The following is a 72,089-nucleotide window of genomic DNA, read 5'->3' as shown; positions in this document are numbered from 1 at the left end:
CAGTCAGAGTTGGGTGCGGTCGGGGAGGAGGTCAATGTTGATGAGGTCGGGGATATAGATTGGGAAGAAGATAATAATGACAGTGAAGAGGAATTCGAAGCTAACTATGAAGTCGATGACGAAAACGATGATGGAGACTTGGCAGGCAATCCGGCGGTGCAAAATGAAGCAAATGCGATTGTAAGCCAGCACCCGTTTGGTGTTCCGTCTTTTATGCGGACTCTAGATCTCGAAGCCATGCATGCCCCGGAATTTCCTGAGTATGCGAATACGAGTATGTTATGATTATTAACTCAAGTTTTCTATAGTGCTTATTTTATTTTCCTTGTCTGACTGATGGTGGTGCGCATGTCGTAGGTGAAGGCAACGCTGCGAAGGAAGATGGCGAGTTTAGGGTCGGAATGGAATTTGGTTCGAGAGAGTCGGTGATATCTGCAATCAAAAGCTATACCATCTTTAGAGGAGTTGATTACACTGTGTATGAGTCTGAGCCGCAGACATTCTATGCGAAATGCAAAGGGTATGGTGCAGGGTGCGACTGGCTTATCCAAGCTAGCTTGATTCGAAAAAAAGCTTGTTGGGAGATCAGGAGATACAATGGCAAGCACACGTGCACCATGGGCACGATTTCACAAGATCATGCCAAGTTGGACTCGAACACAATTGCATATGCCATTAGGCCGTTGGTCGAAGCAGACCCCGCGATAAAGGTGAAATCTGTTATTGCAGAAGTCCAAGGTAGGTTCAACTACACTGTGAGTTACCGCAAGGCTTGGTTGGCAAAGCAAAAAGCTGTCGCAAAAGTTTTTGGTGATTGGGAAGTTTCTTACCAGACTTTGCCAGTATGGTTGAAAGCAATGACAGTGAAGATGCCAAGGTCTCGTGTTCAAATTAAAACACTCCCCGTTTATCGTAAGAGTGAGGAGATTCAGGGTGTAAGAGTTCTGCACCGCGTTTTTTGGAGCTTCTATCCGTGTATTGTAGCATTCAGACACTGCAAGCCACTGGTACAGGTTGATGGCACGCACCTGTACAAAAAATATAAAGGTGCACTTCTGGTAGCGGTTGCACAAGATGGGAATCAAAACATTGTGCCTATTGCATTTGTGATTGTCGAGGGCGAGACAGCAGACGCATGGGAGTTTTTCCTAACTAACTTGCGGCGATATGTTGTTACCATTGATGGTGTGGGTATTATTTCTGACCGCCATACCTCCATCGACGCTGCAATAGCTCGCAGTAATGGTGCATGGTCACCACCAAGGGCGTGGCACATGTACTGCATCAGGCACATCGGGTTCAACTTCTTAAGGAGGTTCAAGGCTCCATATTTGTATAAACTCGTGGTGAACACATGTATTTCAACTCGCTGTTATGGCTCTATTTATAGTAAATTTGTGGCATCTGCTTATGATTAAATGGTTTGTTCTACAGGTTATTCTAGAATGGAGTAGGAGTACAACAAAAACTACCAAAGGCTTAAAGAGCGGGGTAAGGCATATACTCAATGGTGCGATGAGATCGGTGTTGAGAGATGGGTGTTGGCATTCGATGGTGGTCATCATTGGGGACATATGACGACAAACTTGGTAGAGTGCATAAATTCTGTCCTGAAGGGTGCACGCAACCTTCTTGTGACTGCCCTTGTCCGGTCAACTTTCTATCGGCTGAATGAGTTGTTTACTCGGAAGAGTACCAAGGCTCATGAACGTCTCCGCAACGAATTCACGTATTCAGAATTTGCAATGAAGAGAGTTAAAGAAAACTTCCGACGTTAATAATAATAATAATAATATCAAAACGGCAACTAAATAATATTTATTTACCATTTATTATCACAACATAATAAAAAATATTATACAGTTCTATAATAGCTACAATAATAATAATAATAATAATAATAATAATAATAATAATAATAATAATAATAATAATAAACGGTAACTAAACGACATTATTACCATTATTATCTTAAAAAATAATAATAAATTATTAAAATATAATAAATAAATAATTATTTATTATTCATTTTTTGAAAATAATAATAAACATTATACAATATTCTATAATAACTAACAATAACGGTAACTAAATAATTATCTTAAAAATTAATTATAAAATATTAAAAAAATATTTATTTATTTATTTATAATTAAAAATTAATTATAAATACTACACAGTATTTTATAATAATAATAATAATAATAATAATAATAATAATAATAATAAAATATTATTTATTTTTCATTACAAAAACATAACGTTAACATTATTCTTATTAAACAGTATTATATGATCCAAGTACTCATAAAATTTAAACAGTATTATATGATCAAGTACTCATAAACATTATTCTTATTAAACATTATTCTCATAAAATTAAAAAAAAAATTACTTACCCATTAAGAATGATCTAAGTACTCAATAATGTGATCTTCAGGTTTAGTAAAATTTTGAACCATTTTTTATTTAATAACCAAATGGAGCTAAGCTTTTCACTCTTCTTCTTCCTCCCACAATCTTCTTCACACAACAACACTCTTCACTCTTCACTCTTCACTCCAGTAACTCCCTCACATAACACTTACTCTTCAGTAACTCTCCCCCTGTGTTTTGCATTTTAAACACCGCGCCAACAGCTTTCTCCAACATGTGGCGCGCATGCAGCTAGGAACGCTGCAAAACGCAACCCACGTTTGGCTGTGCAGGGCTGACAAACGCAACCTGCGTTTCGCTTAGCTCTATGCTGGTCAACACTGTCCCTCTCAGTATGCAGGCCATGTTTTGGACCCTGGTTTTGTTGCTTAGTCCAATCGCAGCCTACGTTTTGCAGGTCTGTAGATTTTTATTTTTTTGGCCACTGCAAAACGTTACCTGCGTTTTGCAGGTATCTGAATTCCCAGGTCCACATTGATGAAAAACTCACCATGCATCCATAATCAAAGTTATCACCATTATTCTCTCCATAATCAAATTAATTTCTGCTGTTAAGGAGATAATAAAAAATTTTGACAATGTGTATAATAAATTAGTTATTTAGTCTAATAGAAATAAATAATAAAAATTACTCCACAAATTATTTAAATTTAAAAATTTTTATTCAATTATTTTATATCAAATTTTAAATTTTTTAAAAATTAAGTTAGTTATTTCAAAAAAATAACCATCCGAAATCCTAATTTACTAAACCATTTCACTCTAATACTCTCTTCTTTTTCAATTGGTGGCCACCCCGCCTTCATCAATAATCATTCCACTTCACTGCTTGGCTTGCCACACGCCACTCACCCTTAGTAAAAATAACTATCCATTCAAGAATAAAAATAATCATCCGCATACCTAATAAATTGAGCATCCAACATATTTTAATTATATATAAATAAATCTAATCCAATTAAAATAATCATCTACATAAAAATTAAAATAACCATCTGCATACCTATTAAAATGCCATCCTAAATTGACAATTAAAATAAAAGAAGAAGGAGATGAATAAACAAAAGAAGCAACTATGATCATCCAATAATTTAATTTTTATTAAAAAAAATGTATAATTTGATATATGAGTCTTATGATTTGATGTAACCATACAACTGGAGAAACAAAAAATGAAAAAAAAAAGCTTGAACAGAGGAAGAGACACGAGTGAGAATCAAAAGTAAGCAATTAAGTGTTTGATTTGATATTGCCTTCAAACACGCGTGCGTCACATCTACCATACTCACACGATTAATTCAAACAACGGCGTCATTGAGCTTTTGGCCGCATATGCAGGAACCCATCGCGGCGTCGGTGGCACAGTCGGCCTGGGGTTGCAAGGGCGCATGTAAGAGAGACAAGCCTGGCACAACAGACACGCGACGGGGAGGTAGGACTTGCCATCTGCGATTATGGCTGCTAGAAGAGTGGCGCGAAAACAGCGGCAGAGGACGAGGCGCGTTGGGTTGACCGACAGAGGTGGAGGCAATGTCGGTGGGAGGCTGCGGCGGCATCGGTATGGCCGACGGGGAGTGCAGCAGCGTGATGTGAGGACCAGAGAAGATGGCGGCGAGTTTTAGACGTGTATTGGAGGTTACGATGAGATTAGGAATAGCCGTATGTAGTTTGAATGAATTTAAATGCTAATCCTAATTTTTTAAAATTTAAAATTTAAAATTAAATAATTAATGATCTTATTTTTAATTTTAATTTTATCTTTTTTTAATCCTATTATATACCTTGTATACTAAAATCATTGTTTTCCATACTTTCTCTTTAATTAATTATTGAATTCATAGGAATAGTAAATCGAGCAGATCCGTCCCACGAATTTTTTCATCCATTAATCAAGTATAGAGTGATGATCCAAAAAAGAGAGGTATAGAATGAATTTGAGTCAACATGTTTATTTTATGTTTAGATATGGAATGGGTAAGAAAATGGCTGTCTCATCCCATTGTTATAATAATAATAATAATAATAATAATAATAATAATAATAATAATAATAATAATATTTATATATATTTATATACGACGTGCTGATGGGGTTTGTAGTAATAGTACACATTATGAACGGAATGGTGGGACAGTGATGTTGGTTGATGGGCTGCAAGGGAATGAGGTTGCAAACGTAGGGGCTAATGATGAATATGTTGATGGAGCTGTCTCTGAAAACAGTGGTGAGGCTAACGAAGAACTAGTCAATAAAAGCCTAGAAACCAGTTTTATTGGCGACAGAAATCTAATGGTTCAGGACGATGGAGAGGATTATCATGACAGAGAAGATTGTATGCGGGAAGAAGGGAATGTTATTTATGATGAGATTAGTGATAATGAATGTTCAAAGTTGGAGGAGCAATTGATGGAAAACAAAAGGATTTGGGAGTTAGCGAAGGAATCAGGAGCAATGCTATATAATGAAGAAGACGACATTATGGCTATTCTCCAATAACAAAATGAAGAAATTGCTTATAAAAAAAGGATGGCAAAACAGAAGGCTAAAGCGAGACGAAGTAGGCCCAAAACTCACAAAAAGGTGTGTAATAATGTTTTAAAAAATTTTTTGTTCCTGGAATGTTAGGGGTTAAGGGGTGATGGAAAGTGTAGGATGGTAAAGGACCTTAGGAGAAAACACAGGTTGAATATGTTAGGTTTAGTTGAGACTAAAAGGCAGATAGTAATAAGGTTTGATGTGTTGGATATTTGGGGAAATGATGCGGGCTGGAAGTATGTAGAGTCTATTGGTGCATCTGGAGGACTGTTGTTAATATAGGATGATGTATGGTTTAAAAGGAGAAATTGCTATAAAGGTGAGAGATGGCTATGTGTTGAAGGGGTTTTGTCAGAGAATAATATTAATTGTGCTTTTTTCTTGGTTTATGGTGCACATACTCGATATGAGAAACTTGTTGTGTGGGAGGAGTTGAGTTACGTAGCTGGTTTGTTTCAGGGTCCCTGTTGTTTTTTGGGGGACTTTAATGAGATTGTACAGGTGGAGGAGAGGCGAGGTACTGGTAGCCTACCTTTGGCAGCAGAAGATTTCAAGAATTAGATAAACGACATGGGTTTGTGGACTTGCCAATTACTGACCGAAAGTTTACATGGTTTAGAGGACGCTCCTGTAGTCGTATTGATAGAGCTCGGGTTAACTTCGAATGGCTTGAGGAGTTTTTGGAGACTCGCTTGAGAGGTGGTGGTAGCGCGAAATTACACTTCGCACAACTAAACCAGCAAGTGCACTGGGTCGTCCAAGTAATACTTGAGTGAGTCAGGGTCGATCCCACGAGGATTGTGATTTGAAGCAAGCTATGGTTATCTTGTAGATCTTAGTCAGGTGGATAGAAGAGTTGTTTGTTTGTTTAATTCACATAAAAGGAAAATAAATAAAACGTTACTCAGTTGATGGTGAATGCAATGATATAAAGATGGTTAAGGCTTGGAGATGCTTTGTTCCTCTGGATCAATCCGGTCTTACGATCTTCTTCAATTGTGAATGATTTTTTCTATGGCAGGCTGTACGTGATCAACGCCTTTCTTAAGAGATTGCCAATGCTCCTCCAGATCTGAACCCTAGGGTTAGTGCGGATCCAGTCTGATTGAGGGTGAAGCTCCTGCAGTTCATTCTCCTTAGTGATCCTACTCAAAATGCCACAGACAAGGTCGAATCTTCCGGATCAAAGAATGCTGCGCCTTTGGTTCTAGCCTCTACCACAAAGACTCTAATCTCCCCAAATCTCGGCTAAACTGGTGTCTCGAGAAGTCCCCAACGAAGTTGTGGATTAGTCGTCTAGGAGATGTATGATCAAGCTAGTGGTTCATCATTGTCCGATGAAAGACTCACTCTGAACCCATGTAGAATGAGATAATCTTGTGCCAGTTTAATGCATTCATAATGATGAAGAACGAATATACATCTTAGAATAGAGAATCAAATACGTATTGAGATAGAACAGTAGTACTTTATTAATCCATAAAACTCAGCAGAGTTCCTCCCCTCAACCTAGGAGGTTTAGAAACTCATACTGATAGAAAATACAATCATAAACATGTAAAGTGTCAAAAAGTCTGTAAAACTCTTGAAAAGTGTAAAAGTTCTCAAATAAATACTAGACTAATGATTAAGGATTACATAAGAAGGGTAAAACAGTCTTTTAGTGCTAAAATCCACTTCTGGGGCCCACTTGGTGAGTGTTTGGGATGAGCTTAATTGAGATCCACGTGCTAGGAGGCCTCTAGGGTGTTGAACGCTGGCTAAGGGGTCCTTTATGGGTGTTGGATGCTGTTCTCTTCTCCTTTGGGCGTTGGACACCAGAATAGGGCTGCAGGCTGGCGTTGAACGCCAGTTTTGGACCTTCAATTCTGAAGCAAAGTATTGAGAACACTCCTTTTGGACTTCTGTAGCTCCAGAAAAGCTCTTTCGATTACAAGGAGGTCAGATTCGGATAGCATCTGCAGCACTTTCTCTGTCTCTAAATCAGACTTTTGCTCTAGCTCCTTAGTTTCAGCCAGAAAATACCTGAAATTGCATAAAAATACAAAAACTCAAAGTAGAATAAAAAATGTAAATTTTGCAATAAAACCTATAAAAGCTTAATAAAACTTGAACAAAACATACTAAAAACTCTATGAAAATGATGCCAAAAAGCGTATAAAATTATCTGCTCATCAGAACACCAAACTTAAATAGTTGCTTGTCTACAAGCAACTAAAAATAAAGTAGGATAAAAAGAAAAGTAAGATACAATAAATCTCAAAGTCTTCAATGAAGCTCAGTTTCAATTAGATGAGTGGGACTTAGTAGTTTTTTGCTTCTGAATAGTTTTGGCATCTCACTATCCATTAAAACCCAGAAGTGTTGGCATCGTTAGGAACTTAGAATCCAGATGAAATTATTGACTCTCCTAATTTAGTTCTTTTTTATTATTGAACAAAGCTTTTAGAGTCTTGGTCATGATCCTAAGCACTTTGTTTTCCAGTATTACCACCGGATATATAAATGTCACAGACACATAACTGGGTGAACCCTTTCGGATTGTGATTCAGCTTTGCTAGAATCCCCAGATAGAGGTGTCCAGAGTTCTTAAGCACACTCTTTTTGCTTTGGATCACGACTTTAACTGCTCAGTCTTAAGCTTTTCACTTGACACCTTCACACCACAAGCATATAGTTAGGGACACTTTTCAATTGAAGTGCTTAGGCCAAGATTTTGTTTCTTTTAGGCCTCATAACCATTGATGTTTAAAGCCTTGGATCCTTTTACCCTTGCCTTTTGGTTTAAAGGGTTATTGGCTTTTTGCTCTTGCCTTTTGGTTTAAAGAGCTAAACTGCTTTTTATTTCTTTTGGTTTTTTTCGCATGCATATATTTTTTTTTCTTTTTTTTGACATGCTTTTTCTTTTTCTTACTTCAAGAATCAATTTATTTCAGATTTTTCAGATTATCAATAATATTTCACTTTTTTCATCATTCTTTCAAGAGCCAACATTCTAAAATTCCAACTTCAAATATGCACTGTTTATTCATACATTAAGAAAACAAAAGCAATGCCACCACATCAAAATAATTGACTATTCTTATTATAAAACTTGAAATTCATGTATCTCTCAATTATTTTCAAATAAAATTTTCTTTTAAGTAGAGTGAGAGATATATGGAACATATTATAACTTTAAGACATAAATGATCATGCAATAAGAACAAAAGAACAGACAATAAAACATAACAGAAAAAAGAAAAATAACATAAGAAAATAGGATTAGAGAATGAATCCACCTTAATGGTGGCGGCTAGTACTCCTCCTTGAGGATCCAATATAGTGCTTGATCTCTTCAATGTCACGCCTTTGTCTTTGTTGTTCTTCCCTCATAGCCCTGTGATCTTCTCTTATTTCATTGAGGATGTGGGAATACTCTTGATGCTCCATTCTCAATTGCTCTATATTAGTGTTCAATTCTCCAAGAGAATTATGCAATTGGTCCCAATAGCCTTGAGGAGGAAATTGCATCCCTTGAGGTATCTCAGGAATTTCTTGCTGAGGCGATTGCACAAGCTCACGTGCATGCTCTCTAGTTTGCTCTATCCTCTTCTTAGTGATGGACTTGTCCTCCTCAATGAAGATGTCTCCCTCTATGACAATTCCAGCTGAATTGCATAGGTGACAAATAAGGTGAAGGAATGCCAACCTTGCTTGGGTGGAATGCTTCTCCTCTATCACCTTATGTACTTCCACCTCACTCCCAATCATGATACAATGAATCATGATGGCTCGGTCTATGGTTACTTCTGACCGATTGCTGGTAGGGATGATGGAGCGTTGGATGAACTCCAACCATCCTCTAGCCACGGGCTTGAGGTCAAGCCTTTTCAGTTGAATGGACTTGCCTTTTCAGTTGAATGGGCTTGCCTTTGAGAAAGAGATTAAGAAGATAGATAATATGGTCGGTGATGGGGATTATGATGGAACGGTGGAAGCAAGAAAGCGGGCACTAGTGGCATGTTGTGGGAATGGTATGTGAGGAAAGAACTACATTGGAAGTAGATGTCGAGGTCTAGGCACGCGAGGGATATGGATAAAAATACGAGATATTTCCAAAACTTAGCTTCTGCGAGAAGGAGGAATAATAGGACCGATGCTCTGGTTATTAATGGAAGATTGATAAGGAATCAAGCTAGGATTAAGCTTACCATAAGGGGGTTTTATAAGGAGTTGTATCACCAAGAGAAGTCTCCTATGGTGGGCTTCAGATATGGTCTGGTAAAAATGATCTGTGAGGAGGATGCATTGGCTTTAGAGAGGCTACCGACACTTGAGGAGGTTAGAGAGGCAGTTTGGGATTGTGAATCATCCAAGGCTCCAAGTAGTAATGGCTACAACATGAACTTTATTAAAAAGTGTTGGGATAAAATTGGTGTTGAATTCACCGCAGTGGTACTAGGCTTTTTCCAATCCTACAGGTTACTGGCAGATGCTAATGTCACTTGGGTGGCGTTGGCCCCCAAGTTTACTAGGGCTAAGGAAATCAAAGACCTTCGTCCGATTAGGATGGTGGGGTGTGTGTATAAGGTAATCTCGAAGATGTTGGTTAGGAGAATGCGAGCATTTATGGCAGGATTAGTAGGTGAGACACAGAGTGCCTTTGTCAAGGGTCAGAAGATACATGATGGGGCCCTTATTGCGTGTGAAACGGTCCAGTGGATCAAACTAAAGAAGAAGCAAGTGGCAATAATAAAGTTAGACTTCTTGAAAGCATATGATAGAATCAAGTGGAGTTTTGTCAACATTGTTCTGCAAAAGATAGGGTTTGGACAAAGATGGAAGGGATGGATTATGGAATGTGTTACTACGTACTCTATGTCAGTGTTGATAAATGGCTCGCCTTCTAAGCCGTTCAAAATGGAAAGGGGCTTGCGACAAAGTGATCCTCTATCTCCATTTTTATTTGTTCTTGTTGTGGATGTCCTACATAGGATGATTGGAAAGGCTGTTAGAAATGGTCGCATATCTCCATTGTTGGTTGGAAGAGATCATATTGAGTTGTTGCATCTTTAGTTTACAGATGATACTATATTGTTCTACCCACCTGAGGAAGAGACCATCAAGAATTACAGGAGGCTACTTTGTTGCTTTGAGCTGATATTGGGTTTAAGCATTAATTTTGACAAATCTAGCTTGATTTCTATTAACTGTGATGAGCAGTGGGTACAACTAATGTGTAGTGTGTTGGGCTGTAAGGCAGCCACTCTTCCAGTCAAATATCTGGGTATCTCGCTAGGAGCAAACTCGAGGTTGGTTAAGACTTGGAAGCCAATAATAGACAAAGTGGAGGATAAGCTTAGTCTCTGGAAAGCCAAGGCTCTCAATAAGGCCGGTAAGTTGGTTCTCATTAAATCCATGTTGAATAGCCTTCCGGTTTACTATTTGAGCTTATATAAGATGCCAAAGGGTGTTGCAGAGAAACTGATCTCTTTACAGAGAAGATTTCTATGGAGTAAGGAGGATGAGAGGAATGGTATGGCTTTGGTTAAATGGAAAGTAGTGCAGGCTCCTAAAAAATTAGGCGGGTTAGGAGTTGGGGATGCTATGATACGCAACACAGCTCTTCTATTTAAGTGGTGGTGGCGCTTTTCTAAGGAGGAATGTCCATTCTGGAAAAAGGTGGTATGCTCATGTAATAACCTAAATCCAAATGAGCTTCTGTCCAACCAAGAACTGCCTACTAGGGGGTCTGTGAAAGGATGTTTGTCAACTACAGTTCATGAATCAACAAGTTAGACAGAAGTTGATCACTGGATTGTCTATGGAGGTCAACGATGGGAGGGAAACTAGATTCTGAGAGGATGTCTGGCTTATTGGAGGCTCTTTGAAAGATCATTTTCTAAGACTTTTCTTAGTTTTAAACCAAAGGAGATCAGTGATAGGGAATTGTGGGTTTTGAGATGGGTTTGAATGGATTTGGAACTTCCAATGGAGGCGAGATCTGTTCCATTGGGAGTTGGATATACTGAACAAACTACATGATACATTAAGGCTGGTCAAACTTGCATATGGTAGAGAGGATAGAGTGGTGTGAAAATATGATAAACAAGGTATTTTTTCAACTAACTCATTTGTGCAGGTGTTGCAAGCGGAATTGGCCCCAGAAGATGTAACAAGCTACAGTTTCAGTAGGACTATTTGGAAAGGGCTAGTGCCTCCAAGAGTGGAGTTGTTTGTCTGGTTTGTTTTGACAGGCAGGATCAATACGAAAGAGAGACTGGGATGGCTTGGAAGTATTAATCAACAAGATAAATTTTGTGTTTTATGTAATGAAGGTGTTGAAAATGGTCACCACTTGTTTCTTGGCTGTAGTTTTTCTTGACAGGTTTGGTGTGCATAGATATCATATGTTGGGAGACAATGGTCTTCTGGGTATGTTGATGAAGGAGAATTTCCTAAGTTGGACTGAGTTATCAAATAGGAAGGAGGAATACAAGAGGTGGTTGGTGTGCTTTTGTGCAATTATTTGGAACATATGGTTGGAAAGAAACAGAAGAATTTTTCAGAATAAAGGCAGGAAGGCTGAGGAGATAATTTACATGTGCTTTTTGAACTACATGGAGTGGCTTGATGCAGACCTCTTTTGTTGTTGATGGCTATGCCGAAAATGACAAGGGGTTATCCTTTTTCTTTGTTTGTTTGTTTGTTTTTCCTTTATTAGGTTTGTTGGTTTTTCTGGGCAATTGCCTATACACTCCACTTTTAGTGTTGAGCTTTTTTTAAAAATATATATATATATATATAGTTTTTTATATATATTAAAAAATAAAATAAAACTAGTACGTGATACCAAAATTTAAAGAAGACATCTTTAGTCTCTCTCGCCCATGCCAAAAAATTCTAATACATCTCTCTCATCTTTCTTTCATTGAGTTATCTTCTAAACACGTTTCACATTTTAAACCCTAATTTATTTTTTATTTGTCACATTTTTAATATTATTTTAATATTTTAAGACTATTTTAATGTATTATATATAAAATTATCTATAACCTGTGTCTCTTTTTGTTTAATTATATTTTTAAAGTATTTATTTATATTTAAAATTTTATTAATTAGTTCAGTTTAAGTTATTTATCTTCATACATATATATATATATATACACTAAGACGGAGCGGAATAAGACGGATACAAAATAGGTATATATGCGCAAATTTAGGTATAACCATATGAGGTAAAAATTAAAATATCCGTGAATAATATAATGGATAATAGGACAATGAGTAAGTGTTCAGAACGATTATGTATAAATACCCGTTCCACTCCTATTAGTCTTAGTTTCTACAACTAATACAAAAAATATTTCTAACAATATTAGAAGATCTTGAATTTTATGATTATCAAATCATAAGAGTATAATTTGTAACACTCTACCACACAGAGCTTTACATTTAGGATGTAAAACAGAGGTGGTGAGACGCTATGACTTCTAAAAGTAAAATTTATATATATAATATAGTGAAAAAGATTTATAACTACGAGGCTTTGAAGAAAAGTTAAAATCGAAAACAGTAAGACGAAAAGCGCAACACTCACGACATGTAAACGATAAACGGAAAAGATAAGAGAAGCTAATATAGATATAACTGAAAGAGAGTTCCAAGGTACAAATATCAAAGCTCAAGACTCAGCTCGCAAAGATAAACCGGCTTGAGCACATAAGTATATAACATATATATAAGAGAACCCAAAATAAGCCCAAAATATAAAGTTACAGAATCTATTTCTCCAAAATAACCTCTAAGAGGAAGTTAATACATCAAATACATAAGTAGTGGAGATAAAAGTATCTATTTATATACATATATCCAAAATAAAGCCCCAAAGACAAGGATCTCCGCTATCAAAAGCTTCCAGTATGCCTCAGCGAGGTGCCTTACGTCCTGCATCTGAAAAACCACAAAATATGTATGGGATGAGAATCGGAGGTTATCAGCATGGTAACGGTGTCCACATAACTAACATATAAGGTCCCGGGAAAGCCAAATACAATCCTAGAACTCCCGACAATAGATTCAAACTTAAAACAAACACTTTAAACCATAAATAGGGTGAGGTATCTAAGGATTCCTGGTTCTATCTTAATTCCTAACTTAACCCCTCAGCTCATCACCTTTTCTCCAATCCTTCAAAACACCAATGCACAGACAGACAAAGCAGGCAAGGCAAGCACAAGTAGATATTCAAATATAGAAAATATAGAAAATAAGCATAGATATTCAAGTAAGCAAACCCAAGTCGTGCAAAATCAAACAAGTCACATAAATGCCTATGATGCATGCCTTTCCTACTGGTCGTGAGCTCACGTGACGGTTACTTTGCCAGAACCCGACACATTCGGTAGCTAACCCGGATATCGTCCTCTTGAAAATTGGTGGACGATACACCACTACGAACCCCACCATTGCGAGCGGTACACCACCACAAACCTCGCAAGATCTTCAATTGGGAAAACAACACACACGTGTAGGCGGTAAAACACCACGAACCCCACAAAACACTCACTTTTAAAAATATGTGGGCGATACACCACCACGAACCCCACAAAATATTCACTTTTAAAAATATGTGGGCGGTACACCACCACGAACCCCACATACTTCTCAACACTGGGCAAGCGGTAAACCACCACGAACCTTGCCAGGTCAAGCTCAAACAATTTCGATTTCAAAATCATTATACATTATTCATTCATATCCATTCATAATCATTCAAAGTCATTCACTAAGGCCAGATTCTTCATATACATATCACACTCACACACTTCTCATTCATACTTCACCACTTCTCTAACTTTCTTCATCTCCAAGTTACTACTCCTCCCTACCTTCTACTCACCATTTAACATAAAACTGACATTTAGGGACTAAAAGAGTGAAAATAGAGGTTTAGAGGTTCAAAATTATATTTTCAAAACGCAATTTATGTTTGCTAAAGTAGAGGCCACACGTACGCGTGGGCCACGTGTACGCGTGGGCGTGCATTACCGAGAAATCACGCGTAGGCATGGGCCACGCGTACGTGTGAGAATGCATTTGGCCCATCATGCGTACGCATACACATGCCTACATACGCATACATGCTAGGCAGAAATGACCCTTCATGTATGGAGGGGTTCACGTACACATACAGTGCAGATCAGTAAAAAAAATGGCTAAGTCTGCAGAATTTCAACCTTACATACCGAACTTCCGGCGCGCATAACTTCCTCGTTTTAAAACATTTTTCACAAAATAAACTTTTCACAAAATTTTTACAAGATTTTTAAACCTCAATTTTCACAACACTTCAATTCCATCCCTTTTAAAACTTACCAAACCACATCAATCCAAGCCCCAATATTACTCCATACACCAATTGCACCAATTTTACAAGCATGGTCACTTCCACACAATAATTCATTCTCAACAACAATATAATCCTTACCAACAACTCACACATAATGATAACCAAATGATAACCACTTAGCCAATCCACATTCAATTCAACATAATATACTATAACATACATCACTATTATCATATCCAAGTCCAATATACATCACAATTATCATTGTTTAACACACACTTAAATTCACTTCTCAATATTCACATTTTTCAATCCCAACAAATCAAAATCATGTAACACAAATCATCAATACCATCACTCCTCACCCAAGTTCAAGACAACTCAACATTTACTTTAAGGTCACTAACTATTGATTATATATACATGCTTCAACCTATCTTATGATTATCTAGCCTATGTTTTTACAAGACATTACATTTTAGTTACGAAAAATAAAATCATACCTTGGCCGATTCCCCGATAAAACCCGGAACACTTTCAATTCACTTTTTCCTCAAGCTTTGATGGCTCAATGATGCGTGAGCATCTTTCCTATCTTTTTCTAGTAATTTGCATCTAAATTGTTGATTTTAATAAATAATTAATTATCTTTTAGCCAATATGGATGCTACTTTGAATCTTGTGCAATTCTGTTTATTTTAGGTAGCATTCAGCTGGATTTGATGGAGTTTCTGTAGAAGAAGAGATGAAGGCGAATGATGCTGTCAACCCTGACCTCTCTGCACTCAAACCTGAATAACTCGAGCTACAGAGGTCCAATGGACATGATTCTAGTGGCATTGGAAAGCTAACTTCCAGAGCTTTCCAACGATATATAATAGTCCATATTTCTTCTCCGAACTCGCTGCCAAGGCTGTGCCTAACTTGAGATTTCTCAAGTTAGGCACAAGACACAACAACAATACGCGAGATTGGTCCTGCCCACTTCAAGTTAGGCGCATTAAAGCCCAAGTTAGGCGCACTAAAGCCCAAGTTAGGCGCAGCTTCACTCAACTAAACTCCAATTCATGCTACCAAGCCCAAGTTAGGCGTGGATCCTAGTGAAGCCAAGTGGTCCCCATCCATCAATTGAAGATTTGCTGATTGCTATAATTAATTCTAATTTAAATTCAAATTTTAAAAATAGGAAAAGATATTATTTTAGTTTTAAAGATAGATTTTAAATTAATTAGGATTAGTTATAAAATGGAGAAACTTTTCTTCCCTAGTGGATTCAGATCCATCAGATTGGAACTCAGTACATTTTACCTAAATCCTTATTTTCTCTTTTCCATGAGCAACTAAACCTCCATTGTTAAGGTTAGGAGCTCTATCTATTGTATGGATTGATTTTATTGTTTCCCTATTTTAATTCATGTCTTGATTTATATTTAAGAATTGTTTTCGTTCTTTATTTTATGAATATGGGTGGAACGGAAGTATGACCCTCTTTCTATTTGAGTTCTTGTATAACTTGGAAAAGCTCTTTACTTGAACAACAGCTTGAAAACAAATTCTCCTAAATTTTAATTATTTGGATTTAACAGGATACGTGACATATAATTCTTTTATCTTTGGGTAATTAGAGTTTTTGTGGCATATAAACTGGAATTTGATCATCACCCTCTAATTGGAATTAATTGACTAAAGAATTGACTGTTGATGAATTTTAGAGGAGACTAGGAAGGTCTAAGGAATTAGGGTCTAGTCACATGTAGTTTGCCATGAATTAAATCTTGCATGATTAAAATAGTTAATAAGAAAAGTCAATCTGGAAAATAGATAACTCTGAAGCCTTAACTATCTTCTCCATGTTTTTCCCAAAGTATTTACTTGCCTTTCTTCAATATTTTTTATATTGTTTAATGTCTTTTATATTGCATCTCAATACCATTTTCTGTTTGTCTAACTAAGCCTATCAAACACTATTGTTACTTAATCCATCAATCCTTGTGGGATCAACCCTTACTCACGTAAGGTATTACTTGGTACGACTCGGTGCACTTACCGGTTAGTCTGTGGTTAGAAATTTCGCACCAAATTTTTGGCGCCATTGTCGGAGATTGATTGTGATTGACAACTACTCGTTGTTTGATTGCTTAGATTAGATAATTTTTTCTTAAATTATTTTTTTAGTATTATTAATTTTTATTTTTTTTCTTTTTATTTATTTCCTTTTCGTTCATAACCCCTCCCCCCTTTTTTTGTCGTTGTTAGTTTTTATTTTATTTTTCATTTTTTTTTCTTTTCTTTCTTTAGGTCGTTTTTTTTTCCTTTACTTTCTTTCTTTTCATTAGGTTTCCCCATTCCCTGTTTCTTTCTTTTTCTTTTATTTTATTGTTTAGTTTTACTATAAAAATAATAATAATAATAATAATAATAATAAAATATATTTAAATAAATAAATAACACTAATATTTTTTTTAATTTCTGAAATTAAGTTGGTATTTTTTAATTAGTTTTATTTTAATTTTTTTTATTTTTATTTTTAGAATTCTGTTCTTTCTTCTTTACTTTTCTGTTTACTACATGGTGCGTTTAATTCTTTTTGGTGTTTTGTGCTAAGAAAACACATGGAGAGAGATCACATGGGTTACTACTCCCACCCAAGTAGTAATTCATATGATTGTGGATGGAGGAACTACCCAAATTTTGGTTGGCAAAGTCAAAACCAAAGAAACTTCAATGCTTCATGTTCCAACTATCAAGAACCACCATCTTCATATCCATACCAAGCACCATCCTCTTTTTACACTTATCAAGAACCATCACCTCCTCCTTATTCATCTCAAATACCATCAGATCTTGAGCTCCTCATGAAAGAATTCTTACATGATATAAATACGAGTATCAAAAATGTAGAAAAACATGTGCAGTCGATTATCAAACCACAGGAAGAGGAGCAAGTAAATTCCTTTCCAAGAGATATAATACAAGATCCTATAGAAGAAAGTGAGAAAATCAATCAAAGGAGTTCATACTCCAGTGAACTAGAGAACTTTCCATCCTCACACATGGAAGAAGAGGAAGATGCAAAAACAAAGGAGGAAGATGCACCCACAAAGGAGGAAGATGCACAACCTCCCATGCCCTTGGTAAGCAATCACAACTAGAAAATAGATTAATACAGACAGATTTACAGACGGATTTAGTCTTTATTACAGACGAATTTTTGGTTACCGACGAAATTACTGACGGATTTTGTCCCTCTGTAAAAGCCCTGTCGGAAATTATTTACCGACGGATTTTTTTTCCGTAAGAAAATTACAGACGGATTTTTACCAGGTACCGACGGATTTTCCCTCTGTAAATTGTGCATCCATTTTTTCGAAGGCAACGAACTTTTTGACGGATTTTTCGTCTGTAATTACAGACGGATTTTCAGACGGATTTTGATGACAAGTCATCTTAGCCTAGTTTCACTAGCCTTTTTCTTTTGTTTTCAATTGAATTATGCACTTTCTTGAGCCACAAGCAAGCCAATTGGGTAGATTTTTATGTTTTCTTTGATTTAATCAACCATAGATGAATTAATGCAATTTCATGAGGATTTATGCTATAATTGCCACATATTAGGAAAGAATGACAATCTCATGATTTTGAGCATAGCTTTGATGTGTTTGGTTGATTGATGATAGGTGAGGAAAGCTTGGAGAAAGGATGAAGCAAGAAGGAATGGCTAGGAGCAAGAGAGAACAAAAAGTTTGAGCAAAAGTTTGCCTCAAACTTTAGCTCAAACTTTCGGATAAGTGAAAACACACCAGGGAACAAAAAGCTTGAGCAAAAGTTTGCCTCTAACTTTAGCTCAAACTTTTGGGAGAAAAGCTTGAGCCAACGTTTGCCTCAAACTTTTTGGCAAACGTTGGCATCACAAATCAATACCCTGGAGGACAAAAGTTTGCGCCAACGTTTGCCTCAAACTTTTTGGCAAACGTTGGCGCCATCAGCAACACACCCTGGAGACAAAAAGTTTGCGCCAACGTTTGCCTCAAACTTTTTGGCAAACATTGGCGCCATGAGTGTGCATAAGGGGGCCAACGTTTGAGCAAAAGTTTGACCCCAAACTTTAGCTCAAATGTTGGTAGCAGCAAGAATGGGGCAGCTGGTGTAAAAAGTTTGAGTAAAAGTTTGCCTCAAACTTTTACTCAAACTTTTACTCAAGCTTTTATAATTCCCAACCTGGTTCACTTCGGTTCTCTCTCCAACTCCAAGAGCAATCAACCAAGGCCTCTATCAACCCAATTCCATCAAGAGCAAAGGCCCAATTCAAGGCTTGAAGACCATTTGAAGAAAGTGTATAAATAGCTTAAAATTTAAGTCTTTAGGGAGCTTTTCTTTTCGGTTTTGATTGGGTAGTTGTGTAGGAAGCTTTTCTTTAGTTTTCATAGAGAGTTTTCGGAGAGCTTTTGGTGTGGAGTGATTTTGAATTTCTAAGTCTCGGGGAAGGAGAATTGAATTCCCTTCCTCTTAGTTTTCTTGCTTTCAATTTCAATTACATTTGCTTGGATCTTGGGTTGGAGAATTGAAGGAATTCTGTTTCAATCTCATCCTGAGATCTCTCTATTTACTTACTGCACAATTGAATTTCAGTTTCTGTTAATTGCTTCTTCTTCTACTTTCTCTGCAATTTACATTTTCTTTGCAATTGCTCTTGTTGGATCTAGGAAGGCATTGAGATCTAGACTTGGTTATCTAGTCTCTTGAGTCCTGAGATCTGGATTCCCATTTTCAATTTCTCTGTTTACTGCTTTTCAAGCTCTTTTATATTTCTGTTTTAGATCCGATTCAACCCAAGGCATCTTCTACTCTTCTGTTTGTTGAATTTTACTTTTCCTTGTTTAATTTCTGCAAATCCAATTCCCAATTCCCTTTACAATTCAAGCCATTTACATTTCTTGCACTTTAAGATTCTGCAATTTACATTTCTTGCGTTCTAAGTTTCTGCCATTTAATTTCTTGCCCGTTAAGATTTAGCACTTTAAATTTCAGTTCTCTTTAGTTTCATGCAAATTACCCATTCCCTTTATTTTCCATGCAATTTAAATTCTGCACATCACAAATCTCTCAACCAAATCTTGATTCGCTTGACTAAATCAACCACTAAACTAAAATTGCTCAATCCTTCAATCCCTGTGGGATCGACCTCACTCCCGTGAGTTATTATTACTTGATGCGACCCGGTGCACTTGCCGGTGAGTTTTGTGTCGGATCATTTTCCGCACATCAAGTTTTTGGCGCCGTTGCCGGGGATTGATTAGATTGACAATGATTAAGTGAGGTGGTGATCTAGATCTAGCATTTTTCTTTTCTGTTTCTTTAACTTTTGACTAACACGCTAATTGTTTGAATTTTTGCCTAAGCTAACTAATATTTCACTTCAGCCATGGATTGAAGTGTTATTGCTTTTCTGGTATTGTGTGATTCTTGTGTTTTGCTTGTATGTCAGATACAAGAAGAGAGATCCCTACCTTTCATGAAACTGACGAAAGAATCCTCCGAAGGCTAAGAAGAGCTGAAAGAGGGAAAAATATTGTTGGAGAGGAAGAATCTGAGGAAGAATATCATGAGATGGAAGGAGATCCATCTAATCCAGGAGGAGGGGTTAACAATAACCCACAGCAGAGGAGAGTATTGGCCTCCTATACCTTTGCAAATGCTAGACATTGTGGAAGCAGCATTCTCACCCCTAATGTCAATGCAAATAACTTTGAATTGAAGCCACAACTCATTACATTGGTCCAAAACAACTGCTCGTTTGGGGGAGGACCGTTGGAGGATCCAAATCAACATCTATCCACCTTCTTAAGGATTTGTGACACTGTCAAGTCCAATGGCGTGAATCCTGAAACTTACAAGCTTCTGCTGTTCCCGTTCTCATTAAGGGACAAGGCCGCACAATGGCTTGAAACCTTTCCTCAAGGAAGCATCACTAGCTGGGATGACTTGGTGACTAAATTTCTAGCCAAATTCTATCCACCTCAAAGAGTCATCAGGCTGAAGACTGAGGTGCAAACATTCACGCAATTGGATGCTGAAAATTTGTATGAAGCATGGGAGAGATACAAGGCTCTGCTGAGGAAATGTCCACCAGAAATATTCACTGAGTGGGACAAGCTACAGAACTTCTATGAAGGACTCACTCTAAAGGCTCAAGAATCACTTGACCATTCAGCTGGAGGATCATTGCAACTGATGAAAACAGCAGAAGAAGCTCAAAATCTTATTGACATGGTGGCCAACAATCAATATTTCTTTGCTCATCAAAGAAATCGCCAACCATCACAAAGGAGATGAGTAATGGAGCTAGAAGGGGTGGACTCAATCTTGGCTTAAAACAAGATGATGCAGCAGCAAATTCAATAACAATTTGAGCAAATGACCAAGAGGATTGATAGCCTCCAAGTTGCAGCAGTTAACACAAGCCAACCATCATCTACATGGGGGCAAAATGAAGAAACTCAAGAAGAACAACAATAAGAGCAAGTACAGTATATGCACAACCAAGGACCAAATGAAGTGTATGGTGATACATACAATCCATCCTGGAAGAACCACCCAAACCTCAGATGGGGAGATAATCACACCCAAAACCAACAACCATGGCAGAGGAACTCAAACCAAAACACTTCAAGAAACAACCAAAACCACAACCAGCAGCAAACTAACCAGAACCCCTACAGAAAACCTCAAAACAACTACCCCAACCCCATCCAGTACCAATCTAATAACCAACCCACCAACCAAAATGCCTACCATCCACCATCCACATCTCACAACCCACCACAAGCATCACCTGAATCTCAAAGACTCACTAACTTGGAGACCTTAATAGACAAAATGTTGAAACACCAGAAAATGATAACCAAGAACCATGAAGCCTCCATGAAGAGCCTAGAGAGGCAGATTGGGCAGATCTCCAAACAGATTTCTATTGAGAGACCTTCAAGCTCACTGCCCAGTGATACAATCCCAAATCCTAAGGAGGAATGCAAGGCAATACAATTAAGGAGTGGGAGAACATTGATGAGCAACAATGACACTACAAAGAAGCAAGCAGAGAGCAGCAAAAGGCCAATAGAAGATGAGGAGCAAACAAAGGAAGATGAAGCCAAGGATCAAGTTGTGATGCCAAACAAGAGCACTGAGAAACTCAAAGAGAAGGATAACCAGTCACACAGTTCAAAAGAAGTGATTCAGGGACAGCAGCAAGTAGGAAAGAGCATCACACCTCCACTGCCATATCCCCAGAAGTTCAGCAAAGAGGCTAAGGACCAACATTTTCATAAGTTCCTTGAGACTTTTAAGAAGCTGGAGATCAATATTCCCTTGGCCGAAGCACTTGAGCAAATGCCTCTGTATGCCAAGTTTTTGAAGGAGCTTATCAATAAGAAAAGAAGTTGGGATGAGAAAGAAACCATACTACTTACTGAGGAATGCAGGGCCTTGATTCAAAAAGGGCTTCCTCCGAAGCTTGAGGACCCAGGGAGCTTCTTGCTGCCTTGCACCATTGGGGAATTAACCATCACTAAAGCAATGTGCGATCTAGGAGCAAGTATTAACTTAATACCATCCTCCTTGGTGAAAAAGCTGCGTATAGAGGAAGTTAAACCGGTACAGATATCTCTAGAGCTAGTAGATAAGTCAACGGTATACCCCAGGGGTATGATTGAAAACCTTCTGGTCAAGGTGGACAATTTTATATACCCTGCAGATTTTGTGGTTCTAGATTCAGATGGGGATGATGGTGACTCTATTATACTGGGAAGGCCATTCTTGGCCACTGCTAGAGCTATCATAGACATAGAGCAAGGAGAACTAACTCTCAGAATGCATGATAAGAGTGTCACTCTGAAGGTATTACCAGAAGCCCAGTTTAGTAATGAGAGGAGGGACTATATGGAAATTGACAAGGTGATTCACAACAACATCCCAAGGCAGAAGATTGTGCAGAAGGATGAAAAAGTCCAAGAGGATATTAGAGTATTAGCCACTGAAGAGGGAGATCCTCAAGGTAAGCCTACGGCCAGAAAAGAAAGATCAACAAAAAAGGGGATGAAACGCAGAAACAAAACAAAAAGGGGTTGGAAGAACAGGAAGATTCCAATAGAGGGGCTTTCCAAAGGTGACAAAGTGCAATTGATATATCAACAACTGGGAGCAAGCCAACAGACTGATGACTATTACACTGTCAGCAACATACTCTCGTTGGAACATGCTGAAATTGAACACCAGAGAACAAAGAGGAGGATCACAGTCAGGGGAGACAAGTTGAGGCACTACAATCCTCAACCACCATAAAAGAAAGCTCCGATGTCAAGCTAATGACAATAAAAGAGCGCTTGTTGGGAGGCAACCCAACCTGAGGTAGTTTTCTTTTCATAGCTATTTTAATAAAAAGGTTAATTAGTTTTATCTATATTGCAAGAAGCTAAGTTTGGTGTTGCATACCAAAACAATATAAAGAAGAATGAAGGATTCTAAGTTTGGTGTTCCACCAAAATTCCATCATAAAACACATTCTCACTTTCTGCATAATGCTAGCTTCAAGCATTTAGATAAACTGGTTAACTATGCTGGCGTTTCCTAAGTTTCCAGTTTTGTCACTTTTGAAAAAGAAAAAGAGTTTCACATCCGGTTAGTTTGATGAACAAGAACCATTGGCAAGGTACTAAGTTTGGTGTTCCCACACCAAAGTAAGTACAAAAGCCCACAAATAAATCATGCATGCTAACCATTTTTCTAGTGCTTGGGGAACAAGCAACTTTCAATATCATTGCAGAGTGTCATACAAGCTTTTGGAAGGATTAAGCATCATCACCCAAAGAAATGAAAGAGGAATGCTAAAACCAGCAATGAGGATGATGAGGAGGAGGACAGCAAGTAGATTTCAAAAGGTTGTATTGTTCAGTGATTGTTTTATATCAGATACTGCTATGATTGAAAGTGATATAATACCCCTGCTTGTCTGCATAGTATAGTTTTTCTGTAATTCAATAACTAAGACGCTTGATTATTCACAACACTACACTTTTCACACTTGTTTGCACTCAATATTTCAAAAATGCATCACATGAAAGTTCTTTGAAAAGAAGGATTGAGGAATTAAACAATTTTGAGGCAAGCAAAAGATTAGGAGAAGTGGTGGTTCTAGTTGTATAATCATGTATTGAGGTTGCATGCTTATGAAAACTTGCATGGGAGCTCATAGGCGGGACATAGAGTTCAAAGAAGTGTTGTGGAGATTCTCAAACATTTATTGATCCAAGAAGCAGCAAATAAAACAAAAGAAAATAAAGAAAATACAAAAACAAAAAGAACATGGCCCAAGGCTCTGAGCATCAATTACTAGGCAGAAAAGAAAAGAGAAACAAAAACTCAAAGAGTTGTTATCCTAGTAAATGCTTGTGGTTGAATTGTGTCAAAGAAAGAGGCTTGAGCAAGTAAATCCTTAGGGGTGCTTTAACACCTAATACCTTAAAACCAACTGGTTTAGGAGTATTGATTGAAAGCTTATCTAAAGAGCCGCTTTGAGACATGACACTTAGAGTCAAGGCCAAAGCACAGAAACTATAAGCTGCTTCAAGGTGATTACATATAAAGAGATCTTCATGATATTATTTGGATAAAAGTTCTAAGACCTAAGACTCCCAAGATGTAGGGACTAGTAAGCACTGAAGCCCTTGCATGAGTATATAATTTAGAGTTCACCCCACTGTCACTTAATCACCTCACTCACAGGACCTTACAAGTTGTTCTTCAATCCGTCTTATTTAAAAGAACCTTTGAACATAATTCATTTCTTGCTTGGGGACAAGCAAGCTTTAAGTTTGGTGTTGTGATGACAAGTCATCTTAGCCTAGTTTCACTAGCCTTTTTCTTTTGTTTTCAATTGAATTATGCACTTTCTTGAGCCACAAGCAAGCCAATTGGGTAGATTTTCATGTTTCCTTTGATTTAATCAACCATAGATGAATTAATGCAATTTCATGAGGATTTATGCTATAATTGCCACATATTAGGAAAGAATGACAATCTCATGATTTTGAGCATAGCTTTGATGTGTTTGGTTGATTGATGATAGGTGAGGAAAGCTTGGAGAAAGGATGAAGCAAGAAGGAATGGCTAGGAGCAAGAGAGAACAAAAAGTTTGAGCAAAAGTTTGCCTCAAACTTTAGCTCAAACTTTCGGATAAGTGAAAACACACCAGGGAACAAAAAGCTTGAGCCAACGTTTGCCTCAAACTTTTTGACAAACGTTGGCATCACAAATCAATACCCTGGAGGACAAAAGTTTGTGCCAACGTTTGCCTCAAACTTTTTGGTAAACGTTGGCGCCATCAGCAACACACCCTGGAGACAAAAAGTTTGCGCCAACGTTTGCCTCAAACTTTTTGGCAAACGTTGGTGCCATGAGTGTGCATAAGGGGGCCAACGTTTGAGCAAAAGTTTGACCCCAAACTTTAGCTCAAACGTTGGTAGCGGCAAGAATGGGGCAGCTGGTGTAAAAAGTTTGAGTAAAAGTTTGCCTCAAACTTTTACTCAAACTTTTACTCAAGCTTTTATAATTCCCAACCCGGTTCACTTCGGTTCTCTCTCCAACTCCAAGAGCAATCAACCAAGGCCTCTATCAACCCAATTCCATCAAGAGCAAAGGCCCAATTCAAGGCTTGAAGACCATTTGAAGAAAGTGTATAAATAGCTTAAGATTTAAGTTTTTAGGGAGCTTTTCTTTTCGGTTTTGATTGGGTAGTTGTGTAGGAAGCTTTTCTTTAGTTTTCATAGAGAGTTTTCGGAGAGCTTTTGGTGTGGAGTGATTTTGAATTTCTAAGTCTCGGGGAAGGAGAATTGAATTCCCTTCCTCTTAGTTTTCTTGCTTTCAATTTCAATTACATTTGCTTGGATCTTGGGTTGGAGAATTGAAGGAATTCTGTTTCAATCTCATCCTGAGATCTCTCTATTTACTTACTGCACAATTGAATTTCAGTTTCTGTTAATTGCTTCTTCTTCTACTTTCTCTGCAATTTACATTTTCTTTGCAATTGCTCTTGTTGGATCTAGGAAGGCATTGAGATCTAGACTTGGTTATCTAGTCTCTTGAGTCCTGAGATCTGGATTCCCATTTTCAATTTCTCTGTTTATTGCTTTTCAAGCTCTTTTATATTTCTGTTTTAGATCCGATTCAACCCAAGGCATCTTCTACTCTTCTGTTTGTTGAATTTTACTTTTCCTTGTTTAATTTCTGCAAATCCAATTCCCAATTCCCTTTACAATTCAAGCCATTTATATTTCTTGCACTTTAAGATTCTGCAATTTACATTTCTTGCGTTCTAAGTTTCTGCCATTTAATTTCTTGCCCGTTAAGATTTAGCACTTTAAATTTCAGTTCTCTTTAGTTTCATGCAAATTACCCATTCCCTTTATTTTCCATGCAATTTAAATTCTGCACATCACAAATCTCTCAACCAAATCTTGATTCGCTTGACTAAATCAACCACTAAACTAAAATTGCTCAATCCTTCAATCCCTGTGGGATCGACCTCACTCCCGTGAGTTATTATTACTTGATGCGACTCGGTGCACTTGCCGGTGAGTTTTGTGTCGGATCGTTTTTCGCACATCAGATTTTCCGTCTGTAATTACAGATGAATTTTCCGACAGATTTTCCGTCTGTAATTTGAACTTTGGAAAATCTACACTCTGATTACAGACAGAAAATCCGTCTGTAAATCCGTCGGTAAGGTAAAATAATTTTTTTTAATTTTTCTATTACAAAAATAAACCTATTTTCATACAAAATAAATATAAATTTAATAAATACAATTTTTTTTATCTATTTTGTATTCGAATATTTATAATATTTCAAAAAATAAATAAATTCATCGTATTATCAAACTAAAAAAAAGTACTATAAACAAACAAATTAATATAATTCAAAACATAAACAAAGTGTATTAATACATCAACTATAATATTAAGTAACAACCATACATCAAAGTGTGTTGATACATCAACTATAATTCATCACAAATAAATATTTAATTAAAAGAGTATGTAGTCAAATCTTATGGAATAAAAAATCTCTTGGCGTGTATATTTGCCAAGCCAAGCCAAGCTAAACAGATCATGCTGGAACTGCATAGGTTCTTCCTCTAAACGAGACAGTAGCATCGGTGGTAGTGTTGGCATTGGTCAAAAAGTAACTTGATGATTTGTTTGAGGCATACACAGTGGCCTGAAATAATTATTTTTGAAAAATAATTATTCATTATTGCTCTAATTCAATTAAAGGAAAAAAATAATGCAGAGTTGTAATTTTGTTTTCATGTATTTTGGTACCGTGACAGAGTTGCCAAAATCAATTTGGGAAACGTTCCGGTTTGTAAGACTCTCTTCCATTGACTTCAAAATCCTGTGGAGTTCTTTGAGGTGACCCCATTTTGGTTGAGCTTTGTTGCCTACATACAATAATTAATTAATTACTCAAGGATCATTTATGGAAAAATATTAGAAATAGAGATTCTTCTTGATCAATATAATTTTACCATATTCATCAAGAGGAGCATTATAATCATATGAAGTGGCAATGTATGGTCCACCAGCGGTTCTATCAAAGTTAGTCCCACCATGATACTGACCAAAAATAAATATATTACATCAAACAAACAAATTTAGAGCATAAATGAGAGCAGAGAGAATGATAAGACATCGGACAAAATAATTCCTTTTGTGTGCATAAATAAAACAGGATAAATAATGAATGAAGTAGCAAATAAAACTAAAAGAAACCAAATTGCAAGGATGATGAACACGCTACAGTACAACAGATCCACACTTAACCATACCAACCATTTTTCTACTGTGTAATAAAAAAGAAAATCAAAAGATAAATAGGTATTCCCAAACAGACATAATTGTTCCCCGGAAATAAGAGAAATGAATAAAATGCATACTACAACAACCACCAAATAGCAAGTGAAAAGGATGATGTCCAGAATCATAACTACCTGTGAATGCCCAACTATGAATAGCTTTGAATTTGTTACTGAATATATGTAATTGATCATTTCTGCCATATCATACAGGGCTAGCTCCAATCCCAGAATTTCTATCAAGGGACCAAAGTTGAATCAATCACATGATGCACTGTACAAACTCTGGCTCTAACAATTCCAATAAAAATAATATACACTGAAAATGACAGTGAAATGAAAATATAAGTATCATGACAATTTAGAATATTTTCTCAAGATCAGTGATCATCAACAGTGCTGTGGAACTCAATTTGGTGCTTAATATAAGTAGCTTCAGCACTGAGAACAATTTAATAATTCTTATTTCAAATATATCAAAGTAAATAGAAAAGGCTTGATAGTATTCGGCACAAATCCTTTTACTATTAAATAATTGAATGATAAAACCTACTAAAGTGTGACCTTATTCATATCAATTGCAAATGTTTTTCCCCAATTCAAATTCAGAATAAATGAACATTTGGTTCTTAGTTTTGACTCATAATTATTTAGCACTGAACTTTATGCACTGATATTATTTTCAGTTTAATCACATACGCCGTCAGCATCTCTATAGGTCAAAGAAGAGCCACACACCTTATTCTTCACTGAATAAGACCTATGACCATGGCTCCAGCATGTTCCACGCACATTTCCTACCCATACATCAAAACCTTGATTTGCAAGGATGAAGCTCAATGATTGTTCAGGAGTATTTAGAAACCATGCATCACCTTCCTGATCACGTCAAATAGCATCAACATATCAAAATGGAGATTCAATTAGATTGTTTAAAACTTCAAAAGGGAACTTCACTAAAGCCTGAACAAGTAAACATGTAACATTAATCTATATATATAGTACCAGTTGGTGGGAGAATATTGGAAGAAGATGATAAAAGGACAAAGCATGCCTGAAGCAATCAAAGAGATTCTTGTTGTTGAGGATCCACAAATATCATCATCAGATTCATCAAAAACCAAGGATAATTTCATTAGGGACTTTGATATAAAGCCTAATGTCATATTATATCACTCCCACAAGCAGAAGCAAAAGCACAATTTGGTTATTGCACTACATGAATTAGAAAGGAAGTAAAGAGCAAGCATAAAGGTTCATGAATCCTTCTATTTTCAATCAAGCAAATTCTAAAATCAAAGAAAGAAACAGTATCCTTCTTACAGAAGTAAAATAGTATCATGTTTTAATTTGACATTCAGAGCTTAATCAGAACAAAAAAGAGAAAGGAAAAGGAAAGCAAAGAGCAAGGAAAGGGGATGCAATGAGAAAAGTGAATGGAATTGACTATCGACTAGCGAATTACCTGCATGCACGAACAATAAGTGAGGAGAACATCCCAACTGATCCATCGCCAATGCCTAGCCTTTTCTGTTCTAGCGCAGCCACTTCGACTTTGTTCCTGAATATTTGATAGAATAATAATAAACACTCTGTATTGATCCTAGTAACCGCACAAAATTATTTTTTTAGTTAAAACTTAATTCATCCATCCTAAATTCCTAATTATACTTTCTTCGTAAGAGTGAGTTTGTTTTTTTAAGACCTAACAAGAAAGAAAGCAAGTATTAAGTATACTATGCACATTCTCTTCATGTCTCAGCTTTCTCTTCAATTTATCAACCTGTCAAGTTTGAAAACATTAATTTACTCTATGTACTGAAAATTTATTTCACTAATAAATTATCACATGCATCTTGTATCAAAGCCATTTTCCTTTCTTGATTCGATCAACGCCTATTTTTCTGTGCAGCCATTGCTTTGCTCCCTCTACTTTCTATCTTGTCCTGCTTTACACATTCAGAGATAGAATCTTTGAAAAGCAGCAAAAAGAAAGAACTAGCTTGAGTCTCTGATATGTTTCTTATGACAAGTAAAAGAACCAAGCTTCCACTTTCCAGATTCGGATAATATTCAAAAGAGGAAGAGAAATTCTATCTGCCTACTACAGTTAAAGTAGTTTAAGCATTGAAATCAAAACTCTTTTAGTGTATAGTGTATAACTGATTCTATCTTGCAAATTGCCTAAACAATAGAACAATGGGAGCATCAGGACCAACAAGCATGGCAATAGTTGGAACCATTAAACAATTGAGCCACAAAAGCAGAGTATGATAAACCTAGCTAAAACTTGCGTAGAAAAATTGAGCCCTAAGGTTTATCGGCGTAATTTAAACAATGCATACCTGAATCAGCGTAATTTAAACAACTGCTGGTAGATGCTCTGGTTCTCGTTGGAGCAGGAACCGATTGGGATCGAGTCGAATTCCATCGATTCGCTTGCGACAGAGCGCGATAGAGCAGCGACGGTGACAGAGCAGCGACGGAAACAGAGCGCGATGACCTTGAGTCTGAAACACCCGCGAGAGAAGCGATATACCGGAGAGATAGAGAAAGGTCGACGGCGAGACCAGCCGTGAGAGAGGTGAGACTCAGTGAGCTTGAGGGTGAGAGTGGCGAGAGAAGAGCGAAGAAACGTTAGGGGTTAGGGGTTCTTCGACGGAGGCAGTGCGAGCGCCGGCGACCGGCAACAATCTTCGTAGAGTGCTGTTATGGGCTCTTCGTCGCGGTTAGGGGTTCTTCGTGGTGGTTAGGGGTTTTTCGTGAGGCACAATGAAGAGACGGTTAGGGTACAGTGAGGCACAATGAAGACAGGTTAGGGTTAGTGGTGCGCAGAAATTGTGATTACACTTTAATTATGTAAAATTCATCGCTCTTTCTTTCCCTGGTAATGGCGCCAAAAACATGATGCCAATACCATGGTTCACAACTTCGCACAACTAACCAGCAAGTGCACTGGGTCGTCCAAGTAATACCTTACGTGAGTAAGGGTCGAATCCCACGGAGATTGTTGGTATGAAGCAAGCTATGGTCACCTTGTAAATCTCAGTCAGGCAGATATAAATTGATAATGGTGTTTTCGAAAACAATTAATAAAACAGGGATAGAAATACTTATGTAAATCATTGGTGAGAATTTCAGATAAGCGAATAGAGATGCTTTCGTTCCTCTGAACCTCTGCTTTCCTGCTATCTTCATCCAATCAGTCTTACTCCTTTCCATGGCTGGCTTTATGTGATACATCACCATTGTCAATGGCTACTTTCGGTCTTCTCTCGGGAAAATGATCCAAATGCCCTGTCACGGCACGGCTAATCGTCTGGAGGCATCACCCTTGTCAATGGCTTCATCTTATCCTCTCAGTGAAAATGGTCAATGCACCCGGTCACGGCACGGCTATTCATCTGTCGGTTCTCGATCATGCTGGAATAGGATTTACTATCCTTTTGCGTCTGTCACTACGCCCAGCAATCGCGAGTTTGGAGCTCGTCACAGTCATTCATTCATTGAATCCTACTCGGAATACCACAGACAAGGTTTAGACCTTCCGGATTCTCTTGAATGCCGCCATCATTCTAGCTTACACCACGAAGATTCCGATTAAGAGATCTAAGAGATACTCATTTAATCTAAGGTAGAACGGAAGTGGTTGTCAGGCACGTGTTCATAGGGAATGATGATGATTGTCACGTTCATCACATTCAGGTTGAAGTGCGAATGAATATCTTAGAAGCGAAACAAGATGAATTGAATAGAAAACAGTAGTACTTTGCATTAATCTTTGAGGAACAGCAGAGCTCCACACCTTAATCTATGGAGTGTAGAAACTCTACCGTTAAAAATACATAAGTGAAAGGTCCAGGCATGGCCGAATGGCCAGCCCCTCTGATCTAAGAACCAGGCGTCCAAAGATGTCAAATACAATAGTGAAATGTCCTATTTATAATAAACTAGCTACTAGGGTTTACAGAAGTAAGTAATTGATGCATAAATCCACTTCCGGGGCCCACTTGGTGTGTGCTTGGGCTGAGCTTGAGTGTTGCACATGCAGAGGTCCTTCTTGGAGTTGAACTCCAGTTTTTGTGCCAGTTTGGGCGTTCAACTCTGGTTTTGGATCCTTTTCTGGCGCTGGACGCCAGATTTGGGCAGAGAGCTGGCGTTGAACACCAGTTTGTGTCATCTAAACTTGGCCAAAGTATGGACTATTATACATTGCTGGAAAGCCCTGGATGTTTACCTTCCAACGCAATTGGAAGCGCGCCATTTCGAGTTTTGTAGCTCCAGAAAATCCACTTTGAGTGCAGAGAGGTCAGAATCCAACAGCATCAGCAGTCCTTCTTCAACCTCTGAATCTGATTTTTGCTCAAGTCCCTCAATTTCAGCCAGAAAATACCTGAATTCACAGAAAAACACACAAACTCATAGTAAAGTCCAGAAATGTGAATTTAACATAAAAACTAATGAAAACATCCCTAAAAGTAACTAGATTCTACTAAAAACATACTAAAAACAATGCCAAAAAGCGTATAAATTATCCGCTCATCACAACACCAAACTTAAATTGTTGCTTGTCCCCAAGCAACTGAAAATCAAATAGGATAAAAAGAAGAGAATATACTATAAATTCCAAACTATCAATGAAACATAGCTCCAATCAAATGAGCGGGACTTATAGCTTTTTGCCTCTTGAATAGTTTTGGCATCTCACTTTATCCATTGAGGTTCAGAATGATTGGCATCTATAGGAACTCAGAGTTCAGATAGTGTTATTGATTCTCCTAGTTCAGTATGATGATTCTTGAACACAGCTATTTTATGAGTCTTGGCCGTGGCCCTAAGCACTTTGTTTTCCAGTATTACCACCGGATACATAAATGCCACAGACACATAATTGGGTGAACCTTTTCAGATTGTGACTCAGCTTTGCTAAAGTTCCCAATTAGAGGTGTCCAGGGTTCTTAAGCACACTCTTTTTTTGCTTTGGACCTTGACTTTAACCGCTCAGTCTCAAGTTTTCACTTGACACCTACACGCCACAAGCACATGGTTAGGGACAGCTTGGTTTAGCCGCTTAGACCAGGATCCTTTTTATTTGCCCTTGCCTTTTGGTTTTAAGGGTTATTGGCTTTTTGCTCTTGCCTCTTGGTTTTAAGAGCTTTTGACTTTTTCTGCTTGCTTTTTCTTTCTATTTTTTTTTTGCCCATTTTTTTTTCTGCAAGCTTTGTTCTTTGCTGCTTTTTCTTGCTTCAAGAATCATTTTTATGATTTTTCAGATTATCAAATAACATGTTTCCTAGTCATCATTCTTTCAAGAGCCAACATATTTAACATTCTTAAACAGCAACTTCAAAAGACATATGCACTGTTCAAGCATACATTCAGAAAACAAGAAGCATTGTCACCACATCAATATAATTAAACTAAGTTCAAGGATAAATTCAAAAACTCATGTACTTCTTGTTCTTTTGAATTAAAACATTTTTCATTTAAGAGAGGTGATGGATTCATAGGACATTCATAACTTTAAGACATAGTTACTAACTACTAATGATCATGTAATGAAGACACAAACATAGATAAGCACATAACATAGAGAATGAAAAACAGAAAAAGTAAGAACAAGGAATGAGTCCACCTTAGTGATGATGGCGTTTCCTTCTTGAGGAACCAATGATGTCCTTGAGCTCTTCTATGTCTCTTCCTTGTCTTTGTTGCTCCTCCCTCATTGCTTTTTGATCTTCTCTTATTTCATGAAGGATGATGGAGTGCTCTTGATGTTCCACCCTTAGTTGTCCCATGTTGGAACTTAATTCTCCTAGGGAGGTGTTGATTTGCTCCTAATATTTATGTGGAGGGAAGTGCATCCCCTGAGGTATCTCAGGGATCTCTTGATTTACAGCCACATGTTCTACCACTGAGCTATAGACCTTTGAGATGAATCTTTCCATCTCCCATGACTCGGAGGTGGAAGCCTTTGTCTTCCCTTCCCCTCTTTTAGAGGTTTAGGTGCCATCAATGGTAATGGAAAAACAAAAAGCTTATGCTTTTACCACACCAAACTTAGAATGTTGCTCGCCCTCGAGCAAAAGAAGAAAGAATAGAAGAAGAAGAAGATATGGAGGAGATGGAGGGATGTGTGTATGGATGTGAGTGGTGAATGGAAAACAGAAGGGATGGTCATGAATGGAGAGAGAGAGGGTGAGGTGGGTGGGGATCCTGTGGGGACCACAGATCCTGAGATGATCCTGTGGGGTCCACAGATCCTGAGATGATCCTGTGGGGTCCACAGATCCTGAGATGATCCTGTGGGGTCCGCAGATCTTGAGGTGTCAAGGCATTTACATCCCTACACCAATTTAGGCATGCAAAATGCCCTTGCACACAACTCTGGGCGTTCAGCGCCAGGTTGGTGCCCATTTTGGGCGTTCAACGCCCATTTGTTGGCCATTTCTGGCGTTGAACGCCAGAACCATGCTTGTTCTGGGCGTTCAGTGCCAGGGTGCTGCCCATTTTGGGCGTTCAGCGCCAGAACCATGCTCTGTTCTGGCGTTGAACGCCAGGCAGATGCTTCCTCCAGGGTGTGATTTTTCTTCTGCTGTTTTTGATTCCGTTTTCAATTTTTATATTTATTTTGTGACTCCACATGATCATGAACCTATAAAGACATATAACTAAGAAAAATATAGTTAGATAAAAATTGGGTTGCCTCCCAACAAGCGCTTCTTTAATGTCAGTAGCTTGATAGTGGGCTCTCATGGAGCCTCACAGATGTTCAGAGCATTGTTGAGACTCTCCAACACCAAACTTAGAGTTTGGATATGGGAGTTCAACACCAAACTTAGAGTTTGGTTGTGGCCTCCCAACACCAAACTTAGTGTTTGACTGTGGGGGCTTTGGTTGACTCTGCTTTGAGAGAAGCTTTTTATGCTTCCTCTCCATGGATGCAGAGAGAGATCCTTGAGTTGTAAACATAAGGTTGTCCTCATTCAATTGAAGGATTAATTCTCCTCTGTCCACATCAATCACAGCTCTTGCTGTGGCTAGGAAAGGTCTTCCTAGGATGATGGATTCATCCTCTTCCTTTCCAGTATCCAGGACTATGAAATCAGTAGAGATGTAAAGGCCTTCAACCTTTACTAACACGTCCTCTACTTGTCCATAAGCCTGTTTTCTTGAATTGTCTGCCATCTCTAATGAGATTTTAGCAGCTTGCACCCCATAGATTCCCAGTTTCTCTATTACAGAGAGGGGCATGAGGTTTATTCCTGAACCAAGGTCACACAGAGCCTTAAAGATCATGGTGCCTATGGTACAAGGTATTATGAACTTTCCAGGATCCTGTCTCTTCTGAGGCAATGTTAGTTGATCCAGATCACTTAGTTCATTGATGAACAAGGGAGGTTCATCTTCCCAAGTATCAATGCCAAATAATTTGGCATTCAGCTTCATGATTGCACCAAGAAACTTGGCAGTTTGCTCTTCAGTAACATCCTCATTCTCTTCAGAAGAGGAATACTCATCAGAGTTCATGAAGGGCATAAGGAGGTTTAATGGAATCTCTATGGTCTCTAGACGAGCCTCAGAGTCCTTTGGTTCCTCAGAGGGAAGCTCCTTATTGACCACTGGATGTCCCAGGAGGTCTTCCTCCTTGGGATTCACGTCCTCTCCTTCCTTTACAGGTTCGGCCATGGTGCTTATGTCAATGGCCTTGCACTCTCCTTTTGGATTCTCTTCTGTATTGCTTGGGAGAGTACTAGGAGGGATTTCAGTGATCCTTTTACTCAGCTGGCCCACTTGTGCTTCCAGATTTCTAATGGAAGACCTTGTTTCATTCATGAAACTTACAGTGGCCTTGGATAGATCAGAGACTAAGTTTGCTAAATTAGAAGTATTTTGTTCAGAGTTCTCTGTCTGTTACTGAGTGGATGATGGAAAAGGTTTATTATTGTTAAACCTGTTTCTTCCACCATTATTAAAGCCTTGTTGAGGCTTTTGATCCTTCCATGAGAAATTTGGGTGATTTCTCCATGATGAGTTATAGGTGTTTCCATAAGGTTCACCTAAGTAATTTACTTCTGCTATTGCAGGGTTCTCAGGATCATAAGCTTCTTCTTCATAAGAAGCCTCTTGAGTACTGTTGGATGCAGCTTGCATTCCATTCAGACTCTGAGAGATCATATTGACTTGCTGAGTCAATATTTTATTCTGAGCCAATATGGCATTCAGAGTATCAACCTCAAGAACTCCCTTCTTCATAGGCGTCCCATTACTCATAGGATTCCTCTCAGAAGTGTACATGAACTGGTTATTAGCAACCATGTCAATGAGTTCTTGAGCTTCTGCAGGCGTTTTCTTTAGGTGAATGGATCCACCTGCAGAAGTGTCCAGTGACATCTTTGATAGCTCAGATAAACCATCATAGAATATATCCAGGATGGTCCATTCTGAAAGCATGTCAGAAGGACACTTTTTGGTCAGCTGTTTGTATCTTTCCCAAGCTTCATAGAGGGATTCACCATCTTTTTGTTTGAAGGTTTGAACATCCACTCTAAGCTTGCTCAGCTTTTGAGGAGGAAAGAACTTGGCTAAGAAAGCCATGACCAGCTTATCCCAAGAGTTCAGGCTATCTTTAGATTGAGAGTCCAACCATATTCTAGCTCTGTCTCTTACAGCAAATGGGAAAAGCATGAGCCTGTAGACTTCAGGATCTACTCCATTAGTCTTAACAGTATCACAGATCTGCAAGAATTCAGTTAAGAACTGAAAAGGATCTTCAGATGGAAGTCCATGAAACTTGCAGTTCTGCTGCATCAGAGAAACTAATTGAGGTTTCAGCTCAAAATTGTTTGCTCCAATGGTAGGAATGGAGATGCTTCTTCCATGTAAATTGGAATTTGGTGCAGTAAAGTCACCAAGCATTCTCCTTGCATTATTATTATTTTCGGCTGCCATCTCCTCTTCCTGTTCGAAAATTTCTGAAAGGTTATCTCTGGATTGTTGTAATTTAGCTTCTCTTAGTTTTCTCTTCAGAGTCCTTTCAGGTTCTGGATCTGCTTCAACAAGAATATTCTTGTCCTTGCTCCTGCTCATATGACAAAGAAGAAGGCACAGAAAAATATAATAATAATAATATGGATCCTTTATACCACAGTATAGGGATCCCTTTGTGAGTGGGAGAAAAGAGGGAGACAAAGAATGTGATGTAAAGAAAGAAACACAACTGTGAGGAGGGCAGAGATGTGAGATGAGATGTTAGTAAATGAATAAATAAATAGAATAAGATGGGAGAGGAAGAATTTTCGAAAATAATTTTTGAAAAAGAGTTAGTGATTTTCGAAAATAGTTTTTGAAAAAGGTTAGTATTTTTTCGAAAAAATTTTAAAATCAAAAATAAAAATAATTAGTTAATAAAAAAGAAATTTTTGAAAAAGAGGGAAGATATTTTCGAAAATTAGAGAGAGAGAGAGTTAGTTAGATAGTTTTGAAAAAGTTAAGAAACAAACAAAAAGTTAGTTAGTTAGTTGAAACAAATTTTGAAAAGATAAGAAGTTAGGAAGTTGGAAAAGATATTTTGAAATTAGATTTTTGAAAAAAATAAGATGAGAAGATATTTTTGAAAAGATATGATAGAAATTAGTTTTTGAAAAAGATTTGATTTTTAAAATCACAATTAATGACTTGATTCATAAGAAATCACAAGATATGATTCTAGAACTCAAAGTTTGAATCTTTCTTAACAAGTAAGTAACAAACTTGAAATTTTTGAATCAAAACATTAATTGTTATTGTTATTTTCGAAAATTTGATGTAAAAATAAGAAAAAGATTTTTGAAAAATATTTTTGGAATTTTCAAAAATAACTAAGAAATTTGAAAAAGATTTGATTTTTGAAAAAGATAAGAATTTCAAATTGAAAATTTGATTTGACTCATAAGAAACAACTTGATTCTAAAAATTTTTGAAAAAGTCAATCCAAATTTTCGAATTTGATGAGAGAGAAAGGGAAAGATATTTTTTTTTATTTTTGAATTTTTATGATGAGAGAGAAAAACAAGAAAAATGATGCAATGCATGAGAATTTTAGATCAAAACATGTGATGCATGCAAGAATGCTATGAATGTCAAGATGAACATTAAGAACATATTTTTGAAAAAATTTTTAATGCAAAGAAAACATGCAAGACACCAAACTTAGAATTCTTTAATGCTTAGACATTAAGAATTCAAGAATGCATATGAAAAACAAGAAAAGACACAAAACATGAAATCATCAAGATCAAACAAGAAGACTTACCAAGAACAACTTGAAGATCATGAAGAACACTATGAATGCATGAATTTTCTAAAAATGTAAGATGCATATGCAAGTGACACCAAACTTATGATATGACTCAAGACTAAAACAAGAAACACAAAAAATATTTTTGATTTTTATGATTTTCTAATTTTTTTGTATTTTTTTTTTTCGAAAATTATTATGAAAAAGAAAAATAAGGATTCCAAAATTTTTAATATGAATTCCAGGAATCTTGCATTCTTAGTCTAAAGCTTCAGTCCAGGAATTAGACATGGCTCACTAGCCAGCCAAGCTTTCAATGAAAGCTCCGGTCCAAAACACTAGACATGGCCAATGGCCAGCCAAGCTTCAGCATGTAAATCAGGAACAGCAGCAAGTGGATTAACAACAACTAGCTTACTCTTGATAACAAATTGCAAGCCTCAGTCCAAATGAATTTAGACATGGCTTTACAGCCAGCCAGGCTTAGCATGCTTCATGAAACACTAGAATTCATTCTTAAAAATTCTGAAGAAAAATATATTTTTGAAAACAATTTTTTTTTCGAAAACAAAGGAGAAAATTTTGAAAGATTTTTGAAAAATTTTTGAAATTAAAACAAAAAGAAAATTACCTAATCTGAGCAACAAGATGAACCGTCAGTTGTCCAAACTCGAACAATCCCCGGCAACGGCGCCAAAAACTTGGTGTTGTTGCCGGATCAAACTTGGCACTGATGTTACCGGACCAAAAGCTTGCCGAAAACTCGAACAATCCCCGGCAACGGCGCCAAAAACTTGGTGCGCAGAAATTGTGATTACACTTTAATTATGTAAAATTCATCGCTCTTTCTTTCCCTGGTAATGGCGCCAAAAACATGATGCCAATACCATGGTTCACAACTTCGCACAACTAACCAGCAAGTGCACTGGGTCGTCCAAGTAATACCTTACGTGAGTAAGGGTCGAATCCCACGGAGATTGTTGGTATGAAGCAAGCTATGGTCACCTTGTAAATCTCAGTCAGGCAGATATAAATTGATAATGGTGTTTTCGAAAACAATTAATAAAACAGGGATAGAAATACTTATGTAAATCATTGGTGAGAATTTCAAATAAGCGAATAGAGATGCTTTCGTTCCTCTGAACCTCTGCTTTTCTGCTATCTTCATCCAATCAGTCTTACTCCTTTCCATGGCTGGCTTTATGTGATACATCACCATTGTCAATGGCTACTTTCGGTCTTCTCTCGGGAAAATGATCCAAATGCCCTGTCACGGCACGGCTAATCGTCTGGAGGCATCACCCTTGTCAATGGCTTCATCTTATCCTCTCAGTGAAAATGGTCAATGCACCCTGTCACGGCACGGCTATTCATCTGTCGGTTCTCGATCATGCTGGAATAGGATTTACTATCCTTTTGCGTCTGTCACTACGCCCAGCAATCGCGAGTTTGGAGCTCGTCACAGTCATTCATTCATTGAATCCTACTCGGAATACCACAGACAAGTTTTAGACCTTCCGGATTCTCTTGAATGCCGCCATCATTCTAGCTTACACCACGAAGATTTCGATTAAGAGATCTAAGAGATACTCATTTAATCTAAGGTAGAACGGAAGTGGTTGTCAAGCACGCGTTCATAGGGAATGATGATGATTGTCACGTTCATCACATTCAGGTTGAAGTGCGAATGAATATCTTAGAAGCGAAACAAGATGAATTGAATAGAAAACAGTAGTACTTTGCATTAATCTTTGAGGAACAGCAGAGCTCCACACCTTAATCTATGAAGTGTAGAAACTCTACCGTTAAAAATACATAAGTGAAAGGTCCAGGCATGGCCGAATGGCCAGCCCCTCTGATCTAAGAACCAGGCATCCAAAGATGATCAAAGGATCAAAAGATAATCCAAAGATGTCAAATACAATAGTGAAATGTCCTATTTATAATAAACTAGCTACTAGGGTTTACAGAAGTAAGTAATTGATGCATAAATCCCCTTCCGGGGCCCACTTGGTGTGTGCTTGGGCTGAGCTTGAGTGTTGCACGTGCAGAGGTCCTTCTTGGAGTTGAACGCCAGTTTTTGTGCCAGTTTGGACGTTCAACTCTGGTTTTGGATCCTTTTCTGGCGCTGGACGCCAGATTTGGGCAGAGAGCTGGCGTTGAACGCCAGTTTGCGTCATCTAAACTTGGCCAAAGTATGGACTATTATATATTTCTGGAAAGCCCTAGATGTCTACTTTCCAAAGCAATTGAAAGCGCGCCATTTCGAGTTCTATAACTCCATAAAATCCACTTTGAGTGTAGGGAGGTCAGAATCCAACAGCATCAGCAGTCCTTCTTCAACCTCTGAATCTGATTTTTGCTCAAGTCCCTCAATTTCAGCCAGAAAATACCTGAATTCACAGAAAAATACACAAACTCATAGTAAAGTCCAGAAATGTGAATTTAACATAAAAACTAATGAAAACATCCCTAAAAGTGACTAGATTCTACTAAAAACATACTAAAAACAATGCCAAAAAGCGTATAAATTATCCGCTCATCAGTTAGCTAGGTTAATCGTCTTCCTGAGGCACAATGAAGACGGTGTTCATCTTCATGGAGTGCTTTGTAAATTGAGTCGAGAGAGAGAGGGGGTAGATTAGGTTAGAGTTATTTGTGAAGGGAGCTCGAGAGAGAGAGAGACGGGGTAGATTAGGTATAAGATTTTTTTCGGCGGAAAATTTTAAATTATAGACAGATTTTTCGTCTGTAATAATTTAATAAAATATAGTATTTTTGTCTATTGAATTACAGACGGATTTTCCGTCTGTAACTATTTTTCACGAAAAAAATTAATTTTTCTGACAGAATTATAGACGGATTTTCTCTTCCGTCTGTAATTTATGCTAATTCATTTTTTTTGTTTTCCGACAAAAAATTCTTCTGAAATTTCGTCTGTATTTCAGTGGGATAAAATCCGTCGGAAATATCCATCTGTAATAATTAGTTTTCTAGTAGTGAATGAAGAAGATATTGAATTAGAAGACAGCTACCAAGAGGAAGATGTTGAAATTGAGGAAGCTTGCAAAAAAGTGGAAGAATTCAAAGAAGAACTCAAGGGAGTGGAGCTTGCAAGACCTCTCCCAAAGCCATCACCATCCAATACAACATTCAAGTGGGTAAAATTCCTATCCTTAACCTTTACGTTCCCACTTGAATATGGGCTACTGGAGACGGATGGTCAACTTAGAGCTCTTTGTGACATTAAGAGTAAGAGGAAGATGGTTAGTGGTAAGAGTTGTCAAGCAAGGGTCAATATGGTTGCATGCTCCAAATTGAAGTGCAAGGATTGGTGTAGAGCTCAATTGAATGGGTCTAGAAGGTTGTTTGGATGTCTCTGTGAGAATTCAGATCGCTTGTCACCCGGTGGGAACAATGGTGATCCACAAGGAGACGAGTATAAAAGTAAGGTTTGGGACCCAGGAATTCATTCCCACAATCAACACTCATGGGGCCTTGTCACTTGTTTCAACTTGCTCTAAGGCGTTATGCGCCTAGTTTGGAATCCCAGTGGCCATTGGTTTTACAAACATTGATGGAGATTCCTGGATCAGTACAAGCACAAGCCACCATGACAAAGAACTCATCACATGTCCAACTTAAGGACTTTAACTAAAAGTGTTAGGTGGGAGACAACCCACTGTGATATGATCATTCCTTTTCATTCTTAACTCTATTTTGTTTTATTTTTATTAGTAGTGATTTTTTTATTTACTTGACTTTTATTTACTGTTTTTCTTTCATTTTACGTGTATTTTGATCATGCAGCTAATTTAAAACAGGAATCGAACACTTAAAAAATTTTTTGTCTATCTTCAATTAACGTGGGAGAGTTAAAAAAAAAAAAAAAAGAAGAGCAACCCATGTCCATTCTCTTTCCTTCTGCTCGTAACCCCTGCACCCATCCCTTCCAATTTTCGTGACCAACTCCCTCCCCAATTCCCATGACCACCCCACCTACCCCCTCATTCATATCCTTCCCTTCCCATACACTGATACACGTAACCCCCCTATATATATATAACTCCCCCCCCCCCTTCTAACACACACATATAATAAAATAATATATATATACTCTTTTTCCCCCTCCCCCCACCATTTTATATATATAAAAATAAATACAATAAATAAATAATTATATATATAAAAAAACAAAAAAAATAAAAAAGTAAAAAAAATTTTAATTTTTATCTTTTTTGTCTTTTTTATTTTTGGTTTTTTTTTAGATTAATATTTATTTTTACTCTTCTGTATGTCTTTTTATGTCCCTCTCTGTTTTCAATTCTTCTTTGTTTGAGGATAAGCAAACTTTTAAGTTTGGTATTGACGCTTTACTTATGGGTTTTCTTTTTATTTTATAGCACTAAAGGGAAGCGAATCATCTTCACGGAGGAACACAACCTGAAGAATAAAACGACCGTGAGGATAACTAAGGTGGTTGAGTTCCTTTCATTCTATATTCTTCCCCGCTTTTACTATGATATGTTCCGGTTTCCTGCTATTTTGCTTTATTTGTTGCATGATCCTTTATTAGTTAAAATCCTAGGTCTAGTGTAGTTTTCTCTTAATTGCTTTAATTCTGAAAGATGCCTCATGTATTGCCCACTGAGCTTGAAATCAAAAAGAAAGAAGAACAGATGTAGTGCATGAGAATTTGAGTTTAATTTTTAGAGTAGTCTCATTTATTCAAATGTGGTGGTATTTTATGTGACTCGGAATGCATGACATAAACAGTGCATATCTTTTGATAGTGAAATTTATGAATGTTAAAATTGTTGGCTCTTGAAAGAATGATGAAAAAAGAGAAATGTTATTGATAATCTGAAAAAAAAATTTGATTCTTGAAGCAAGAAAAAGTAGTGAAAACACAAAGCTTGCGGAAAAAGAAAAGAGAGAGAAAAAGCAAGCAGAAAAAGCCAATAACCCTTTAAACTAAAAGGAAAAGGGTAAAAAGGATCCAAGGCTTTGAGCATTAATGGATAGGAGGGCCCAAAGGAATAAAATCCTGGCCTAAGCGGCTCAATCAAGCTATCCTTAACCATGTGCTTGTGGCGTGAAGGTGTCAAGTGAAAAGCTTGAGACTGAAGGGTTAAAGTCGTGGTCCAAAGCAAAAAGAGTGTGCTTAAGAACTTTGGGTACCTCTAACTGGGGACTCTAGCAAAGCTGAGTCACAATCTGAAAAGGTTCACCCAGTTATGTGTCTGTGGCATTTATGTATCCGGTGGTAATACTGGAAAACAAAATGCTTAGGGTCACGGCCAAGACTCATAAAGTAGCTGTGTTCAAGAATCAACATACTGAACTAGGAGAATCAATAACACTATCTGAATTCTGAGTTCCTATGGATGCCAATCATTCCGAACTTCAAAAGATAAAGTGAGATGCCAAAACTATTCAGGATTGCAGTTGTAAACCTAACTATAAGAAGAGACATGAGCTTAATCAAACTCTCATTCTCATGCAAATTCACATCCTAAGGTTATATTAGTTTTGGTTTCTTGAGGACAAGCAACAGTTCATGTTTGGTGTTGTGATACGTGAGCATCTTTCCTATCTTTTCTTAGTGAATTTGCATCTAAATTATTGAGTTTAATAAAGAATTAATTATCTTTTAGCCAATATAGATGCTACTTTGAATCTTGTGCAATTCTGTTTATTTTAGGTAGCATTCAGCTGGATTTGATGGAGTTTCTGTAGAAGAAGAGATGAAGGCGAATGATGCTGTCAACCCTGACCTCTCTGCACTCAAACCTAAATAACTCGAGTTATAGAGGTCCAATGTACGTGATTTCAGTGGCGTTGGAAAGCTAACTTCCAGAGCTTTCCAACGATATATAATAGTCCATGCTTCTTCTCCGAACTCGCTACCAAGGCTGCGCCTAACTTGAGATTTCTCAAGTTAGGCGCAAGACACAACAACAATACGCGAGATTGGTCCTGCCCACTTCAAGTTAGGCGCACTAAAGCCCAAGTTAGGCGCAGCTTCACTCAACTAAACTCCAATTCATGCTGCCAAGCCCAAGTTAGGCGTGGATCCTAGTGAAGCCAAGTGGTCCCCATCCATCAATTGAAGATTTGCTGATTGCTATAATTAATTCTAATTTAAATTCAAATTTTAAAAATAGGAAAAGATATTATTTTAGTTTTAAAGATAGATTTAAAATTAATTAGGATTAGTTATAAAAGGGAGAAACTTTCCTTCCCTAGTGGATTCAGATCCATCATATTGGAACTCAGTACATTTTACCTGAATCCTTATTTTCTCTTTTCCATGAGCAACTAAACCTCCATTATTAAGGTTAGGAGCTCTATCTATTGTATGGATTGATTTTATTGTTTTCCTATTTTAATTCATATCTTGATTTATATTTAAGAATTGTTTTCGTTCTTTATTTTATGAATATGGGTGGAACGGAAGTATGACCCTCTTTCTATTTGAGTTCTTGTATAACTTGGAAAAGCTCTTTACTTGAACAACAGCTTGAAAACAAATTCTCCTAAATTTTAATTATCTGGATTTAATAGGATACGTGACATATAATTCTTTTATTTTTGGGTAATTAGAGTTTTTGTGGCATATAAACTGGAATTTGATCATCACCCTCTAATTGGAATTAATTGACTAAAGAATTGGCTGTTGATGAATTTTAGAGGAGACTAGGAAGGTCTAAGGAATTAGGGTCTAGTCACATGTAGTTTGCCATGAATTAAATCTTGCATGATTAAAATAGTTAATAAGAAAAGTCAATCCGGAAAATAGATAACTCTGAAGCCTTAACTATCTTCTCCATATTTTTTCCAAAGTATTTACTTGCCTTTATTCAATATTCTTTATATTGTTTAATGTCTTTTATATTGCATCTCAATACTATTTTTTGTTTGTCTAACTAACCCTATCAAACACTATTGTTGCTTAATCCATCAATCCTCGTGGGATCGACCCTTACTCACGTAAGGTATTACTTGGTACGACCCAGTGCACTTGCCAGTTAGTCTGTGGTTAGAAATTCCGCACCACTCAACACCTTCCAAACAGATTTTCCAGCACCAAAAACCCAATCCAAGTTTCTAGGACCTCAATTAAGCTCCAATATCACAAGTTTTGACCTCCAATTGATTTCCTTACCAACAACATTCAATATAAACCACATATATCACTATAATTAATCTCTAAACTCAAAATCTCAATAATTTCACAAGAGGGTTAGGGTTTTTACCTTGCCCATAGCTCAAGGGAGCCACATTCAACAAAATTCACAAGCTAATTTGAACCTAAACACCGAAATCAAACAATTTTTAACATAATTACTCATAAAATTCAAATTTTAGGGAGAAGGAGACTGAAACACAGAAGTGGCTTTCTTACCTCATCATTGACTGGGCTTTGTAGAGATCGACACTGCGGTCGCGTGGCCGCAAACGGTACATCAATCGGAGCTCCAAATTGAAAGATATGTCCAATTGAATGAAGAACAAGGGTTTGCTAATTGTGTTCTTCCCCTCCTCAAGTTTCCAACGTGAAACATAATGAGGAAAGAAAGAAGGATGTTGCCTTTCACTTAATCAAGGGTGGGTTGGGCCTTGGGCCCAATACAAGTCCGGTTCGTCCGGTTCGATTCATTCAAGAATTTATAGGTTATGGACGCACCACGCTTTCACTGCTCCTAATGATCTTTGTATTATGGGCAATTAGGGTATAAAATTCTCTAATCAATGGGCATTCTTTCAATATTTTTGGATATTTTTCCTTCTCTTCCTTCTTTCCTTTCACTTTCTCGTTGATGGCAGAGAGAAAACCAAAACCTGTTATTTTTCAGAGGTTTTTCTTTTCTTGCTTGTCACGTATCTCTTTTGAACATCGTAACATTTATATTTCCGTTCTGAAGAGAGAGGGGAGATATATCTTTTATTTTTATTATTTAAAACTTTCACTAATTCTATTTCTTTTATTAAGTAACAGTCATTATATTTAACTCACTATAATTAGAATTAGTTTCATTAATTACATGGACGACATTATTATTTTAATAAAATAACTTACAACCCTGTCATGCTCTATTGTCATTCCTATATGTTCCAACTAGAGTGTACATGACCTGGTCCGGTCCAGATCCAAGCACTTTGAGGACTAAGTTGGTGTGATTTTACCGAATTTAGGACCGGGTAAGGGTATCAAAAATAGAACCGGTCATTATTTAGAGTCGGATCCGGATCCAGATCCGGATCATGGCGAACCCGACTTCACCCGACCCCATATACACCCTAAGGGGACTAAAAAAAGTATATATATTTTAAATTAATTCCAATATTATGTTATATTAATTATAAACTTATTGTTTTATTTTTTATTACACTTGTTGAATTAGAAAATAGATCAAAGAAGCATGAAATTTGAATTTATAGACAAATTCAAGGTTAAATATGAATATCAACTTCTCAGTAATAAGTATATATTTTTTTTCTTTATAAATAAGTGCATCATAATTTTTTGACATAAAATTTATCAAGACCTGGTTTTAGTATGATCCAAAAGTAGTGTAATCTCACCAAATTTAAAGCTGAATAAGAGTCTCAAAAATAGATTCGGTCATTATTTCGGGCCGAATCCAGGTTAATACGAGCCCAATTTCATCATATCCATGTATACCACTAGTTCCAGCTACTTTGGATTTTAACTAATTAACTTATTGTATGGAATAGGATTTTTTTCTAAGTTAAAATAAAAAAATCTTTAAATCCAGAAAAAATTTATTCTATCTTTAATTGTCAGAATCCATTTTTTTTGTTTAGGATGGAGAAGTTTGTCCAACTCTCGACAATTTTTACCATATTCGTTCAATTAAATACATATTATAAATAAAAAAATGATACCATAAAAATATTATTTACTTCTATCGAATATCTATAACAATTTTTTTTTATTTTTTACGTGTGTTATTGACTATTGGCATATACTATAAAATTCTTTAAACTGTACTCTTAATATTTTTTTTTATTATGTTCATCCTTATTCAACTAAACCATGGTTAAGAATACGGTTTAAAGAATTTTATATAATATATACCAATGGTCAATAACATATATATATATATATATATATATATATATATATATATATATATATATATATATATATATATATATATGTAGAAAGTGAGACAAATTATTATATATATTCGATAGAGGTAAATGATATTTTTATTTACAAAAGATATCATCTTTTTATTTATAATATATATTTAATTGGAGAATATAATAAAATTTGCTGACAGATTAGACGAACTTCACGTATTATGTGAAATTCGTCAAGATTGGGCAAACTTCTCCTAAACAAAAAGAAAACTCTAAAAATTAAAAATATAATAATTTTTTTTCAAATAATTTTTTTTTATTTTAGTTTAGCAAAAATCCTATGGAATAGTTAGTTAGTTACACAAATATATATATTATGTGTGATCACGGATTAATTTTTGCTCTTGTAACACTATTTATTAAGTCTCTCTCTTGCTTAAGACATATTTATGACAGTATAGAGAATTTTTATCTATCTATTTAAACTTTTGGAATAAACGATTTTATAATATTATTTAAAATTTTATTATTAACTTAATTATTGTATTACTTTTATACAAAAATTTTTATGGTTCTAAAAATTCAACTAAACCATTTCGACTCAGACTATCTGGGTGAATCGGTTCGACAAACAACAAAGCTTAGTCTAGTTCAAATAATCAAAATTGGATCGGAAGATCGGTGAATAAAACTGACTTAAAATTCGAACAGTTTCTGAGGCGAAAAAATTAGAAAGACATAGTTTGGCCAAGATGTCCACTGCTAGCCAGCTATTTTCATCTGTGATCTATTCTTTGGCCTCACTTGCTCCCTTTTTTGGAACTAGCAAGCTGCTTTTCTACTCACAGCTCCCTCTTTGCTTTTGTCTTTCTGTTTTGACTCTTCTATCGACTCAGCCTCTCCATTATGCCCACGATAGACGATAAAGACAATGGGTGTATACATGCTGAAGGTTGAAGACATGCAACACTTGCAACTTGAAGAACGGTGTGCAACTTGAAGAATGAGATGGAGGAAAATATTGATTTTTTTGTTGTGTGTCGGGGCTTAAACCCAAGAGAACAAGACTAAGAGGCTAAGAGCTATCAACTAGGCGGGGTACATTGGCTCCCATTACATCATCATAGAAACAACTACTTTTGGTGGTTGATCTATGAAATGGAATCCCATGGGCATATGGCAACCCTTTTTCGCCAGCCAATATGCGCTTCGATTGGCCTCTCGATAAACATGCTGGAACTTTAATTCCCATGGCTTGTTAACCCTTTGAAATATTTGTTGCAACTGAGGATGGTGAAAGCATTGGTGGAAATTATTGATTTTTTTTTTTTTGGACGTGTGGAAATTATTGATTTAATGTGGCTATTAAAGCAATTTTATTGGACTAGGCCCAAGTTATTAGTAGCTATATTCTTTTTATGAGCAAAGTACTAAAACTATCCATGAAAAATTATAATGGTGACAAATCTGATTATAAAAGAATTAAAACTAATTTGTAACCATGAAAAATGAAATTTGACTTTTAAAATACTCAAATCCTAAAAGACTAATAAAAATTTTTAAATTGTCTTTCTACTCTAATCTAATAACTCTCAAATTCTAACCAATCACATTTCCATTCTTTAATCCTCTTCACCTTCTTCCACAATGGAAGCCACCTCCTTCGTATGCTAAAAATCAAAACAATATCAAAAAGAATGAAAGTTGGCGGTGTAGTAGGGTTCTAAAGAGAGAGAATGGCGTCGCCCACGAAGATGTAGGAGCAAGTATGAATCTTGACACTGCCAAAACACCAAAAATTCGGTAATCATTCCATTGTATGGCTCTTCCTCCAGCAGCTTCTATCCTTTCCCATTCATCTTCTCTATCATGCTATAAATAATAGAGAAAATTTCACTCCCTTTCCCTTTCCTGTGAGATGCTAAAATGACACTCCCCTCCCCTCCTCTTCATTCTCCTCTATTTTATAAATATACATTTTCCTCCATTCTAACTTTTAAAAAATATCATCTTTAATCCATTTTAAATTTTTTGTGTTAACTAATATTAACTTTATCCATTTTATAAGAAAAAATAAATTATTTTTTTTAAAAATACTCATTAGCAAAAATTTTATTTTTTATCATTAAATTTTGCTTACCAAAATGCCCTTTAATAATTTTTTATTGATTAAATTATATTTTTACTAAAATATTTTTAAAAAGTTAATAATTAAATTATTTTTTTCTAAAATACCTATCCTTCAATAATTTTTTAATTATTAAATTATGATTTTACTAAAATTTTTGTTAACAATTATTTTTATATTTTACTATTAATTTTTTATATTAATATATATTATTTTAACATTAAATAAAAAAATCTTACCACTGTTAATATGTATAACAATTAATATATATTGATATTAAAAAATAATCTTACTAAAATTTTTTATTTAATGTTAAAATAATATATATAGATATCAAAAAATTAATAGTAAAATATAAAAAAATTGTTAACGAAAATTTTGGTAAAATTATAATTTAATAATTAAAAAATTATTGAAGGATATTTTAAAAAAAATAATATAATTATTAAATTTTTTTAAAAATACAGTTTAATCAATAAAATAATAATTTATTAAAGAGTATTTTGGTAAACAAATTTAGTGATAAAAAATAAAAATTTTACTAATGCGTATCTTTCTTAAAAAATGGATAAAGTTAATATTAATTAACACAAAAAATTTACCAACAAAGAGTGACAAAAAAAAAAAGCACCCAACAAAGAATTCTAACAAAACGAATCGTATAAATAGAAAGAGATTCCTTACTTTGTGGTTAGTAGACAAAGGCATGGCTTCTTTTTCGTGACATAAAACTGCACTTGAATCACCACAATTTGTGACTATAATGTGGGTTTGAGTTAGAATAGCAACCACTGCATAGAGCTTGTAGTTTTAGGAGTAAAAGATTCAATACTACCTTCAGGTCCATCACGATTGCTTTCACTATCCGGTGTCCCGATTCGTCCAACTGCATCATCTACTTTATGAAAACAATTAGAGAATGCTTTCTTCCAATGGTCTTACCACTTCTCCCTCGCATTGTTGTCTAACAAACTATAATTTGCAGCTTCTATCTCTTCGGTGGCCACAACTCTACCTGGAACGACAAGTTCCTCGCCAGTGACACCTCTGGAATCTCCGTCGCCATCTACGCCGTCGACACCTTCTGCGACCACCTCATCGGCACAGTCAAGTGTTGATCCTCTCCTCTCCCGTCGACCCCAACACTACCAGAACACTCTGCTTCAGCGCCGTCCAGATTCGCCAGCCGTTGGGGAGGTTCCACGGCGTCATGAGCATCGATACCATGATTATGGAAGCCTCTAACTTCCCAGCGTTGCACAAGATCTCGGAGATAGAGTACCGTGACCTAATGGGAATGAAGATAAAGCATCATCGGAGGAAGAGCATTGAAGGAGTGTGGTAATCAAAGAGATATTGGAAAATTAGGATAGAAGGGAAATTTAGGAATTTTTATTAGTTTTTTGGGTTTGGCTAATTTTGTCTGATCTCATCTTTTATAGTTATAAGTTAGTTTTAATTCTTTTATGATCAGATATGTCAGTGTCATAATCTTTCATGGTTAATTTTGGTACTTTGCTCTTTATTTTATTAAACAATTTGTTATCAACCAATTAGCCAACGACAGATACTTAATTAGAACTCAAAAAAAGAATATATAAAAATACCATAGACAAAAAAAAAGAGAAAACAATTTGTTACCTATAATTTATTAAACAAAAATTAGAATATATTAATTTAAACACCAAAAAGGACATGTATATATTAATTACACAAAAATATAACTTTAAATAATAAAAATATTAATAATGATATAATATTATATTATCGATTGTTATGTATTCTTCAAAAAATTCTATTATTATTATTTGTAATAACATTAATATTAACTGATAAATATTATTTTTATTATTCTTTGTTTATTCCACAATATATAATGTGTAATACAATAATTTTGTATATATTAAAATATTAAATATGTTATTTATTTTAATATAATTTGGTTAAACTCCAGTTAAATAAATTGGATCTTTAAATTTTGGAATCGGTAGTTTTAACGGTTTAATATCCACTTATCCAGTTTTATTTTCAAAACCTTATTTTCATTCGATGATGATGAGATTTTGTTTGATGTTATATTTTTAAGATTTATATATTAAAATATATTTATATATTTATATGTTTATTTATAATTTTATATATTGTTATATTTTTTATTTCGGTTGAATTACGATTGAATTTATTGAATTTCTAAACTAATGAACCAATAACTAGAATATTCTATTTGATGATGACTGTTCAATTTTTGAAATCTTGAAACATTACAAGAAAAAGTAATATTTGTAAAAAAAATAATTGTTACAAAAAATTTGAATTTTGAAACGAAAAAAAATTTATAATAATAAAAAATGGTTGTTACAGTATGTCCTGTTATAAAAATTTTTTATAACAAAAAATAAAACTGTTACAATATAAAATAATATTTTATAATAAATTTTTTTAATACAAAAACCAAAATTTATTACAAAAGTGATAATAATTTTTTACTTTTAAAATATTTTTTGTAACAATATATTTTTTCTATCATAAAAATTTGTTACAAATATAACATGATTTTATAACTTTTTTTCTAATTACAAAGACAACATTTATTTTGAAATATTTTTTTTAATATAAATTATATATATATAATTTATCAAATTATTTTTTTAATTAATTGATATATTAACTAATTTACTAAGCAAGCCAACATTTATATAATATGTAATAACAAATAATTTTAACTAAGATTATTTTAAAACAAAATAACATTAGTGTCTACATTGATTAGTTCCGGAAGTTATATTTCTTCCACAAATTTAACAAAAAGTTAAAAATCTAATAGAAATTAGTGTCTCTATGAATTAAAATATTTTTGAGTCCTTTAGGTAGCATGTTGTCACCATTTTAGCACTCCTATAAATAGAAAAAACTAAAACAAAAATTAAAAACAAAATATAACACTAATTACAATTTTTTTTCCATTCACTTTTATTCAAAATTTTTAAAAAAATTTTAGCAAAATCTCCCCTAAAACTTGAATATTTTCACCATCTACAGTTCCATAAAAAACAATCAATTTACTTATTTCTCAATTATTATATAACCTGAATAACAAGTTCTATTAAAAAATACAAAAAAAAAAAGATAAAATAAGAGATAATAGAATTGAATAATTACATTAACCTGTAGAATAGAAAAAAAATTTATAATACTTTCGTGATTTGAATTTAATTTTCTTTTTCCAAAAAAAAAAAAAAAAAGACACTTCCTTTAGCACATTACTTTTAGAATTTAATAAGCACACACTATATACATTATACGCACCAACTACCATATATCTTCAAACCGTAACCAAATCCTTTAAATATTCAAAAATTAATATTTTAAATATTCAATTATCCACCACCATATATTCTCAAACCATAACTATTAACTTCAAACATTCAATTCCATTTTTTTTTTGCCACTGTACATTATAAATCTTTATCTTATTATTCATTATATATATATATATATATATATATATATATATATATATATATATATATATATCTATACCAATATATAAAGGCAATACTAGAGTTTGGTGTCCAATTTTTATAGACACCATTTGCCCTCAAATAATTTATTTTACAAATCAAATTTATGGATAAAATAGTAATAATACATTTTTGTTTATAATTAAAAAAAAATCATTAACCCATTAAATAACTGCTGCAATCGTGAGGAAAATAAATAACTGCTCCACTTACAAATATTCCTCACTGTTGTCGATCCTTTTTTCTGCATCTTGCTGCTATCTTTTGGTTCTGACATGTATTTACTAGGAAAGGGACACCTGCAAATCATCGTGAGAGAATTTGACAAGAAAGTTGATACAATTTCTATGCCAATTCCATTGCCAAACACAGGTACCTTTTGAAAAATAATAATAGACGTTATGAGTACTAATTTTTAATTTTAAAAAAAAATCAAAGGACAAGTACTCTTTATCTTATTCCATTTTTACATCTAAAGTTTGTATTTTTTTTTGTATAATTATAGATCGAGCACTACTACTCAAATATATTTTATAGTATTAAAATTTATCTATAAATATATTCTATATTTATTAAAATTTATCAATATTTTTTTTGCATTGTTTGATACGTATTATCAAAGTCTATGTTTATTAATTGATACGTATTATTAAAGTCTATGTTTATAATTTTCTAAACTATTAATTATGTAGAGTATTAAATTTGACATTTATTTATAAAGAGTACTAAAATTGACATTTACTAATTTTTTAAATTATTGTAAAAAAATTAATTAATTTAATATTATTCATCTGTCATATGATTGGCATATAAAAGATGTAAAAAAATTTATATTTACCAATGGTAGAATGAAAAATCTCTACGTATATTTTGTTAATTTTTTTCTTTATTTTTAATATGTTCTATATTAAAAAATATTATTTTTTATTAATTATTAGATTCACATATAACACAATAAATATAATAAATATAGTGAGATACAATAAATATAGTAAGATACAAACTTTGTTAATTGATTTTTTAAATAATCTGGCAACTTAAGATAAGAACTTTGTTAATTGATTTTGTTAACCTCTTTCTTATTTTTAATCTATTTTACATTGGATAATATTATTTTTATTAATTATTAGATTGACATATAACATTTAAATGTGTTAAGATAAGAACTGTGTTATATATTTTTTGTTATTTCAACTTTCATGATTATTTCGTTCTCTATATTTTTCTATGTCATAGACCAAGTAAGTTTTAATTTATTATTTTTCTTATATATATATATATTCTATTTTAAAAATTATTTTATTTTTTTAGGTTTTCTAATATGTTTTATTGTATTTTTCTTTTACTTTAAAGATTTTTTGGTCTGAAAATCTTCTGTTAAACGATTCTAATCACATGATCAAGGAAGAAGTTCAAGATAATAAGTTTGAATTTTGGTAATTTATTGAGTCTAATTGAAATAAACACATTGAAATATAATAAACAGAATCGTTAATGCAACATTTATTAATGAATAATTACTAAAAAAATATTATCTATACCAATGTATAATAATTGTGGTATCCAATTTTTCTTCTTATTTTATCTCTGTTTTCTTTTTATTAAAAATTGGCTTTATCATATGACAGGACTTAAAATTTAAAAACATACTCAATTCTTTTTATTTTATTTTATTTTTTTCAAAAACTGGCTTTAACCCACGACAGATTTAAAACTGATTCACTTTCAACCACGACAGAATTTAAAGTTGATTAACTTTCAATAAAAAAAACTATTAATACGTACTCAATTTAAATATCGATTCACTTTCGATAACAAAAACTTCTGCGCCTTCAATCGTACTTTACTCAAGAGAGTTAGAGTTAAATATCTGTTTCACTTTCAATCATGCTCTTGCAACCTTATGTTCTGACAAATATAATTGGAAAATTCAACGAATCAGCAATCATATTATATCAACTAATATAATTCCTATTCCAAATCCATTGTCAAGTACATAATTAACTACAATTAGACAAATGATAAGAGCCAACCATCATCATCGTCATCATCATTTTGTTTCAGGTAACATAAAACTTAACATGTCTTATGATAATTTAATTTTTTTCGACTATAAATTCAATTTTTGCTTAAAATCTGTATTCTACTCTTTGAAAAATCTAGAATTGAAAGCGCATGATAATGAAATTGATCCAAATAACAGACGTCATAGTAACATAATTGGTTGGTATTCTATAACAAAATTAATTAAATTAATATACACTATTTATATATTTCTGATGCTTATTATTTAACTTAAAAAAAATTACATATATAACAGAGTACTCCTTAATAAAAAATACAAAAAGTTACTAGAATTTGGTGTCCAATTTTGTTTAGACTTCGTATATCCTTACATAATTTATTTCATAAAATAAATTTAGTGGACAAAATAATAATTTTTTAATATTTCATCTTTATCATATAGTATATAAATAATTAAAAAATTAAAATAAACAATGTATTCATAAAACTAATAATAACAAATAGAATAAAGAGAAAAAATATTAACATATCGCTTATTTTTTTGCCATGTGTATTTTTAAATTTGAGTGATTAAATATATTTTACAAAGTAATAACTATAAAATGAAAATAAATTTTTTGCTCTAAATTATTAAAAGAAGTATTGAGTACTCTTTAACTAAAACTTTTATTATAAATTTATTACAAAAAAATATATTTATGTTTTAAATTAATGTAGATGCTTGAGATAAAATATTAAAAATAAAAAAAAAGATGCATTTGCATTCTCATATTAAAAAAATAAATAAAGTCATTTTAAATACAAAAATACTACATTATAAGATAATTATAAAAAGTTGTCAAACATAATAATTTTATTATCAAAATAATATTTATATATTGTGTTAAATTAATGTAACATAATAATTTTTAATATACTTTAATTTAATTTTTTTAGTTTTTATTTTAATTTATATATTTTCATATTTTAAAATTTTGATAATAATATATATTTTTTATAATTTTAAAATAAAATCAGGAGAATTCTGACTTAAATACAAACATAATGATAGAAGAAGAATACAAGAATATTGATATTTCATCTCATGTATTTAAATACATGGCATAAATAAAAATTAATCCGTCTTATTATAAAATTATTTTTCATTTAAAAATTTAACAAATACCAAAATTTGATCACGGTAAAATGAGTCATAATTTTATAAAAAATCTAAATATTATATTAAATATTACAAACAGTGATTGGATAAATAATTTTCAAATTCTAAAATTAAAAACATAGATAACGCTCTACATATTTATATGAGTTACTGAATCAATTTTTATTGAATAACTATCTTAAATATCAATTATAAAAAAATGCTACTATATCAGCCAATAATAATAATAATCATGAGACACGTAACATTATTTATTATTAAAAATATATTAATTTAATAATATTAAATATGTAATAAATTTCTAATGTGAAATATTAAAATATAAACACAAAAAATAAAGATAAATTAGAGTATAACAAATAAACTTTTTTTAAAAAATATTTCTGCAATCTTAACGGACAAAATACTCATCATATTGTTAATTTATCATAATAAATTTAAAAAATAAATTTAAAAATGTCACAAATTAATGGACGATATTCAAATTTTGAAAAAAATCAATGAAAAAATATAATAGAAGAATATTATTTTTAAAATATTCTCTGTTTCAGAATAAAATTAAACAAATTTAAAATAATTAAAATCACCTTTATACGCGACATAAAAGTTAACTTTAATCATGATAACTAATTTTAATCTTATGAATTCAAATTATGCTTATTATCTGTATTGCTCTTTAAAAATATAGGTCTGGAATCACATTATAATGAAGTTGTTCAAGTAAAAGATGTGGTGATGTCCTAACTGGTTAGTACCCTATATATTCAAAACATATAATAACGTCGTTTTAAGTCATTTTGCCTATATATTAAATCTTAATATAGAAGATTAACAAAATTAATTAACTTAATTTACGCGATTTGATTTGATTTCTGAGAACTAATTTTTAATTCTTTTAAGATAATCTACAACATATTAAGTTTATATTTTTTTTTGTATTAGTGTAGGTCGAGACATACACCACTGCTACTAATTCAATGCCTCAATCAATCTCTTATAATGAACCAGTTACAAATAATACTAAAAGCCATGCAAATATGAAGTTAGTACTCACTTACTCTACTTATATTTTTAATATTTTATCTTCATCGCATAATATTCATTTAAAATATTTTTTGTATTGAATAAATTAAGAAGTTTGATATTGTGCACTATTATATAAAATGCCTAATGTTAAACAAAATTATGAATTCTATAATAAAAAATAAAACAAATAATTAACAAATACTATAAATTTTAAATAGGCAATACATTCGTAAGACTAATAATAACAATAACTTTGTAATAAAATTTTGGTAACAACATATATCTTTTAAAATTAAATAGTAAAATTAGAAAAGATCTACCTTAAACACAAAATAACAACTATTGTAAAATAGTACAAAAATATGTCTTATTTTATCTCATGTATTTATTAATGTATTGTATAAATTATATAGATCCTTTTTATTATAGAATCTTTACCTAATTAAAAATTTAATAGATAGTAAAATTTGGTCATGGCAAAATGTGTTCTAATTTTTTAAAAAATATCAAAATACTATATTAAATATTATAAGTCAATAGGTAACTAAACTAAAAATCGTCAAATTAAAAATATAGATAACATTGTATATATTTTTATGAGTTATCGGACAAATTTTTATTGAATAACTAATTTAAGTACAAACTAAAAAAATGCTACTACAAACATTATTTAATGGCAATAACCGTAATACACATAACATTATTTAGTGATGAAAAATAAATCTTAATTAAATTACAGTAACTAAATAATAAGTCCTTGATGATAAAAAAATTATCAAATTAAAATTTAATAATGTATGGAATATAACATAAACACCCAAAAAAAAAAAAACAAAATAAAGTACAATGAATAAACTAATTTTTAAAAATATTTTCGCAATTTTAGCGGACAAAAACTTCATCATATCGTTATTTTGTCATAACAAATTTAAAAAATTAAATTAAAAATATTATAAATTAATAGACGACATTCAAAACTTTTAAAGAAATACAATAGAAGCATTATCATTCTGAAAATACTTTTTGTATATTTTAGAATAATTGAGAATAAAAATTTACTCTATCGAATATTTCACCTCATATATTACCTAGAACTTTAACTATGACGATTTTATATTATCTCTTTATTGTGTGGTTTTATAATTTAACATTTTAAAGTGTTTTACAGTAATTTTAATTTCAACAAAATATGATATAAATAAGATCACGTCAATATTAAAATAAAAAAATATTTATCTAATAAATTTGAAAAGTAAATAATATATTAACAGAAAAATAAAATTAATTTCTTAAAAACAATAGAAAAGCGGCTGAACAGGCACGTTAGTGCCTGTTGAGCCGCTAGTATATATTATACAAATTAAAGAATATATACAAAAACTTTCTGCTATTAATCTTCTAATTTTGGAAATATATTTTGAAACTATTTGATTGCAATTCTTTGGTTTTAAAGAGACAATGACCTTAACAAGTCTAGCAAAAAATCAATAATTATATAGTTAGTGAACTAAAAATTTTTTTGGTCTATAACATCCAAAAATTAACAAAATCAATTTACATTGAATAGCTTCAGCCAAAAAAGAATTAATATTTTTCTATTTAAATCAATGACCAAAATAGAGCAGTAATCAAAACAGAAAATGAGATTTTAGCCAGAGAATCAGTAATTAAAATAGAAAATGCACTTCCAGTCAGAGAACAAAAGACCAAAACAGGCGACATTATATCAAATCAATATTCAAATCAAAACAAAAACCAAATCAATTAAAATCACAGAATAAGAGACACTTGAGTTACCTAATTAGAGATTGGGTCACAATGAAGAGGCAGAAAATCAGTAACAAGGCGCGATTCAAAAGTAGCGACGTTCAGAGGGGCAGACGACGGCGTGACAGCAAAACAAATTGAATCCATTCAAAAGAAGCAAATTGAACCCATCAACTCAAAATCATAGAATCAGAGTTATTAACAAATTGAATAATAGAATCAACTCAAAACAAGCAAAAATAAATTAAACTCAACAGCTCAAAATCATAGAATCAAAATTATTAATAAATTAAATCACAAAATCAACTCAAAACAAGCAACTCAAAATAACAAAATCAGTAAACAAACCCAATAGCTCAGAATCACAAAATTAATATTATTAATAAAATTTCAAAACAAGCAAAATAAATACAGAAAATCACAAATTAACAAAATCAGTAAACAAATCCAGCAACTCAGAATCACAGAAAATCAAATCCTAGCTATTTCATAATTATAAAACCTATATGTCTAATTGCTTCAGATACATAGAAGGAGAGAAAAACAAACCTGAAGTCAACTGGATGGGGAGGAGAAAGAGGATTGGAAGAGGGGAAATCAATGGATGCTGCAGCGTCAGCAGCGATGCTCTCCAGTAGATGACGAGCAACGAAGAGATGACAGAGTAGTGGGATGCGTCGGCAGAGAGGGGAGAATGGACGCGGCGACAGTGATGAGAATAGATGCAATCACACAGACGCGGAAATGGAGAGGGGAAGGAGGCCACGCTTGAAGAGAGAGAACGACGCGGTGAAGCTGTGAGGGTGACGGCGCGGTAACGGTAAGCACTGAACAAGAGGAGTGGCCGGTGGCGAGTGGCGACTGGCGAGGGGTATGGACGTATGGTGCTATGGCTGTGACTGTGGACACAACTATGGGAGTTTTGAACTTTTAGAACTAGAGAGTTAGGGCTTGGGAACAGCGTAGTAACTAAGTGGAGTAGTAAGAGAAAAGGAAAGACATTCAATAAGGTAGGGTTATGGTTTTCAATAGGTGAAGTTACTAAAAATTTCCTATATTAGAAATAAATTAAGCGTATTTAAGTAAATTCAAGAATTCGGAGAATTATCGGGGATGGGGCAGAGATCCCTACTCGGGTCCCCGCACCTATCTCGGAGGGGCTTCTCCCCATTCTAATCCCCACGGAAATAATTTTCCGCTTTCGGGTCCCTATTCGGTGCAGTCCTCGTGGAGATCTCTACGTTTCGGAAAATTTTAGCACCCCTAGGTGAAGGGCTGAGTGTGTGTGTATAAATTAGAGGAAAAAGGTGAGGGTTAGAGTTAGGATTTGGAGAGTTGGTGTAAATTAGGTTTCTATTTGAAAATTTTAATAAAATTAGGGTATAAAATAGGTATTTTTAATAAAATTATGAGTAATCAAATTATTAAAGTTTTAAATTTTAAATAAAAAATATCCAAATATTTATGAAAATGATATGAGTTCTAATTGATTTTAAAATCAAAATCTTGAGATTTAATTATTTTTTGATAAATAATTTTTTTGAAAATAAAACCATGAATAACTATAATAAATCACAAATAATTTGTTATTTATTTTTTAACAATCGGAGTCTTACAGGTTTAATGGTGAGTGTTGTGTTATGGTAGGTTCTGTTTTCTGCAATGAGATGGTGGAGCCGTGGAGGTAGTGAGAGTGGATGAGGACGACAAACATCAAAATTAAAGAGTGAAAGTGAGGGTTAGAATTAGAGTTTTTACTTTTTACATTTGTTTTTATTTTTCAATTTTAACTATTTTTATTCATGTTTAACAATTAATTTTTTTTAATTTAAAAAATTAATTTTTAGTCAACATTTAAGATTTGATTATTAGTAAAAATTATATATTAATTTTATAAAAAATATAAAATAATATATACTATTTTTAAAAATTAATCATTTAATCTTTAATTTTTTTATAAAAAATAATTAATTAATACAAATAATATTTTAAAAAATTAAATTTTTGAAACAAAATAAAATTATCTTAAAGATTTTAATATTTTAAAATATTTTTTTAGTTACAAAAATTCTTGTATTTTATGACAAATAAATAACTTGCAATTGTTACAAATAATATTAAATTTTATGACAAATTAATTTTTTGTTACAAAACAATTGAATTTTTTGAAACAAATGGATATTTTGTTACAAAATATTTTAAATTTTTGCAATAACTTCATTTTTTTGTTATAAAATATTATAAATTTTGCAATATAACACAGGTTTGTTACAAAAGCCAACATAATTTATAACAAAAAATCAAGTCGTTATAAAATATCAAAACGTGTTGTAACAAATTGTATTGTTACAAAATATTGTTATTATGTAACAATTACTAATTTTTGTTATGAAAAAATAATTTTTTATAACCATTTTAAATTTGTTACAAATATTTTATTTTTTTGTAGTGAAAGTTTACTTTTAGAATAAATAAGAATATAACTATAAATCTTTTAGTCATATATAAAAATTCTGATACCATAGCATGAAATTATACATCCTAAAATAATAGTAGAAGACATATAAATAACAATATTTTTAACAATACAAACATGTTATTGAAAACTACAGTTTTTCTCATCAATGCTAAAAAGAAATGAAATAAAAACAAGGTCTGAGTCCACTACTAAAAAATAGTAAAATAGTTGTGGATATCACTTACAATTTTTTTTTTTTTTTTGCAAAAATTTATTGCAAATTTATCATGCGTGAATAATATGCCAAATTTTTACTCCAAATTTCAAAATTTGCAACAAATTCCGCAGCTACTTTTCGTACCAAAAGGCGAAAAATATTATTTGCGAATTGTTGCCGCAAAAAAATTTGCAAGTGAATATTTGCAGTAAAATCTGTAGGTAATTTGACAACAAGTTTGAATTATGTCATATTTACAGCAAAATCTATAGTAACGGAATTTACAAATTTAACTCGAATTTTAGTTTTATGCAAAATTTGTTGCGAATTTATTTTTTGATGATTTAGTTGTAAAAAATTATTGCGCATTTAGCTGCGAATTAACTTTCTTAAGAATTTTGTTTCGAATTACATTTCTGTAAATTTTGTTGCAAATATTTTGATGCAGAATTTGTTGCGATTTTCATTACTCGTAAATTTTGCTGCGGATTTAGTTGCAAAAATTTTATTGCAGAATTTGTTGCAAATTTCAGTTCTTGCAAATTTTGCAACAAATTTCATTCTATATTTTAGTTACAAAGATTTTGTTGCAAAATTTGTTGCAACTTTCATCATCCGCAAATTTTGTTTTGAATTTCATTGCTAAGGGTTTAGTTGCAAATAGTTTGTTGCAGACTTAGTTGTGAATTTAATTTACCTGCAAATTTTGTTACGAGTTTCATTTTCTGCTAATATGGATTATATTAGTAAGGAACAAATGAAGAAAGAGTGGATGAACGAAGAGTAAATTGAACTTGCTAATTGAAAAGTTAGAAATATAAACTTTTTTAACATTTGAAAAATAATAAAGATGGTGAAAATAAATTAAGTGATTCTGATTATTATCCAATTGAAACTGTGGAAGTGATAATGAAGATGAAGATAATGATAATAATGCTTAGAAAATATTATATTTAGATATTATATATTTTATTTTTTTAAATAATATGTTATTTATTTTAGTATAATATCAATCTAGTTAATTAGATGACGCTATAGACTTTGATATTTACTATTAGATTTACATACGTTAGTTTCAGTATATTGATAGAATAATTCAGGCGTTGTTTTAATAATTTATTTAATTAAATTTAATTGTTGATAATTTTTTTCATATTTTTGCTGGTTGCATTTGTGGCCGTACAAAATTTTCTAATCTAATCTCATTCTTTTTTAATTAAAAAAAGATTAGGGCATATATAATAAAACGATGAGAAGAAAGCCCATGCATGTTAAAGAATTGTGTAAAATTGAACTCATCTTTTATTCAGTAGTACAATGATTATTGTGCTCAATTCTGTTGTCACAGAGCAAAACCAATGATTATGGTTCAGCAGGATAACTTGAGTGGTTATGGCCAGTATAGAAGCACTTGTTTGGTGAAGGTTTTTATTTTTTACCCATTGTCAAGCACTTGTTTTATTAGGTGTAGTACACTTGGAAAATATCAATCATTATTCTAATGAGAAGTATACTTGAAAGATATGAATAATCTTATATAATAACCAGTGTATTATTGAATTGAAGCACGCATTTTTTTATTTTTATATTTTGTCACTTTAATTTTAAATTTCATAATTTTATAAAATAAAAGGGTATGATAAAGTATTTTTTTCATAAAATTTTTAAAAATTAATATTTAATTTAATTTTTTCACCTTCTTCTTCCTCATCTTCTACTTTCTTTCTTTCTCTTCCAATTTTTTTTCGATATCACCGCCACCTTTTTCTTCTTCAACTACCACAAAAATCACTACTATCTAATTGTTACATCATTTACATGCATATTGATACTCTTCTGAGTTGGTGCAAACAGATTATAGTTTAATTAGTGAGGCTTAGGTCAATTCATTAGATGTATGTATGTCTGGAATGTGCTTGTATATTTGGTTCATGGTATTGACGAGCAAGCCATGCAATTTTTTTTATTTGAGAGATGCGGATACAATTTTGACAATTAAGGAGTGATGCCATTAAAGATTTTTCTATGTTTTTCATTTTCTTGGTTCAGCAAAATAATTTCGATGCATTAATAAATACTTTGTATTAGCAAATATCTAAGACAAGAGTGATAGAGCAAGACAATATTGATGTGGTAGTCATATTTGTGTAGAGAAAAGAAGAAGGTAGTAATAATGAAAGAATTGGAGAAGAGAAAAAAAATGAGAAAGAAAGAAGATAAAATTGGAATATAAACTTAAATTTAAATTATATAAATAAAATTAAAATTATTTTAAACGTTAAAGATGAAATAATTAAATTAAATTAAATATTAAATATATTTAAAACTTTTTAAAAACTCTAAAAATAAAAATATATACTTTACACTGCAATAAAAGAAGAAATAGTTTATACTATCTTAAATTTTCATTCTTCCTTTCAAATTTAAAATCCTAAAAATAAAAAATAAAAATATTTTTTTTCTAATGATATTCCACGTTGCTCTATAATCTATACAACTTCCTGTATCAAAATAAACGAAAAACCTATTCCTTATATTTTTTTGACAAAGGAAATTGATGGCAGTACTACTAAACTAGTTTATATATTTTTTGTGAGTTTTCTTTGTCCGTGTATTATTTCATGACGCTAAAATAGAATCCATATATATACACATAAAGCAATTTCTAATAATTATAATTATCACTGTACTGAAAGAGTTGAATAGCATAAACTATAAAATCTATTTTAATTAATATAGAACATTGTGAATTATCATATGGATTAATTAAGGCTTACATCAACATACATACACATACATGTTCTTTTATCTCAATTATTCTCTTGTTTTTGAAAGATGAAAATTTTATATCACTAAATAACATACACTACAAGTAAAATGAGTACTCTTCACATATATTAGTTGTTAAAAAAAGTTACTATTTTAGTAAAGTATTCTTGATAGTCATCAATAATTTCTTATTGGAAGCTTCCTTATTAATGACCATAAAAAATACTCTACTATACATACATACATATAATATATCTAAACAAATACAAATCTTCCTTTCAACTTAATGAAAATAAACATATAGAAGCTAGCACAATTCAATTAGAGCAGATACTAATAAGTAATAACACTTACATTAAATTATACTAACATGGGATCAACATTTTGAGTAAACAATTTAGGTGCATCTCCATCCATCAAGCATGGACTAAGCCTAAACATGAGAATGCAAAATTCCATTTGGCTTAGGGCACCATCTCCATCCAAATCACCTTCCATTAACATGCACAAGAGCTCATCATCCCTCACCTCCAAACCTAGTAAGCAACAATTCATCTTCAAGCTCTCAAACGTGATCAACCCCTTGTGTGCGTCCATAAGTAGACTGAAGCCGTTGCAAAGCTCCCCAATGAACCCTTCTGCGCCGAGGCGCGAAATCATGGAAGGGAAGTAGTCCTCGAAGTCCAAAGCATGGTCTAACTCCATGGATGACTCAGCTTCAAGTGGAAGGCTTTGATATGATGATGGTGATGTATGTTAGTTCTGAAGGCTACGGATGATGAGGTTTTGGTGTGGCTTCTGATTGAAGGGTGTGTCACATTTATATATATGCCAGGGAAGAAAAATTAACAATATTTTTTTTTTACTATCCTAGTTAAACGTAGTGTATTATTAACCACTTAATGTACCTCAAAATGAATCCATTAAAAAAAAAGCATGTACCTTAAAGTAAACGAATTATACTTTAATTGTATTCGGCTAACAACCATATAAATCGTGTACAAAATGGTACGATTCGGTAAATTGGAAGGGTACATGAAAGGAAGGAATAATGTTCACGAAATTCTCAACTGTTTTTTTTTTCTAACATTATTTTATGTATATCATTTGATAAATTAGCTAGTTATTCTTTTCTAAATTGTGAATTAATTATTATATAGAACTTTCTGTAATTATATTAAAAGTTTTTAATTGTATGTATACATATTTACTAAGTAATAATAATAATAATAATAATAACAATAATAATGATGATGATGATGATAATGATGATGATTATTATTATAATAATGATAATAATAATAATAATAATAATAATAATAATGAATCGAGATGTGCGGCTGTTATGCACTATCATTGCTTAAATGAACGATGTTTTTGCAGTTGGGAGTTCTTGTGGCTTTCATTGCAGACTACGGATGAAATTATTACATGCTTACAAATCGTATAATAAATCAAATTAAATTAATATTCTTTTATTAAATATATACATAAACACAGTTCACTTAATATTTAAGGATTTAGTTAATATGTATTTTTAAGATATATAATAAATTTATTATTAAAAAATTTTAAATATTTTTATTTAATAAATATAAAATAAATATATTAAAAATTTAAATTTTTATATTTTTAATAAAAAATTTTTTAATTTATATACTTAATATGTATCCTTGCTAAACCCAATATTTAATACTCTCTCAGTATTTAATAACTTCTCATCATTGCGAAGCCTTCTCTTTCGTGGAAGCTGCGGTAGTTCTTTTGCAATATCCATCGTTTATGATCCGTATCATTGTACTAATTCATAGTAATGTAAATACACGTACATGGTTAATTAATCTCAAATATAATTAAGGAAGATTTTTAAATGTACCGTATATCAGTATATCAGTAATTTTTAACTGTTAATCTTAATTATATATATTATATATATTTTTTATAATTAAGATCAACGATTAAAAATCACTGAAACACCGGTATGGCAACATATTTAAAAAATTTTCTATAATTAAATGAATCACTATCTTTCTTTTCTAAGAATATTTCTTATTGAATTTAATAAGTATGCTTGTCAGAAATCTAATTATATATATATATTTGATTAATTTAAATTTAAAAAAAATAATTTTATAACATAATATAAAATTTTTTATATTCGAAAAATTTAAAATTTAATTTTATTATTTTAAAAAAAGGAAAAAAAATAAAATAAATAAAAACTATATAAATATTCAAATAAATTTAAAACAGGTTTTTATTTAAAACAATGTGTTATATATATATATATATATATATATATATATATATATATCATTATTTATGTATTTTTTATCAATTTAAAATTTTAAAAGAGATGATTTTAAATCATGATCATTTTATTCGTTGTGAGAGGTATTTTTCAATTTTTTAATGTAAAATTAAAAAGATATTTAGAGAGTGTGTATTTATTCTATGTGGAGTCAATAATGTATGCATAATTAAATGTGCTATACTAAATGAAATTTGTAGTCCAGAGGTATTGAATGAGAAGAGGCTCCATATGGCATTATATATGATTATATGGTGGCTTCTATGATGTGACCATGCATGTGCAGCGTGCTCACAAAACGTATATACATATTTATTGCCACGGTTATGATAATGCGAAAAAATTAAGAGGGGGAAAATTCTAGGTACATATACTCCATGATGTTGATAATAATGTCACAAAACACATTTAATGACGACAAAAACTTGTCGGTAATTACTATACATTTATGAATTTCAGAGACGACAGCAATATATAGTGGATACATTTTTTTTTTCAAGGCATTTTTTATTTTGACATGCTAAAAATTAATCTGTCGTGGTACTGAATTTTATTTAAGAGTTTGTCACTGACCAATGGATTGCTGCATGTACAAGGCAGAATTCGAATTCCCGATATTTATTTAAACGGACTAATGAACTAACCACTAGACCAATCGAATTTGATTACAGTGAATACATTTTTGTAAAGACACAGGTTAACTTATGTGTGTATATACATTATACATATTGCTAAAAAGTGCCCTAAATAAGGATACTTATTATTGTTTAATACATAAAAAAATATCGAAAAATAAATGTTTTTATATTAATATACAAACATTTATTTTTAATAATTTTCATTAAATATTTTTTATGATATTCTTAATTAGTATTTTATATTATAAATATAATTATTCATTTATTTTTTTATTAATTTAAAATTTTAAGATAAATAATTTTATAATATTCTAAAAATATTTGTTAACTAGACTAAAAAATTCTACAATGAAAGTTTTGTTAATAAGTATATCACCATACTGAGCATTATAATTGTTAGAAACAAGAGACTGAGAGAGTAATCTGAAAAGTGTATTATTGAGTTGTATTCAAGTTGTCTGGAATGATACAATATAGAAGGGTATTTATAGGGACTAAGAGAATCGTAATAATAAAGACGTAATATTTTATAATAAATATTCAGATATACAAAATAATTCTAATTGATCCTAATTGATCCTAATTATATTCTAACATCTCCCCTCAAACTCAAGTGAAAACTTGAGTTTGAAACTTATTTAAAACAACGAAATAAAGAGAAAAAAACTACATAAACTGATAAAACGGGTGCAGATGGAACTGTTGGAAGGAAGCACAGATGGAATTGCCGCTTGTCTGAAGGAAGCACAAATGGAACTGCCACTAGTCTGAAGGAAGCGCAGACGGAACTGCCACTTGTCTGAAGGAAGTGCAGACGGAACTGTCACTTGTCTGAAGGAAATGCAGACGGAACTGCCGGAAGAAAGCGGAGATGAAGCTGTCGGAAGGGAACACAAACGAAACTGCCGAACGGTAAAGCAAACGGAACTGCCGGACGAGAAAGCAGACAGAACTGCTGGACGGGAATGCAGACGGAACTACCGCAAGAGTGGCCGAAAAACTGCTGAAAAGATGGCGAACTGTCGAAAAAAAAGCATTGACAAAAGAGAAGAAAAAAATAGTACAGAAGAAAAATATGGTGATTTCACCAGAAGAAAAACAATCTATCCTCCTCAAGGAGGATACCATGACTCTGATACCATGTTAGAAACAAGAGACTAGACTGGAGAAAGGATTTGTGTATTATTGAGTGTATTCAAGTTGTCTAGAATGATACAATATAGAAGGGTATTTATAGAGACTAAGAGAATCGTAATAATAAAGACGTAATATTCTATAATAAATATTCAGATATACTAAATAATTCTAATTGATCCTAATTGATCCTAATTATATTCTAACATCGCAGATGGAACTGCCGCTTGTTTGAAGGAAGTGCAGACGGAACTGCCAGAAAGAAACGCAGACGGAGTTGTTCCTCTGTTCAAGGAGTTTGTGGGAGTTGCCTGTATTTTTGTTTGTTTGATACTATTTGCTCCACTTTAATGTGTTGAGCTCTTTTACTTAAAAAAAAAAAAAAACTGCTACAAGGAAACATAGACGAAACACAGACGAAACTGCCACGCAGACGGAACTACCACGAGAGAACACAAACGGAACTACCACGAGAGAATGCAGATGAAACTACCACGAGAGAACGCATACAGAACTGCCACGAGAGAACGCAGACAGAACTGCCTAAAGAGAGTGAAAACTATATGATTTCTTCATGAGAATAGGAAAACAGCGGAAGTCGTGAGGTGAAAAAGTATCAAAGGAGTGACAAAAGGTAAAGAAAAATGGCATAGAAAAAAATACAAAAATTACGGTGATTTCACTGCAAGGAAAAAAAAAACAATCTATCCTCCTCAAAGAGAATACCATGACTCTGATACCATGTTAGAAACAAGAGACTGAGAGAGTAATCTGAAAAGTGTATTATTGAGTTGTATTTAAGTTGTCTGGAATGATACAATATAGAAGGGTATTTATAGGAACTAAGAGAATCGTAATAATAAAGACGTAATATTCTATAATAAATATTCAGATATACTAAATAATTCTAATTGATCCTAATTATATTCTAACAATAATGAAATTAATTTTGTATTAATGTCGTCTCTCTGAATGAAAACGTTCATTTTTCTGTCGTCCCACATTAGGGGTAGCTAGCTAGGGATTATTAGTGTCAAATGTTATTATGGGGACAAAAAAGAGAGAGAGGGATATTGTTACTGTTGCTCAATGTTAGGTGACCTTAATTGTCCTGTCACAATGGCAGCAATTTTAATTTGGTTAATATATTGATAAGAGGTAATTTGGTACAAACTGCTATTCACTGCTTATATGACAATACTAATTTAATGAATATAACACTGTTTGGCTAAGTGAAAAATTATTATTAGTGTACTATGCTTCGTCAGAAATTAATGAAGCAATTTTAATTTACATGCAATTTCAATTATATTATGCGTGTATATATTCTAAGGTCCACAGCCTCTGATTTAGGTGTACAAATTAATTAGCTCAATTTATTTTTTCTCCCTCCACATAATAGTGAACCAAGAACCATTGATCTGTTATTATTAGTTATTACACATAATGAAATTGAATGGAGAATGAAAGGACCCACGTAGGCACAATCAAATGATGACACGTGCAAGGTGCAAGTTATTATGAATTTATGATACTTATTATTACTATGAAATAGTGTTTTTATCATTTTTATATTTTATAATAAAATATGACTATGGATCAATCAAAATGTGACATATAATTAAGAAGTGTCATTATTTTAAATTAGTCAAATATAACTTAAGACAAATATTGATTAAACAAAAAATATTTAATAAATAATAAAAAATCAGGATAAAATAATTTAAAATTATTTTATTTTGTATTTTTTTAATTATTGGTTATCTTATTTTATATTTTTAATTATTATTAGAATAATGAAATAAAATTAAATATAATAAATATATAATTATAAATATCAAATTAAAGATAATTTTAAGTTATTATCTTATTCTTTCTAACATTATGGTTTACTAAAATATCAGTTTTATTAGTTAAATTATACTATTTTATCAAGGAATCGTTCGTGTTATTATTCGATCGTTCGTTTTATCTCATTCATATATTAACTTTTATGATATAAGAAGAGCCAGATATCCATAAAATTGCCCTCGTATATAATCTAAAGTATCCGCATATGCATGGTATCACTACTTGGGATATGAAAATTACATGTTTCAACAATTCAGGCAACATATGATACACACAAATGTCTCGATTGGGAGTATCCTATGAATCCCACGTGTGTGAATAAAATAAATAAGCACAACAGAAAATTTTGTTAGAAAATAATAAGTAGAGTAGAGAGCAGAAATGGAATAATAAAATTGAAACAGAATGAATTAACGTGCTTCGCCTTTTAACGCTTATGTTTATATATGGATAAATACAATAAAATATATATGACAAAAAACACAAAACAGAAGATAACTCTATTTAAATTAAAAATTTTAATAAGATAGCAAAGAGATAATCAAATTCATACTAATCCAAATCTTAAAATACCTATTGATACTAATTAAATGATGCATAATTTTCAAGACTCAAAAAAAGTAAAAAAGAATAAATATTTCTCATCAATATAAAAAAAATACAAAAGACTAATATAATTTTTTCTATATGAAAAAAAACATCCTAACAAATAAACTTTGTTGAGTTTGAAAAACTAAAATGATGAACAAATATTATTAAAATATAATTCAAAAATTATTAAAATAGTGTTAAATGTTTAAATTGCTTCTGACAGTTTGTTTGATGTTTTTGTTTGAGTGTGCAAGAAGAAAAATAAAATTATTTCTTGGCCTAAGTAATAAAAAGTTCAGTTTGGTTACTAAACAAGCTCAATCCAACAATAAAATCATTTACTTCAAGTGGTTGAATATTAAAAAAGAAAGAAATCCAAAGAGGCCCAAATCCTTCAAAGTCCATAATAAAATAAAGTAAGAAACAAATGGCCCAAAGGTTTGAAGGAAGTCATTCGGTGATCAAAAGGCAACCTTTTAAGTAACCAAAAGTTTCACACGTGACTCTCTTTCTTAGTTACTGGAATCCATATTCCAATTCAATTAATTACATCCCTTGATAACCGAAACTCTCAATTCAATTCAATTTAATGTGTATTGAAAGCTTCCATTAAAAGCTTTCTTCCTTCTCTCTTCTCTCTTCACTGCTTTTGGTCACGTCAATCATCAAAGAAGAAGATAAAAGAAGATATTTGAAGAAAATCCTATGAAGAAAAAAGGCTAAGAAAGATATTTGCTATAGAAGGAAAGATTTGAAGAAAGACTTCAAGATTTTGTTGCCATAGAAGGAAAGAAATGCCTCGGTTCATGAAGCAAATCTATCTTAAAGGCACAGTAAAGATTCTTTTCCATTTTTGTGAAGAAGATAGCCTCTAAGTCTCAGGTACGGAAGAAGCAAAAATAGGAAGCTTGAAGCCAGCCTGGATCAGACGCACATCAACATTCAGAATCAATTCTTGGGGCCAAAGTTAAGATCAATGGCCAAGATTGAAGAAAATAGATGAAAAAGGTTGAGAGAGGTACATGCATGTAGTTTCGATTTTTCCTCTCTCTTCCCTTTGTTCAAACTGTGACTTAACCTATGTTGGAGAAGAAGTTGCTGGGTTGGTTGAACCAGTTTCAACCTTGGAAGCTTCCCTTTCTATAATAAGGGTGAACGACCAAGGATTGAGATCAAGGAGTGAGAGCACACGTTTGGGTTCCCATAGCTCTTTGAGCTGTTTATTCTTCTCCTTCATGGCTTTCATTGAATATTTCTTTTTCTCAGTTTAGTTTGTCTGTGTTTCATTGGTAAAAAACAAAATGTGAGATTTTGTAAGAAAAAGCCAATGAGTGGAAAAAGGCAGAGAGTTAAAGAAAAACTCATAGTTATCTCAGAAATTCTTTGTATGTATTTTTGTTTTGTCGTCATGATCCTGAGGGGATTCTCTTGCAAGTTGGGTTATCACTTTTCGGTTGAAAGTTAGGTTTGAGTCCTAGTCAAGTTCAGGTTGGGGTTAGAATCTGGACTTGTTCCCTTGCAAGTTGGGTGAGCACTCTGCTGTTGAAAGCTAGGGTGAGTCCTAGTCAAGTTTAGGTTAGGTTAGAATCTAGACTTGTCCCAGATAGGAATGGGTAGTTTCTAGGGAGAAATTTGTGTTTGTAATATTGTGATAACATAGTGAAATTCTATCATTGTTGTGATGGAGACTGGATGTAGTCCACGTTGCACATAGTGGTTGAACCAGGATATATCTGGTGTTAATTCTTCTTTTCTACTCCTTTCTCTGTTTCTGTTAATTAGGAGACTAAAACAAAAGTGTCTCTCAACTCGGCGCGAGACAAAACAAAAGTGTCTCTCAACTTGACACGAGACAAAAGCAGAAATATCTCCTAAAGTTTGGTTGAAAA

The 72,089-nt window shown here is 33.1% G+C and overlaps 2 protein-coding genes and 1 non-coding gene across 3 annotated transcripts in view; 2 read left to right on the top strand and 1 right to left on the bottom strand.

Annotated features, from left to right (window-relative positions):
* LOC112769730 (uncharacterized) overlaps positions 1 to 1,778 on the top strand; it is a 1,808-nt gene extending 30 nt beyond the window's left edge. Inside the window, exons 1-3 of the mRNA XM_025814205.1 lie at positions 1 to 274; positions 358 to 1,346; positions 1,455 to 1,778. The exon at positions 1 to 274 is cut by the window's left edge and continues 30 nt beyond it. Of these exons, the coding sequence (XP_025669990.1) occupies positions 1 to 274; positions 358 to 1,346; positions 1,455 to 1,778 (1,587 nt within the window). The remainder of the gene's footprint in view (positions 275 to 357; positions 1,347 to 1,454) is intronic.
* Positions 1,779 to 26,464: 24,686 nt separating this feature from the next.
* On the bottom strand, positions 26,465 to 27,416 carry LOC140181289 (beta-galactosidase-like). Its single transcript, XM_072224824.1, has 4 exons — positions 27,348 to 27,416; positions 26,886 to 26,973; positions 26,680 to 26,798; positions 26,465 to 26,575 (listed from the first exon to the last, which is right to left on the bottom strand). The coding sequence occupies exons 1-4, from the start codon at positions 27,414 to 27,416 to the stop codon at positions 26,465 to 26,467; spliced, it is 387 nt and encodes a 128-aa protein (XP_072080925.1).
* An 8,244-nt stretch (positions 27,417 to 35,660) lies between these two features.
* On the top strand, positions 35,661 to 35,768 carry LOC112774186 (small nucleolar RNA R71). The gene has a single exon (XR_003188685.1). It is a non-coding gene; the product is annotated as a small nucleolar RNA R71 (small nucleolar RNA).
* Positions 35,769 to 72,089: the final 36,321 nt, after the last annotated feature.

This window comes from Arachis hypogaea, chromosome 18 (genome assembly GCF_003086295.3).
Source record: "Arachis hypogaea cultivar Tifrunner chromosome 18, arahy.Tifrunner.gnm2.J5K5, whole genome shotgun sequence".
Lineage (NCBI taxonomy): Eukaryota > Viridiplantae > Streptophyta > Magnoliopsida > Fabales > Fabaceae > Arachis > Arachis hypogaea.
Note: the sequence above shows the minus strand (reverse complement) of the source record. Positions and strands in the feature narration are given on the sequence as shown.

Coding starts and splice junctions, on each gene's coding strand:
- LOC140181289 (XM_072224824.1), bottom strand. CDS start 27,416: ATGGCAGAAATGATCAATTACATATATTCAGTAACAAATTCAAAGCTA. Junction 26,974..27,347: donor TCATAGTTGGGCATTCACAG/GTAGTTATGATT, acceptor ATTTTTGGTCAG/TATCATGGTGGGACTAACTT. Junction 26,576..26,679: donor ATTTTGGCAACTCTGTCACG/GTACCAAAATAC, acceptor TAATTATTTCAG/GCCACTGTGTATGCCTCAAA.